This window comes from Capsicum annuum, chromosome 10 (genome assembly GCF_002878395.1).
Source record: "Capsicum annuum cultivar UCD-10X-F1 chromosome 10, UCD10Xv1.1, whole genome shotgun sequence".
Classification (NCBI taxonomy): Eukaryota; Viridiplantae; Streptophyta; class Magnoliopsida; order Solanales; family Solanaceae; genus Capsicum; species Capsicum annuum.
Genome location: NC_061120.1, coordinates 109117664 through 109189752, shown reverse-complemented (window position 1 = coordinate 109189752; position 72089 = coordinate 109117664).

The following is a 72089-nucleotide window of genomic DNA, read 5'->3' as shown; positions in this document are numbered from 1 at the left end:
TTTGCACCCCTACTCTATCTAATGACTCATGAAGCAAGTCAGTACCACAGGGTCTAATCTCAGAAGTCTCAAACTATCCAATTGAAGAATAAAATTATCTACCATAGAAATCCTTGAAAATCATTGTGTCAATACTCGAATGGTAACTATTATTATGTGCATGCTTTGACAAGGCTAAGTATTGCACTTGCTAACCTCCAAAATCCATAACACAGGCTCAGAGCATATCTTCAAGAACCTGAATAGTCCTTTCTGACTGACCATTGGTTTGAGGATAGAAGGCTACACAAAGATCCACCTTAGTACCCAACTCTTCTTAAAAATCTCTCAAAAATCTAGAAGTGAACATAGAACCCCGATCTAAAATAATGGAATTAGGTACACCAAGCAAATAGACTATCTCACAAATATAAATATAGGCTAACCTCTCGACACTGAAGGATATCTGAATAGGGATGAAATATGTATACTTTGTCACATGATCAACAATGACCCAAATACCATCAAAACCATAGGAAGTGCGAGTAAAATAACTAACAAAGTCTATGGTAATCTGATACCACTTCTAATTACGAATGGGAAACCTTTAAATCAATCCACCAGGTCTCTAATGCTTGTCCTTAACTACTGATAACACAGACAATGAGCTATAAATTCTGCCATGTGTCTCTTCATACCACTCTACCAATAATGTTGTCTCAAGTCTCCATACATCTTAGTTGTACAAAGATGAATAAAATAACTGGATCTATGAGACTCATTAAAAATTGACCAATCAAGTCATCAATCCTCAAAATATAAATACGACTATCAAATCTCAAGACACCTTCAAAATCTAGGTAGCCCTCTTGACTCACCACTCAACACCTGTTCATAAATAATACAAAGTCTTTTATCATCAAATTGGAGATCCCAAATCCGCTCAAATAGTGAGGACCTCACCTCAACACTAGCAAAATCCTTCTAAGGTCTGAAATATCCAATCGTACCATCAAGTTTGATACATACTAAATGTCCCATGCCAACAACCTCTTAAAAACTAAAATACAAGCGAAGCTACCCATACTCACTACATTTCATCTTAAGCCATCTAATATAATATTATCCTTGATTAGATGATACAAGATAAAGATATCATAATCTTTAATAAACTCTATTGATCTACGTTTCCCAGCATTAAGATCTCTTTGGGTCTTATGATGCTAAAGACTGCGATATTCTATGAAAATTTCATAATTCACAACATAAAGATAATGCCTCAAAATCTTATATGCTATTACTACCGCCGCCAAATCTATATCATTAGTAGGGTAGTTTCGCTCATGCACCATAAGCATTGATGTGGCCCTACCACATTAATACTCAACCCAAACCAACACACCTGAAGTATCACAATACATGGTGAACTCCTCACCCTAAATAGAAAGAGCCAAAATAGGAGATGATGTAAGGAACTTCTTGAGCTTTCCAAAGCTCGACTCACACTCCTCAGACTCTCTTAAATGAACCTCTTTCTGAGTCAATCTAGTCATAGGTATTGAAATAGTAGCAAAACCCTCAACAAATTATCTATAATAACTTGCCATAAAATAATGCTACCAATCTCAGTCGGAGATATAGGCCTGGCCCAATCACAAATACCCTCAATATTTGCTGCGTATACTATAATCCAATCCTTAGGAACCATATACCAAAAGAATGCCACAGACTCAAGGACAAACTCATACTTAAAGAAATTGGTGAAAAGCACATGATCTCTCAATGTTTCGTGCACAACTCAAATATTGTGCATGCTTTTGTCTACTTAAATACACAAGGATGTCGTCGATGAACATAATCACATAGGAATCCAAATAAGGCTTGAACACTTGGTTTATCAAATCTATAAACCCAGCTAGGGAATTGGTCAACCCAAAAGACATCACTAAGAACTCATAATGTCCATAATGGGTCCTAAAGGCTGCCTTTTGAATAACCTCAACCCAAAATCTCAACTAATGGTAACCCGACATCAAATCAATTTTAGAGAAAATCACTGCTCCCTAAAGTTGATCAAACAAGTAATTGATGGGAGGCATAGGATAACAACTTTTCACTGTTAACTTACTAAGTTGCCTGTAATCAATACACATACATATGGAGCTATCTTTTATCTTCATAGACAACAAGGAGCTCTGTCACGACCCAAGGCTACCCCTTAATCGTAATATGGTGCTTACGACTATAATTGACCACAAGCTAACCAATGATCTATTACATCTTGAGAGCACTTCATAATATAATAATGGAAACCACTGTGCGGAGGATAATTGATAATTTTTTGTAATCAAAATACTTGAATATAATCCAATATATTTGTAATCAAATAGACTATAATTTAATGAATGTCTATCTCATCTGTAATGATTGATAAAAATTGAAAACTGATAGAATATCTAACTATCTAAATATCTAAAAGCTTCTAAGAATTAAAAAGAGTAGATGGGACAGACCCCCAACTAACTGAACATAAGTAGATACTAAAATAACAGTAAAGTAGGCCATGTCTTTAATGGAAGAGGATCCACTACCACTTCTGTTGGGTGGTGCTGGACTATCTAAGAATGGTCGAGAAACTAAGCATCCGAACCTAGTTATAAGATAACATAGCGCAAGAAAAAAGTATGCGATTAATACTTTAAATATACTGGCATGTGAGAAAAGGACTAATTAAAAAACATAAGACAACTGGACATGGATGCATGAACATGTAACTGAGAATGGAAGACCAAGCATAAATATATATATTTATAAATATTGAAGTAATCTAAAATCTGAATGCCTAAAATCTGCAATCTGTACACTTGGTCATGCAAACATAAACTGATCTATCTTGAAGACTACAATGATACTATGGGAGCTAACTACAATTGACATACCCCAATCTGAGCTATTGGCTCCAACCCATAAACCTTATTTGAAGGGTGCTAGTACCTTTTAAGGGTTACAACAACATGACTAACGATATGGATCCACTAGGATGATGTCCTGAAAGATGAGGTGTTATGCCTATCTGATGGGGGACCCCTTATATTCTACAGTAGCACCATAGGTCTGGAACTCAGGGACTGCTACTAATGACTCATGCCTAACTGATGGGGGAGTGGTCATCCCGGAATTCACTCAGTGCTAAGTGTTACTCTCAATAGAATGAAACTGTTTTTATTAATTATTTACGATGACATAGTACTGTACTTGTAAGTTTTCAGCAAGAACATGATATTCTGAATGTGATAGTAAAAACCATGGTTTGAGTAACTCATTTCTTAAAATTAGAAATCTTATAAAAACGCATACGTATCGAGCGATCATAATCCACAAGCATTAAATAATTATAAAATTATGATAATAACATTTGAACAATGATAGGAGATCATAATTCAAAGACTTAAAAGACAATAAATTCCAATAATTATTGAAATACATGAAATTGAATATAGGATTGTGTTAAACATAGGAATACAACATATTTACATAATTTAATTCATAAATTGATGAATCGTCATGAAATTAAGAGTTAAGACATGTAAGATTGGAATTCGACATATAAAATAACTTAAATTTTATGGGAACACACATTGGCATGTTTAGAATTTAATTTAACAATAAGTGCATGGATTAACTTCAAAGATTCCATGGATAATTTCATTAAATAAGATAGAATTCATACTTTAAACCAAAAAGAGGGTTTTGTGGCTCAATGGGTAAAAGGAACCCATTGATGAATACCCCATATATGTGGAATTGATTTACTTTTAAGGAAGATTTGAACTTTGAGGCTTGGAGATGACTTGAGAGAAAACCCGACTCTTGATTTTCTTGAGAATAGAGAGGATTAATAATATTTAAAACTAACTAGTAATGGTTAATAATGCTTACTTGATGATTTATGTCATGGGGGTAAGGTTTGAGATGAGGAAAAGACCAAAATACCCTGAGTAAAACTAAATAAAAATTGCAGGATATTTCAATTGATTACTTAGTTGATAGCTTATCAACTAGTTTATGGCTTTTCAACTTAGTCATCTACCCATATATATACTTGGACACTTACTGATTAAGGTTGATGATGAGGTTGATAGATTGTTACTTAGTTGATAGCTTATCACCTTAAGACTTCACCTTGTAGCTGGAGTTGATCATATTTGGGTTTAGGCTAATGATGAGGTTGATAGCTCGTCACTTAGTTGATGGCTTATCACCTCGCGTAATTACCTTATTGCTGGAATGGTTAAGTCTGAACATAAGGGTGATACCTCATTACTTAGTTGATGGCTTATCATCTCAAGTCGTCATCTTGTAACGGTGTTTGATCATATTCTATTTGACGCTGATGATGAGGTTGATAGATCGTCACTTAGTTGACGGCTTATACCCTCAAGTCGTTACCTTGTTGACAGATAGATACGCTAAGGGAAATTGATCATAACTTTCCACTCCATTATTGGATTAAGGTAAAACTAGATGAGTTGGAAAGACAACTCAAATGCCTTTAATTTTAAATATAATAGGATACCTGAATATTTATATTCTAGAAGATAAATATACCTAATGTAAACCCTATTTGGAGCATCCATTAAAACTCTACCAATAGAAAAGTCCTCAACTAGTCCTTGAGTAAGGAGATTTTTATGAACTTTATTCATATACAAAGATATTCCTACACTATGGTATTCATAATCACACATATATACAAAGAGTAACTGAGTTTAGGTCTGTATACATAGGAAAAAAAATTTGAATTCTAGCCTAAAAATATGGGGTGTTACATTTCCTTCCCCTTAGAATCATTCATCCTCGAATAAAACTTATTAGGCTGAGAGTACAAAAGAAATTGTGATCTTATATCGAATACTTATAAACTAAAACATGATTAAAAAACTGAGTCTTAGATATGATACATGGGCTGAACCGAATTCATGAATGCATGCTATGACACGAGGATAGTTATATAGCTGAGTAAGAAATAGTGAAAATTGATTGAGGGAAGGCATTACCTCAAACAGAATTGGAATTTGTAGTAAAAAGATAGGGATAGTTGGCTTGTATATCTCCATTTTCTTCCTAAGTAGCTCCCTCAATGAATTTATTTTTCCATTGAACTTTAACTAAAGGAACCTCCTTATTCCTCAACCAATGAACCTGTCGGTTAGGGATCTTAACTAGAATATCTTTAAATGAGAGACTATCTTTCACATCCATACTTTACAAAGGAACCACATAAACTGAATCACCAATATATTTCTTTAGCAAGGAGACATGAAACAACGGATGCACTGATGTCAAATCTGTAGGAAGCTCTAACTCATATGCTATCTTCATGAAATGACTCACATTTTTCTATGGGCTAACATTATAGGGACTTAGTTTCCCCTTCTTACCAAACCTCTTCACCCCTTTCATAGGTGAAATTTTCAAATAAACCAACTTGCCAACTTCAAACTCAAGGTCTCTTCTCCTCACATCAGCATAAGACTTCTGATGACTTAGGTCTATCTTCGGCCTTTTATGAATCAACTGAATTTTCTCCATTGCCTCAAACATTGAATCTGGCCCTATTAAAGTAGCATCACCTACTTTAAACCAACTAATAGGAGATCAGCATCTCCTCTCATAGAGAGATTCAAATGGGTCCATCTGAATACTTAAGTGATAACTGTTGTTGTAGGAAAACTAAATCAAAGGTATGTGGTCATACCAACTACCTTTAAAGTCAATAATAAATAATATTTTTAAATGTCCTCAAAAGTCTGAATAGTCCTTTCTACCTGACCATCTCTCTGGGTATGGAAAGCTATATTAAGATGAACTTAGGTACCAAGACCCTTCTAAAAAGCCTTTTAAAAGTAAGAGGTAAACTGAGTACCTCTATCTGAAATGATAGCCAATGGAACCCATGCAAATTCACCAACGCCCTAAGAAAGAGTCTAAAATAATCCTTAACTTAAAATGAAGTATGAAATGGGAAGAAATGAGGTTACTTTGTCATCCTATCTATAATGACCCATATCAAATCATGTTGATGATGCGTACAAGGCAACCCTGTCACAAAATCCTTTTTCATTACTTCCCAATTCTATGTGGGGATGCTAAACTCCTGAAGTGTGCCGCTAGGCCTTTGGTGTCCAACCTTAACCTACTAACAGCTCAAATACTTAGCTAAAAACTCTGTCATATCTTTCTTCATACCACTCCGCCAATAGATTTCCCATAAGTCATAGTACATCTTAGTGGTTCCGGTGTAAATAGAATGCACACCGTGCGCTTTGTCTAATATTCACTATCTCAAACCATCAGCATACAGAACACGTAACCTATCCTGACAACAAAGCACATCATCTCACCCATGGGAGAAAATCTCCACCTTCTAATCTCTAACTGCCTTCTTTATCTTAAGTAAACTAGGATCCTTGTCTTGATTTTCTTTTACTTTGGCAATCAATAAAGATTCCTAACCATTTTGAACCCATATACTACCTTCAGCCGAATAAACCAACCAAACTACAAACCTAGCAAGCTGAAGAACCTCATGGAATAACTTATTCTTATCATCATCAATATGGGCAACACTATCCCTAGACAATCTACTAAGGGCATACTCCACTACATTGGCCTTGCTCGGGTGATACAACACACTCGTATCATAATCTTTCAATAGTTCAAGCCATCTTTTCTGGTGAAGATTCAGGTCTTTCTACATGACCAAATACTATAAACTATTGTGATTCTAGAATACATCAACATGAACCCCATAAAGATAATGCCTCCAAATCTTTAAGGCAGAGAAAATAGCTTCCAACTCAAGATCATGGGTTGGATAATTCTTTCATAGGGTTTAAGCAATCTAGAGTGATAGGCTATGACCTTGCCTTTGTATTTTAATATGTAACCAAGAGCAACTCTAGAAGAATAAAAATATACTGCAAACCCATTTGTGCCATTTGGCAAAGTTAAGAATAGAGCGAAAGTGAGTTGAGTCTTTAACTCCTTGAAACTCTTCTCGTAGGAATCTAACCACTACTATTTGACTTTCTTCATGGTTAGTGCACACATGGGAGAACCAATAGAATAAAACACTTTGACAAACCATTTGTAATAGCTAGCAAAACCCAAGAAACTCTTGATATCAAGACTCAAAGTTTCAAAATTTGAGTCCTTCACTCGGATGAGATGGTAAATACATCCCTTAGATATCATATTTCATGCCTTAATACATGAAACAACCTGACAGTTAAGCACTGAAATACTACCCCTCCATTAAATAACTAGTTCATTAGGAAATTGCAATTGAACAATTCTATTTTTGTAATCAATGGAGGCATAATGAGTGAAGCCAATCTATGTCGAGAATGACATTAAAATTAGTCATCTCTAACTCTACAAGATCAACTGAAGTAACTTTCAGAGACACCGTTACCGAGCAATTTATGTATACTCGTCAAGCTATAATAGACTTAGCACTGTGGTAGAAACCGAGAAAGGCTCTACAAATATTTTGGGACTTACTCCAAAGTCTACAGCTATATAAGGAGTCACAATGAAAAGCAAAGCTCTAGGGTCTAGTAATGCATTGAAATGAAGATGAAAGACTCGCAACATACCCGTAACCACATTAGGAGAACTCTCCTACTCATGATAAGTTAGGTGAGCATATAGTCTATTCTGGCACTTTCCACTGGTGGCACTAGAAGTGGCACCCTGCTGAGTCAGGCGACGTTTTGGTGCTATTGAAGAATTAGTCTGGCTCTGCTAGCGATTATTTCTACCTCTCCATATTTTTGTAGGGGACTCCTTTGCCCTGTGGACTGATTTTCCACACCTAAAGTACATATTATTTCCTACCCTACACTCACCCTAATGATTCTTTCCACATTTCCTGTAGAGCAAATTGGTTCATCCACTGTTCACACTACCCTAGGACTTAGATCTTGGTGCTTTATATCGACTTCCTTTCTTGTACTTTGGCACAGGCGTTCTATTTGAAGATCGATGTAGGTATGAAAATTTTTGACAGAACTAGGATCAATTATCACCTACCGACCTTAGCTGAGAAAAATTAAGACTACCGATTATGGCCCTCTTATTCTCTCTCGCTTTCTCTTTAAGCTTCTCATCCTCAATTTGCTGAGAATGAACCATAAGTCTAGACAGGTCCTTCTCCTTAATTAATGTAGCGGTCCTACATTCCTTGATCACACTATCAGATACAACAGATAACAACTTACTCATCCTGGACCTATTTTCAACCACTATAGTACGAGCATACCTTGCCAACTGAGTGAACTTAAGTGAGTATTTCTTCATGCTCATAGTACCCTATTTCATGTTTATGAACTATTGAACATTAGCTTCCCTAAACTATAGTAGGAAGAACCTATCCTATAAAGTTATAGAAAACTCGTCCCACTTCATTGGTCCTGCCTTAACACCTCTGTCCTCCTTTCATTGCTTGACATAGGTGTGTGCTACTCCATGCAACGGGTAAGCAGCTAAGTCTGCACTCTCAGTTGAAGTGACACCAATGATGTCTATCACTTTTTACACTCCATCCAGAAACTATTGTGGATCCTCCTTAGACTTGGATACGGAAAACATAGGGGGATTCATCTGGTTAAAGTCTCAGACCCTAGATATAGCCATAATCATCGTCGGATTAGTTGGGGCAACATCCTGTTGATTGTTTTGAGTAGCTATTAAATGGGCCAAGGCTGTGAAAGAAGACCTTAACTCAGTTTGAGAAACATAGTTACTCAAGGGATCTTCCTAAATAGGTTGTGGTGCGGGCTGATCCCCTTTTTTCTTCCGTTGTTTCTTTTGGGAGGCATTATCAATAAAAGAAACAAAGGGTGAGTTAGAATAAGGAATTCAATAGAGCTTATGCTCCTGCGCACGATATGAATACTGAAGATGGAAAACTTTCCTAAAAATTCTTGTAGCCTCTTGTCTATAATAGTGGCACGCTTTACACCCATGCACGAGACTATATTCAATGTGGCTTTCAGACTTTCTTGGACACCTAAAAACCTTAGACTCTGATACCTAGTTTTGTCACTACCTGAGGCTACCCCCTATTCATGACATGGGGCTTATGACCACAAGTGCACCTATGATCTGTTACCTATTCAAAGCACTGAATAATATAATAATTAACCATATGTGCAGAAGATAACTAGTAAAATGCTATAATCGAAACCCAAAATATAATCCAACATATTTGAAATAATCAAATAGACTAAAACTGAATGAATGTCAATCTCGTCAACAACAACTGGTAAAAATTAAAAATTGACTGACTATATATCTATCCGAAAGCATCTAAGAATCACGAGGAGTTAATGGGACAGACCCCTAACTAACTCCAACTAACTGAAAATAAATTAATGATGAAATAATGATAAAGCATGCTATTTATTCAATGGAAAAAAACTCACCACTACTGGTGGTGGGTAGTGCAGGACTGTCTAAGAATGGTCGAGAAACTGAGTGTTCGAACCTATGTTATAAGACTATATAACACAATAAAAAGGTATGCAATCAGTACTTTTAATGTAATAGTATGTGAGATAAGGACTAATTGAAAAGCAAAAGAAAATTGAACATGGATGCATGAACATGTAACTGAGAATTCAAGACCAAGAATAAATATAAATCTATATATATATATTCCAAAATAATTTGAAATCCAAATGACTGAAATTTGTAATTTTCACACTTGGTCATGCAAACCTGAATTTATCTATACTGAAGATTACAGTGAGACTATGGGAGCTGATTACAATTGAAATGCCTGAATCTGAGCAATTGGGGTCCAACTTGTAATCCCAGTTAGAAGGGTGTTGGTACATTTCCATGGGTACCAACACATAACTAAAAATGTGGATCCATAAGGCTGATGTACTAAAGGGTGAGGGTGTCATGCCTAACTTATGGGGGACCCTTTATATTTTATGGCGGCGCCATAGGTACGGAACTCAAGGTTTGCTACTAACAACTCATGTATAAATGAGAGGGGGAGACATCATCACTGCATTCACTCGGTGTTAAGTGTTACTCCCTACTGAATAACACTGTTGTTATTAATCATTGAAAATTATATGGTACTGTACTTTTAATTGCTCAGCATGAACATGATGTTCTTAATATGATAATAAAAACAATGGTCAGACTAACTCATTACTTGAAACTAGAAATCATATAAGAACACAAAGGTATTGGGTATTCATAATCCGCACACACTGAATGATTACAAAAATATGATAATAACATCTAAACAATTATAGGAGATCATAATCCAAAGACTTGAAAGATAGTAAATTCCAATAACTATTGAACTACATGAATTTGAATATGGGAATGTGTTTAACATGGGAAAACAACATATTAACATCATTTAATTCTTTAATTGATGACTCATCATGAATTTATGGGTTAAGACATGTAAGATTGGAATTCGAAACATAAAATAACATAAATACCATGGGAACACATGTTGACATGGCTAGAATTTAATTTACAAAGAAGTTAATTCATTAATTTCTTAAATTCCATGGATAATTTCATAAAATAGGATGGAATTCATTCTTTAAATCAAAATGAGGATTTTGGGGCTCAATGGGTAAAAGGAACCCATTGGTGAATACTCGACATATATGGAATTGATTTACTTTTAAGGAAAACTTGAACTTTGAGTCTTGACAGATGACTTGAGATAAAACCCTAATCATGATGTTCTTGAGAGTGGAGAGGTTTAAGAACATTTAAAACTAACTATAAATGGCTAATAATGCCTATTTGATGATTTAAGTAATGGGGGTAGGGTTTGAAGTGAGGAAAAGACCAAAATACCCCAAGTAAAACTAAATAAAAATTGCAAGAATTTTAGTTTATTACTTAGTTCATAGCATATCAACTAATTTATGGCTTTTCAACGTAGTCATCAACCCATAGATGAACTTGGACACTTGCTGATTAAGGTTGATGAAGAGGTTGACAGGTCATCACTTAGTTGATGGCTTATCACCTCAAGTTGTCACCTTGTAGTTGGAGTTGATCATAGGCTAACAACGAGGTTGATAGCTCGTCACTTATTTGATGGATTATTACCTCAATTTGTTACCTTGTAGCCAGAATGATTAAGTCTAATAACGAGGTTGATAGCTTATCGCTGAGTTGATGGCTTATTTCCTCAAGTCATCACTTTGTAGTTGGATTTGATCATATTATAGTTGAGGCATACAACGAGGTTGATAGCTCATCACTTAGTTGAAGGGTTATCACCACAAGTCGTCACCTTGTTAATAGATTGACATGCTGAGATAAAATGAGCATAACTTTCAACCCTAATATAGGATTAAGGTGAAACTAGATACGTTGGAAAGAAAACTCAAAGACCTATTTGATATATAGTTAGACACCAGAATCTCTATATTCTAGTATATACACTCATCTTAAGTGGACCCCTATTTGAGCATTCATTAAAACTCTATCAATAGAAAAGTCCTCAACTCATCTTTTAGTTAGGAGTTTTTTATTACCTTGATTCATTTACCAAGATATTCTTACACTATGGTATTGATAATTACACATATATACATAGAGTAATTGAGTTTAGGTGTCTATACACAGGAACAAAATTTTGAATTCTAGCCCAAAAATGTGAGGTGTTACAAGCTCCCTAAAGAGATATGCTAGGTGTAATGAAACATTGCAAAGTTGATCCTGAAGGTGAGAATTCATCTCCTTAAGCTCAGTAGGAGCTATACAGTAAGGTACCATAGAAATATGTCAAATGTTAGGCTCAAGACTAATAACAAATGCAATATCACGTGTTGTAGAATTACTAGGCACATTAGTAGGGAAAATATCATAAAACTTATGAACAACAAGTACAGAGTCAAGCAATGGATTATCCACACTAACATCACAAATACAAGCTAGATAGGACTCATTACCTCTTAAAATTAGTCTCTTAAAATTCATATAAGAAATAATCCCTATCGGCTAATGGAAAATAGCTCCCTGCCACACGATTGGGGTATGCAAGGCATTGCTAAGGTAACAGTCTTGGAAAAGCAATCCATGACTGCGTGATAGTAGGGCAACCAATCCATGCCTAAAATTACATCAAAATCCACCATGTCCAATATAATAAGATCAGCATGAGTATCAATATCTCTAACAGTCATGACATATGATCTAACAACTCAATCCACTACTAAAGAAAAACCCATGAGAATAAATACCGGTATTGATATAGATAAGGAATCCCAAGATAAATCTAATCGTGAAGAAAAATAAGTAGATAGATAAGCATATGTGAATCCTGGATCAAATAAAGAAAAAGTTGATTAACAGCATACCAAAATCATACTAGTATCTGAAGACTCAACCTCGGGTCTAGCAGAACTATTTATAACTGACCACACCGCCCAGTCCTACCTGGGGACAACCTCTATGATTATGCATGCTACCTCTAGATTAGGGATGAATTTCCCTAATCGATAGGACACCCTAAGAAGAAGGAAAAAATACTCCTCGATTCGGTCACTATCACGCAAAGGGCCCAACAACTCCACAAACATTACATGCCACATGAACTGTACAAAAAAATAAAAGATGAACCCCTCAGGGACTGACCACAAACCCAAGTAGAACAGTCACTGCAGCTAGAATAGCTTACATCTATAATCTAAAGCACGACCTGAATGGGTCTCTTAGATTGATCCTGATGCTGAAGCGGCTGACATAGTAGATACCCACCCTGAGAACCACTGCCTCTGAACCGAAAGCTAATACAACTCCAACTGAATCTTCACTGATATCGCAGTCACTTAATGCTGCCCCTTGGTCCTCATAATATATCTCCTATATGAGCTGAGCATGATCAAAAACCTCGGTAAAAGACCTACTGGCAGCAAGCAACTTATTGTAGACATGCAAAGAGGAATTCTTAATCCTTGGACAGAGAAACAAACCCTCTCATACTCATAAGTTAAAATAGAAATAGCATGCCTAGCCAATTTATAAAACTAAGCCGCATACTCTACAATAGACATGAAGCTTTACTACAATCTTATTAACTAATCTATCAACGAGTCCCTAAGGTTGTGAGGCATGTACTTCAAAAAAAATATCTCAAATAACTAAGCCCATGTTAACGAAGAAAACCCAGCTATCCTGCAATCAAGATGACCTCTCCACTAATGTCAAGCATCCAAGTCCAAATGAAAGGTAGTGTAATCCACACCAAGAGTCTAAATTAGGCCCAAATTGTGGAGCCTATCCTCACAAATTATTAGAAACTCATACGAATCCTCACCTGGTGTACCATAAAACCTAAGCAGACCCAGCCTCAAGAATCTACCTAACATCTTACACCAATTGGCACGGGAGGGACCTTAATTCTTAGAGCCTCAGCTACAAGTTGTGCCTTTACCTCAATACCACGCTGACCTATAAAATATGAACCATTAGAAGGTACACCACCAACCAACCCAAATGTTTGACCGAAGCTTCTCACAACATTAAAGAATAAATAAACCTTAGTGGAGCTTGGGCTTATCCCTGGCCTACCGTTGGCTGAGAAAGAAGAATCTCTAGCTTAGGAGGGAGAATATGGTTTGGTGAAGTCTTTCTATCCTAGACCTTAGATATGGATACATATTGTGACTGTCCAAAACCTCTAGTTCATCCACGAATAGCGATAGGATCACTAGGCTTGGTCTTGGGACCCTTTTCTCATGTTACGGTGGCACATATCCTAACCATCTATGAATGAGTGAAACCAAAGGAATGCTATTGAAAACAACTCAAACTCTAAGCATGCAAGGAATGAATGATGTGAAGATCTCCTAAGAATGTCCTCTAGCCTCCTAAAGATATGAAACGAACATCATTATTCTGATCTACAAGACAATACTAGGCAGTTGATACTGTACCAATAATACCGGTAGAACCTAGGCTTCGATACCAATTTCTCATGTCTTAATTTATAAGTCATGATAACACCTACTCTTTCTTGCTAGTAGATAATCCAAACTATAGCCCAAACTAGATGCTAAGGGATAATTTGGAGGAAAATGGAATAAAAGCCAAAATCTTAGAATTAATGATTTGAATAGAAAAAATACAATTATAAAGGTCTAATAGATAGATAGAAACCAATGAATATCCCAAGACTTGATAACGTCGATACAAGATCTACAACAAAAGAACTACAAGTACTGAATAGTCAAATACAATTCACCTAGAAGGTGAAAGACTAGACTTAATAAATAGAATGAAAGAGGGTAATTTCAACTCCTAAAGCTGACCCAATCTCCAAAATCAACTCTACACGAACGTCGAATTCAATATTCTAACTAGTTCTCGAATCTGGACTAAAAAGTTAAGAAAGTGTCATATGAGTACCAAAATCATGGCTACTCAGTAGGCTTCATAGACCGACTAAGCTAAATCATGATACAAATATGATAAGATACAAAATAGAAAAAACTAAGTCAACTTAAAAGCGGAAAACCTATAATCACATGCTTTGACACTGTTGTATATAATTAAGTAAATGTATAGGGGAGAATAACATAAATATTATACAATTAAAGGTACAAGATTGGCCCCCATAATACAATAAATATGGAAAAGTAAATAACCCAACTCAGGCCCTCATAAGACTAGTGGGTCCAATCAAGGAACTATGCCGCTAAAAAGATATATGTCACTAATTTGTCATACCATAGCCTAGTATACATCTGATGCATACCCCGTTGTATAACAACCCTCAATTTTTAAACCTGAACTAGAGCTCATATCATCAAAAACATAATGAGTTGCCAAGCTTGAAGACAGTGCTCATTCCATATATGTCATAAGTAATTGCTGGAATTGAAACGGTGCTCATACTATCAATATCATAATTAATTTATAGAAATGAACTAGTGCTTATACTATCAATAGCTAGTATAAGTTATTTTAATATTTATAGTTATAAGTTAACAAATCAGGTATGTAAGTCATTACCCATATCTAAAAGCCACATAATTTCTAGGAGCCATTAATCATATCTATGTACTACAACATATCTATACGCCACATTATATTGGTAAGAAATATTGTATCCACAAGCCATATTTTATCACTAATGCCTTAATCCTAACTATAAGCCATAACACATCTATAGGCCATATTATTATAATAACTGGAGGTCATATCAATGATCATGCATGTATATAAGTCAACTACCATTATTCATATATCTATGACTCATATCAATAGTCATATCCGAAAGCCTTCTTAATAATAATATATATGATATCCATGTCCTACATCATATATTTAAGCAATATTATTAATAATACCCAAAATTAACATTGATCTTTCAATATCCAACTAACATATGAAATAAATATATTCAATCTTCTCGAGTGTCAAACCCATTATTAGTAAAAGTATAACATGCACACCAAGCTCTCAAGGATAATCCAAGTAGTTTCCTAACATAGGTCGGAGGTCCCATGCCTAATCACCGAAAGCCTATTTAAGAAACTTCTTCCTCGAACTAGGTTAAGGTATCTAAGTTCACTCCTAGATGTCAAGTAAACCATAATTAGTCCTATGATAGTGGTCCTTTCCACATATGAGCAACTAAGCTAATCCTACCAAACATGGTGGTACCTAAGGCATTTTTATCAACTTAAACCACTAAGGACAATGTTACTCTAACAAGATTAACTAGGGCAATTTCAGACATTATGCTCATAAAATCAATGTCATAATAAATTTTTAGAAATGAACTGGTTCTTATACTATCAACAGTTAGCATAAGTTATTTTAATATTTATACTTATAAGTCAACAAATCAGGTATGTAAGTCATTACTCATATCTATAAGCCATATAACGTCTAGGAGCCATTAATTATCTCTATGGAATACAACATATTTATATGCCACATTATATCGATAAGCAATATTGTATCCACAAGCCATAATTTATCACTAAGGCCTTAATCATAACTATAAGCCATAGCATATCTATAAGCCATATTATTATAATATCTGGAGGCCATATCAATGATCATGCATGTATATAAGTCAACAATCATTATTCATATATCTATGACTCATATCATTAGTCATATACGAAAGCCTTCTTAATAATAATATATATGATATCCATGTCATACATCATACATTTAAGCAATATCAGTAATAATACCCAAATTAAAATTGATCTTCAAATATCCAACTAACATATGAAATGAATATATTCAATATCCTCTAGTGTCAAGCCCATCTTTAGTAAAAGTATAAAATGCACACCAAGCTCTCAAGGATAATCCAAGTCTTGCCGTAAGATGGGTCGGAGGTCCCACGCCTAATCCACAAAAGCCTATTTAAGAAACTTCTACCCCAAACTAGGTTAAGGTATCTAAGTTAACTCCTAGGTGTCAAGTAAGCCATAATTAGTCCTAGGATAGTGATCCTTTCCACATGTGAGAAACTAAGTCAATCCTACCAAAAACGGTGGTACCTAAGGCATTTCTCTCTACCTAAACAGCTAAGGACAATGTTACTCTAATAAGATTAACTAGGGTAATTTCATCCACCTTGAGTAATTAATGCATTTCCGTCCTAAATATACATCAAAAGAGGCTCCATTCACCTAAGTCCTAAATAACTATGCTAATTACTTAAGGTCTACGGTTTCAAGATAGCCTAACGATCTTATTAAACTAAATATTCTAATTAATACTTCTAATAACTAAATCCCATCCTATATCTAGCATAGTATTATAATCATACTATGAAATAACTCAATCTATGATGAAGGTAAACCTAGCCTATCTGGCATTGGAGAAACCTCAGAAAATTCACTAAACAACTATTTCCCTTTTTGAGAAGTTTGCATAATGTGTCCCGCTATCAAAATCACAATCTACTCATCAAAATAAGAACAATAATACCGATATTGCACTATTGTGCTTTGGGTCAAAAATTAAGTAATAGTCCCATATAGGGCCCATTTATGAAACCACATTTCTGAAACTAACTAAACATCCCCATATGCTCTAGGAATATTCACCCTAAAAATAGGTGAATTCTTAGCTATTAATGCTAAAATTTAGCCAGCAAGATTTTGAGTTTTTTCACAAAAGATAGACAAATCAACTAGGGAAATAATGAAATCCTACCTTTAGTTTAAAGAAAAATTCCATAAATCAATGGTACTAAGGATCCATAATCACCCATAATTTTTTCTCTTAAGAACTCGGACTTTTTAGGTTAGATTCTAGAGAAAAGAAAAGAGTGGTGAAATATTTAGCTAAGTGGGTAGTTATAACCTACCCAGTCATGCGAGTACCACTAAAGCAGTGACTTGGAAACTTTATCGGTCAGCGCTAAAGCGCCTGGTACCGCTAATGCAGTGCCTATTACCATAGATAGGCCAATAAAGTAGACCATAGGCCATATTAGAAATGACTTCTAAAGCACCTAGGTGTCGTTAAAGCGATACCTGGTGGCAGGGCAGGGCTGCTTAAGTGCCCTAAGGGCCCCTAAAGTTTTGAAAGGCCACTAAATCACCCTCTGCTTAAGCTCCCAAAGGGCCGCTTTAGTAGTCGCATCAAATTTCAGGCACTAGTTGAAACTTGGAAAATTTCCTAGTCGCAACCAACCCTTTGGGATTTATCAAAAATCAGATACACTCAATAAAACTATGATACAATATCAAATTTGTCTTTACAAATTTAATGGTGCAATTAAAATTTACATTCGAGGTTATTTCAATGAAAATTGGGTCCCATACCCACATACCATTTTCTTACATTTTGACTAATAGCTCAAATTGAGCCCGGGCGTATCAGTCCGAGATCATTAATCAGTTCTTGTCAGATTTAGCATACGAGATCATTTGATTAAAGTTCTTGCCCGATAGCCAATTTTAATGAACAAAGTCTTTAAAATAGGAAATTAGCTCTAATAACCAAATAAACTGTTCAATAATCAAACTGTCAGTCCCAACAAGTCATATATGAATTGGGGCAGCCATAGGAAATATCTAAACAACAAAAATGAGAGAAAATATAAAAATTGGCGTGAAGGGTCTTTACAATCCTGTAGACGAGTATTTATCTACACTCAAATCTCTAGTACACCTTCTTAATAGCCTATCACAAGAATCAAAGTTAAACACATGAGACAACAAGTCTAAACCATTGGAACCACCCAACTCATCTTCAATATCCAAAAGTCATGCATATCCCTACTGGTTCTTGCAAGAGTCAAACTCAAATTGTAGCTGAACAACAAATCACAATGGAGTATAAACCATAGGCCAAAAGCATAAGAAATCAACTCCATATCTACAAGAGGGCATGTATCATTAAGTTATATCCAAGAACTCACTAAGGCTGCAAGCAGTACTAATGATAACCAAAACACTAGAACCTTAGAAAAATGCAACCTTACCAGAAAACTAGTCAATCCAGTACTCCCTCTTAGCAATAAATACACAAATTGCCATTTTAAAAAGTAGCCACAGGAAAGATCACCTATATCTACCTCTCTTAATCCACTAGAACAAGAAACAAAACATAAAAAAATTGAGTATCCAAGTCCACACCCATACTAAGATGACACTATCACCAGGAGACAAACCCAACAACCTTAAGGGCAAGCCCAAGACCTCTCAACACTGACATCAACACCACTATTGGGTGATGAACTAGATAAATGAGAAAAATAAATCCCATATTTGCCAACCAGAAATGGGATATAGAGAAGGATAGACAATGCTAAAATCCAAGAAAACTAGAAGGTAAGTCTTAGAATCTAGTGGGCAATATGACCATTTCGCCAACCCTATTACAATAATAGAATTATGAAAGGCTAATATGCCTCTACCTTAATATCCAACTCAATAAATTTAACATAGCCAACTAAAGAGGAAAATGACTAATCTCTCCTCATTACAAATACTTGCCCATGCTGACGAATAAGAATTTTGAGAAAGAAAATCCTAACTAGTAATGCTAGTATTAACGTCTATCAAGTAAGCATAGATCAATGTCAAATAAGGATAAAATTAGCAGCAACAATATAAACATCAGTATAAAGATTCAAAAATTAAAAACTAATAGCAAATATAACTTTAGAGCCATAAAAAGGCCAATATACAGAGGTAAATAGGACTCAAACACAAATGCTACACCTATAGGGAAACATCAATATTGATCCACTCTATCCACTATTAAAAGAAATTATCTACGGGGTTAGTTACATAATCATGAACTCTACACCAAGAGAAATAACTAAAGTATAAAAATACCTAGACATATTCATTGTTAGGTATGAAAACCCTAATACACACAGATAAAAAGGTAAAAACAAAAAATAAAACACCAAGGAAATACTAATCTTAATGGGGCTAAACACAAACTGGGTGTTTGAATCACCAATCATAGTACTAAATGCACTGCTTATAATTGTAGGTGACGCAACACCTTGAGACTGATTCGGATGAGAAGAATGACTAATAATCCTATACCAAGGACACTATCTGGAGTAGTTATTGGTCTCTCTATAGTCATAACACATTCTGAATCTCTAACCTAGTGAGAAATAAGAGTTGACCCTAACTAACTGACCAACCGATATTAGGGCACTTTCTACTGAAATGACCATCCTTCTAACAATCAAAACATACCTCTAGAACTCTAGGATGGAAAAAGACATATGCTTATTTTATCTGAACAACTAACTCGCATCTATGGCATTCTATAGAAAATGACCAATCTCACTACAACTATGGCAAACTTCTAAAATACATTGAGGTACTGCGCTCACTAATCTAAAATAGATGCCATGACCTAAAGATTCATGCCCATATTACTATAACCATTATGAGTAATTTGAGATCCACCCATATCCTAAGATACCATGTACATAGAACAGTAAAGATACAAGTAAAGTTAATCCTTACTGGAGGATCTGCACTTCCAAAAACAACACTAACAGGATTATACTAATTTCATGGACTCTTATTGTCAGCCCTATAATTCTTAATACATGATCTATTGGTGTTGCTCACATTATTAACTGTAATGCCCAAGGCTATCCCATGGACATCACACAGTGCTCAAAACCATAAGTGATTCTAAGTTAACCCATGATACTAGAATAATTCATGAGCAACTGAATAAATACATAAAATTATAAATTATAAGCAGAATAGATGTCATTAACTAAAATTGTTTGATACAAAGTTGTTTAAAACATTTACGTCACTAGATTAAACAAAAAAGAATCAAAAATCAAAAATATTAGCTCTGACTGACTATCTATGAATCCTCTACTAATACTGACTATAGGTAGCAAAGACATGACCCCTAGCTATCTTTAATCAATACAACTGAATAAAATATATAATACTGGAATAATAGTTTACTCGAGTCCCTGAATCAAGAAAACTCATCACCTTATGGAACTATCTGGTTATGGTGTTATAGGCTACAACTGGTACCTACAGTATGGCATATTATAGGCATAGACACATATATATGGTCAGTACTTTGGAATGTACTAAGTTTTTGACACATGTACCAATCATAAAAATACTTAAAACATTTCTTTAAAATTGAAGACATAAAACATTGTTAAAATATTCATATAAAACATGTTTAAATATTAAAACAGTAAGGTCTAGGGAAATTTCTAAATTATGATATAAAACATTTCAATAGATTAGGAAACGGTAGCAACATGAATACCATATGTAAATTTCAAGATAACAAATAATAGGCTATAAAACCATACTGAGGATCATGTATGAATATTAAGAATGAATGTATAAACATATAAAATGAGTGCAAGACCAAGCCTAAACATGAATTGAAATTATTTGAATAACTGAATACCTGATATATGGACATTTGTTCATGCAAACTCAAAATAATATAATCTGAGTATTGAATAGAAGCTATGGGAGCTAATATTTAACTATTATGTCCTAATCTAAGATAATTAGGGTCAAACTTGTAACCTAGTTAGAAGGGTGTCAGTAACTTACCATGGGTATGAATAGTATATGTGTTGGTCCACTAAACTGGTATCTCAAAAAGCTAGGGTGTCAATCCTCTATTGGCGGGTGACCCGAAGAGAATGTTAGTCCTTTATTCATGGGTGACCTTGCATAACCTATGCTAGATACGTAGTTTTATAACTGATTATGACTGTAGAATCTATAAAAGAAGGGATGTAGCAGCTGCTTAACCTAAGGTCAATCGATAGATGCCTATGACGCCACCCTTTTCTCAATCCAATCACATAAATTCTTACCCATAAAACCACCAATATGAAAAGGATAACCAAACCCGAGTTCCAAAATTGCCACAAGTTGTCCAATTAGAAAGTTCTTCAGCTTCCCCACAAACTACCAAACTTATCAGATCAATAGAAGAAAAGTTGTGGACCATCCGGTTTGAATAATGCTCACTAGGAAGTCCATTCCTATCTTTTTTCCTCAATAATAGAAGGAAATTACCTCTCTTGAAGAAGAAATCCAAAATCTAAAATATGATTGTGCCATATTATAAAAACAATACGATCGTGCCTTACTACAACAGGCTAAAGTATCTACTGTATTTCCAAATGGATAATATCCACAAGGGTTAGGACAACCTTTTCTATATTTTTCATCCATGCAGTCCATTTCACCTCCAAAAAATGAACAATAATCTGATTGTAAGTGGACAAGGAGAGATGCCATGACACAAAGAGTCAGGAACATAAGGTGTTCTAGCTGGGTTCTATTTGGTACAGATAAGTTGGTCTCTACACATGCTTATATCTTAGACAATATAGCTCCTATAGTCCCAACTGATGATCTTGAGATCTAAAGAATAGAAACCCAATATGATAAGCCACTAAAAGTTCATTCAATTCAGAGAGCATCCCATGATTGTGACCCCAAAGAATAACTGCAAGACCAAAAAGACATGTTAATTAATCTGGAACATATGATGATCATAAGATGTGAACCAGATTCCACTGCTTCAGATGATCTCTTGCAGATCCCCGATAAGGTATCCCATTACGACGAACTGGTTTCTCTAAAGTCGTGTCTTTTCAAAAATAATGAAAAGGCTGCTAACTTGATTAACCTCAATCAAGTTAACTCGAGGGTTTTTGTTCCAAAGGATTATAGGCTTATGCAAAAAAGAGTCATCCCATCACACGGACTCCCATACTTTAGAGAAGCACAAGGAAACTTTATTTGGCAATCTCATTTTAGATGAATTTTCCTAATATGTCCACTCTAATAATATGCATGACAATCTAGATCTCAATCTAGAAGGGTCCCCATAGCTATCAAGATATTAGGCAAGGAACAAGAGATATATATACCTCATACAGGCCAAAAAGAAGAAACCGATGAACAAAGAACTGATTATCTACAAAGATATCAAATCCTGTAGGAAAAAAGATCTAGGCAAGAATAGATTCTTTATCTACAATGACAAAGGACACTTCGAAAAAGGACTCCCCAAATCTAGAAAGGTAAAGAGAGAAGCACGAGCATCAAACAAAGACATGGCCTGTTATGAAGATCTTGATAATCCTCCTCCAGCTGTAAAAGAAATTCCCAAATCTATTTTCAGTGCGGAGAGAGGAACATCTAAGGGCATTTTCATTAATGGTCAACCAATACCCTTTATTAGTAGTCAGTTATTTGATGATAACGATGGTCTCTATGCTAGTGTGTGTCAAAGGTAATAAAGATGATTTATAGCAATTAATCCAATTGTCTAAGGTGGATTGCCCATCTGTGTTAGAGAAACACTCTAGCAAACTAGCGGTCTCTCAATCAATCTTCAAGTAATATGAGTTGAATAGTAATCTAGTCCCAGAAAGGAGGAAGGATCCAACAACAGAGGTAGAGGAAACCATTGCTTCAACTCTATCCCTACCTCAGGACTTCAAGACGATTAAGAATCTAACTAAAAGAGAATAATACATGATACTATCAGATTATACATCCAGATCATCCGAGATCCTCACAGACTAGTGGGATACACTAGGGATTATGGATAAAACCAACTTTTTCACATTCCAAGACTTTTCCATTAGTACCAAAATACTGTTGGAAGCATGTTGTAGAGATTCAAGCTACACTAGGCAAGGCATCTTCTAGGCCTTGGATATTCTATGCAAGAGGAGTTCTATATCAAAGAACATTATTGAGTACCACCCAGTTCTTGATCCTTATTACAGTAGGAACAAACTTGTTATAAAGCCCAACTTCCATTATTTAAGATGTCAGATGGGATCCCAACAAAAGTTATTGTTCAATATATTCAAACTACATAGGCCTCTAGATAGTACGACTAAGGTATTCAAGCTAACCAAGTGTTTCAGGTAAATAAACTTAGTAGATTACCTGAAAAAGATTTATAATTGCTTCATCTGCAAAAATTCTAGTTACTTTACAAGAAATTATCCTCAACCCAATAAGTTGAAAGACTCAGTCTACCTATAAGAAAAAATAGCTGATTATGCTGGAATCTATCTTGACAAAGAGGATGACCTTAAATCAGTCTTCTCGCTAAAAGAAGAACAGATAGAGGAAACCATATTCTCCATAGATATTTTTGAAGAATAAAGAGATATCAATACTGATGATCTCTATCTGATATCCAACACTGGAGAAGATAACCAAAAATCAACCAGTCAACCTCTCTTGTTCAATATATCAGGAATATTATCTCCTAGAATAGTAGATTGCTCTCTTGATCTGCTCAACAAATATATACACCTTCAGATCTATCTATACTATGAGAAATCAAAAATTTCAACAAGCTTTAAGTATTCAAAAGGTGCACCCAATCAATCCTGAATTATTTAGGAGAACATCCAAAATATCTTTCATTTGTGTTTTCATTATATTTGGTGATGACCCCTAACAAGAACTCCAATGGTTGTTCTGGTATATTTGCCATCAGTACTCTATAATAATGGAGTTCAAATGTTATGCCTTTTGATATTATGATCGAATCCAACTAGCTTCAAAAAGATTCATGTTGTGGATTCGATGCTTTAAAGATTTTGGTGATGCAATGGCCTTTATGTTGTCTCATCTGGTAGGAATCATAGACCATGAAGTCTAAGCTCAGTCAAATATTTCACTACTATAGAAATTTCTTGATTTAATTCTCTCTCTTGAAGATGAATATTGTGAAGAACAATGCTTCATTCTCCGACAAAACAAATACATACTAAGGAAATAGGACTACACCATTAATGAAGTTTGACGAAGAACAAAAGAATATCAGGCACTATATTAGTCAAAAATAATGAAGCCAGAAACATACGGATAAAGGCTCCACTACAATAATTTAATGATTCATCCAAAAGAAAGATTTACTTCACCAGATCAATGCAGAGAAATGTAGAAGTTCAAGAACGCCTCAGGCAAAAGCACGGAGTAGATTGGTGGATGTAGAAGAATATGCGAGCTCACTACCACTGGCACAATCCAACACTGCTGCCTAAAAGATGATGTTATATGACATGTGCAAGAAGTTACCCTCTCTGGTGGGTTACCCTTCTAGCGAGTTACCCTTTGAAGTGGGTTACCCTTCCCAATGGGTTATCATCTTCTCCAAAGAAACCCTATCACATGGGTTACCCACTCCAGTAGGTTACCAATTCCATTAGGTTAATCTCATCTATAAGGAAACCTTTTTCAATGGGTTACCCTTTTAGATGGGTTTTTGAAGTTGCTGACTCAGCTACTTCAATAGCAAAGAGATTATCCACCTGCTTGGAAGATTCCCGTGAAACTGCTGATGCACCTGCTTGTAAGCTGCTGACTTATCTACTGGCATATGCTGTCATATGCCAACAACATAGTGTATTTTTTTTTATTTATCCTATCACATGTTAGTATCTCCTAATGTGAATAAGGATAAGACTTATCTATTCATAACAGATAAAGCTTATCCCTTCCAAAAGGATAACACTTATCCAGTCATAATGGATAATGCCTATCCCTTAGCTATTAGATAAGATTGTAATATTTTATTTCAGGTATATCCATAGTCTAGCTTATCTAGTAAGCTTTCTTCTCCTATAAAAGGAAGCCTAGGCCTTTAGGTAGAGGGCATTATTCTCTCTACCTAATAACCTCTTGTATAGTTTCTCTATTTTCAATAAAGATGTTTGTTTGCTAAACTCTCTTGATCTTGTTTTCTCTCTTCCAAATATATAGGTACTTTGATCCATTACATCGGCGTAGTAGGGTTAGGAAATACTTCAATGAGGTACTTATTGCTACAACAATATTGAACTCCAAAGGTAGTTTTCATGTCTACGAAATAAAGTTAGCTTTGTCCACTCGACGTACATGTCTAAATCCTTTCCATGTATATGAAATGAAATTGGCTTAGTCCATGCCATAACTTACCAAATTGATTTGACATCTGAGAAAGAACATGCAGTTCTAAGGTCTACCTTAGTAGTCCTTTTGTTCTGCAGATGTTTGAGGGCAACAGGCTAGGGAAAGTCTCTATAGGACCTATTTTAGTCATATATGGAATATTATTGTACTAAAGAGATAAATTATTTCATGTGTTCTAAGACTGGAAAAGTCATACAGAACCTCTAAGGGTTGCGAAGTCTTTTTGGAAAAAGAAAATCATTCGGGTATGTAGGTGATGTTTCAAAGTCAAGGCATCCTATTACGGGTTGTTAAGGCTTAGTTGCTAAGGCATGCCATCCTTATGATGAGAAGCTCAGTCATAGAAAAGTTGGGGCTTGTTAATTAATAGGTTTGATTTTGTATGGCATGCAACCTATATGGACTTAAATTGATATTAGAAAGCTAAGTCTCTGTGTCGGTGGAGTTGATAAAAACTTAGACTTTGAATGGCGTGCCTCCAGTATGGTCGTGAAATAGTCTTTCATGTTGGAAATTTTAGAGTTTGTCGCTAGCCCCCTGGCTGTTCTTATCAGTTGCCCCTCTGTCTCCCCGTCTATTTGGTATTAGATCAATAGCCACTCCTAGAGGCCGGGAGACACCAGGAGTTTCCATCCACCTCTACTGATTGCAAAAACGTGAGCCAACTTTACCTTTTTATGTTTTTTGTTTTTACTTTTGCTCTGTCTTAGCTGTTATTCTTAGATTCATCCCTAATTGTCACTTTCCACTTTTGCAACCAAAGTCTTGTATAAAAGTCCTGTACATATTAGAGTCATAGTTTCATTTCAATTATTAGAGTCAGTGTTTTTTAGTTTTCATATTCTACGCCGTGTATATAATTTTGTCACATTTACTTTCTTAAATTTTTGGACAAATACTTGTTGTGTCCTGTCCTTAGATCTTTGTCACAAATAATGGAGTCTTATTGTCCCTAAAAACAAAAAGAGATTTTTACTTTATTGAATCTTTTCCATAGAACCTTAGAACAAATATGTCGAGTCTTTATAGTCTAGAATATACAAAAATATGTTAGTCTTAAGCGTATTTGCCATCTATGTCTTCTATGACTAGTTTATATAGATCCTTGGAAACATTACACGTGTCTCTAACCATCAACAAAACTTTGTCATGCAAGAAAGACTATATTTATGAAGTAGATGTGTTGACAGAACAACATGATATGCCCTCTACATATCTACCCATACTAAACCCATACTCTGTCTTTGCCAGAAAAAAGGGTAATATATAGTTGAAAATTGATTCCTTGTACCAACGGAAGCCAGATGAAGTTAAGCAATACTTTGATGGAACAAATCTTGATCAGTACACCCTTATGACTCCATATAAATAGTTTATGACTCTGTAGATGTCAAAGGATTTTCCACAGTAGTGGAAGAGGTATAACTTTACCCATATCTAGTTGAGTGCTATTCGAATTGCCTTGGCATATCAAGGGTGAAAGGGATAGACGATAAAGGAATGCCTTTCCCTTATTGATACTAGATTCCGAGAATACCAATATGCAAACTTGGGTACTTTTAAAATCACACTAGACTCAGGGACAGTCGTTGCTACCATATTTCCCAACATCAATATGTCCCTCTAAAATCCATATATGACAAAGGTATAGAGGATTCAATTCTAAATCCTTGAAGCCCCACCATACTATAGCCCTACACAAAAAACCTTACACCACCAAATAGTTTGAAAAGTCCATTACCACAAAAAAAAAAATCCCTTCCAGGTGGCCACACTCATTGTCCTTAGACATAGATGCCACCAAAGGAACAACCCAGTGTATCCAAAGCCCAAAATATGTATCCATGGAATAAATCCTCACAATTCATCAAAAATCATTGCTCACAAGTAATGAGATGATGATATTTACCCTTTTTAAAGGGTTACCCTCCTCTCAAAGAAAACCCTGTCAAATGGGTTACCCTCGCTAGTGGGTTAGCCTCATCTCCAAGGAAACCCACCTCAGTATATTACCCTTTAAGATGGGTTTTTGTCCTGAAGCTTCTGACTCATCTACTTCAAAGAAAAGGAGCTTATCCATCTGCTGGTAAGATGATTGTGAAGTTGCTGATGTATCTAATTGTAAGCTGCTGATTCACCTGCTTGCATATGCTGTCACATATAAAAAACATAGTGTGTTTTGTTTTTTATTTGGCCCCCATATTTTAGTAGGGCCTGCTGTATAAATATAAGGCTTATCTAGTTGTAACAGATAAAGTTTATACCCTCAAAAAAGATAAGATTTATCAAGTCATAACGGATGATGCCTATCCCTTAGCTGTTAGGATAGGATTGTAATATTTTATTTCATGTTTATCTGTAGTCTAGATTATCTAATAACCTTCTTTCGTCTTTTAAAGGAAGCCTAGGAATTTATGAGAGGGCATCATTCTCTCTACTCAAAAACCCTTGTATAGTTTCTCTATTTTAAATATAGATGTTTGTTGGATAAACTCTCTTGCTCTTGCTTTCTCTCTTCCAAAGAGATGGGTACTTCATCCCTTTAGGTCAGAGTAAGGGTAACGAAATACTTCAGTTAGGTATTTGTTGTGACTGGAACATAAAACTTTGAAGGTACTTTACATGTATATGAAATAAAGTTGGATTTTTCCAAGCGATGCAGATGTCTAAGTCCTTTCCATATATATGAAATGAAATTTCCTTGGTCCATACCATAGCATCCTAAATTGATTTGACATCTATTAATGAACATATAAATCTGAGGTCTACCTTAGTACTCCTTTTATTACTCAGACAATTGAAGGGACCAATCCATCAAGAGCCACCGTAAGACCCATTTTAGTCATATATAGAATAGTATTATACTAAAGAGACAAACGATTTCATGTGTTCTAAAACTGGCACAGTCATGCCGACCCTCTGAAGGTTGCGAAGTCTTTGTTATAAAGGCAAATCGTTTGGATGTCTAGCTGATGTTTCAAAGTCAAGCCATTCCATTAAGTGTTATGAAGGCTTTATTTCTAAGGCAATCCATCCTTATAGATGAGTAGCTCAGTCATAGGAATGCTATGAAAAGTTAATTGAAAGCTTTGAGTTGGTATGAATTGCTGCCTATATGGATGTGAATCACCTATAATGTTGGAAAGGTTAGTCTGTGTGTCTATGATGTTAACAAAAGTTATGAATTCATATGGAGTGCCGCTTGCATAGTCGTGAAACCACCTTTCTTGTTGGAAAGTTCGGAGTCTGTTGGTATATGCCTTGTTGTTAGAAACTACGACTCGATTATGTACTAGAAGCAGTTTATGATAACTAGAAAATAGTAACTCTGATAGTGAAATGAAAACTATGGCACAAATATGTATCGGACTTTGATAGTGAAAAACTAGAAAGTTACGTTTATGCACTCAAACTAAGACTAACAGCTAAAACAAAGAAAAAGTAAAACAAATGAAAAAAAAAGTATAAAGCTGGATCACATGTTTGCAATTAGCAAAGGTGGATGTAAGCTCCTTCTTCCTCCCACCATCCAGGAGTAGGAATGTCTCTGATATTAACTAGATGGGGAGACAGAAAGGCATAAAGAACAACCGACAAGAGCAACCAAGAGGCTAGTAACAGACTTCAAACTTTCCAACATAAAAGGTGGTTCCTCGACCATATAGGTAGCATTCCATACGAAGTCAAACTTCCATCAACACCATAGATACAGACTCTAACCTTTCCAATATGACTGGTATTTTACATCCACCAAGGCAACATAACCTAATAAATCAAACCTTTTAATTGACACGCCAGAACTTTCCTATGACTTAGATACTCATCCTTAAGGAAATTTTTAGCAATAAAGCCTTCACAATCCTTAACGGGGTGGATTGACATTGAAACATCAGCTACATATCTGGATGATTTTCTTCTGCAACAAAGACTTCGCAACCCTTAGAGGGTAGATATGATTTTGCCAATAATAGACCAAATGAAATACTTTGTCTCCTAAGTACAATACTATTACATATATGACTAAAATGTGTCTTGTGGTGGCTCTCCCTGGCCTATTGCCCTCAAACACCCATGGAACAAAAGTAGTAAGGAAGACCTCAGATCTGTGTGTTCTTTCGCAAATATAGAATCAATTTGGAAAGATATCACATGGACTAAGCCAATTTTGTTTCATATACATACAAAGGAGTTAGACATCTACGTCTTGTTGAAAAAGTCAACTTTATTTCATATACATGAAAAGTACCTTTTGAGTTCTATGCCACAGTCATAATAAGTACCTTGCTGAAATATTTCCTTACCCCTACTTTGACCTAAAGTATCGAAGTACCTATTCCATTATAAGAGAGAAAGTAAGATAAAGAGATTTTAGCCAACAAACGTCATTGTTGAAAATTTAAAAACTATACAAGAGATTTTTAGGTTGAGAGAATGATGCCCTCTGCCTAAAGGACAAGGATTCCTTTTATAGGTACAGGAAGCTTACTAGATAAGTTAGGCTATGGATAAATATTGAATAGAATATTACAATCCTATTGTATTAGCTGAGGGATAGGCATTATCCATTATGACCGAATAAGTCTTATTCTTTAGAAGGGATAAGATTTATTGGTTATGCTTAGCTATGCCTTATCTTTAATTACACTAGGCCCTTCTAACACATAGGAGGCCAAAACAACAAAAAAAAACTATGTCCTTGGCAGGTGGAATCATGTGCAAGTAGGTGAGTCAGCAGCTTACTAGAAGGTGTATCAACAGCTTCATAGGAATCTTGCAAGTAGGTGGATAAGATCCTTGTCCTTAAAGTAACTGAGTTAGTAGCTTCAAAACCCATATGAAAAGGTAACCCATTAAGGAGGATTTCCTTGTAGATGAGGGTAATCCACAAGAAAGGGCAACCCACTGGCAAGGGTAACCTATTTGATAGAGTTTTCTTGGAGAGAAGGGTAACCCACTAGGAAAGGTAACCTACTGGACAGAGTAACCCACTAGAAAGGGTAACCTACTAGAGAAGGTAACTTATTGTACATGTCATATGATGTTATTTTTTAGGCAGCAGTGTTAGATGGTACTAGCGATGGTAAGATCATATATCCTTCTTCCATCCACCAATCTATTCTATACTTTTTCCTACAACATTCTTGGACTTCTAAGCTTCTTTTCATTGATCAGGTAAAGTAAATCTTTCTCATGGATGAATCTTTGCATTCCTGTGAAGTGTCCTTCATCAATATGTTCATGGCTTCATCGATTTTTATACCATATGGTGGCTGATATTCTTTTGTTGTTCGTCGGAATTCATCCCTGTGGGGATGATCATTGGTGCAATTCCTTTTCTTTGGAATACATCTATTTTTCTTGAGAGTGAAGCATTATGCTTCACAACATCCATCTTTAAGAGAGAGTATTAAATCAGGAAATTTCAAGAGTAGTGAAATTTCTGACTGATCTTAGACTTCATGGTCTGTGATTTCTACCAGATGATACAACATAAATGACATTTTACTGCTGGAATCATTTAATCATTAAATCCACAACATGAATATTTTTGAGCTGGTTGGATTCGATCATAATGCCAAAAGACATAACACTTGAACTCCATGATCGTAGAGAACTAATGGAAAATATACCAATACAACTATCGTAGTTCTTGTTAGAAGTTATCGGATAGTATAATGAACATATGATAGAAGAGATATCCCGAATGTTCTCTGAACACCTTTAGGATGGACTTCTAGCACCTTTTGAATAATTGAAGCTCTTTGAAAGTTTGGATTTTTAGAGGATATATGGATCTAAAGGATCCATATATTTGTTGAGTAGATCAAGGGAGCAATCTAATATTCTGGAAGATAATATTCCTAATGTTTTGAACGTGAGAAACTGATTGGCTGATTTATGGTTGTCTTCTCCGATGCTGGATATTAGGTAGAGATCATCACTATTGATTTCTCCTGATTCTTCATAAATATTTGTGGAGAAGATGGTATCCTCTATCGGTTCTTCTTCTAGCGAGAAGATCGATTCAAGGTTGTCCTCTTTGTTGAGATAGATTCCTTCATGATCATCTATTTCTTTAAAGAGGTGGATAATGTCTTTCGACTTCTTGAGTTAACGATAAATTCTTGGAAAGTAATAAGGATTTCTGCAGATGCAAAACTTATCATTCTTCTTCTTGTAATTTGATGGGCTCTTTCGTCTGAAATACCTTGTTTGATTGACTACCTTAGTATTGTCGTCTCGAGGCCTAGGTAGTTTGAATCTCATGTACGATAGCTGTCGATGGATCCTATCTAGCGATTTGAATAGAAAAATAAAACTTTATAACAAGATTGTTCCTACCGTAATAAGGATCAAGAACTTGGTAGTTCTCAATAATATTCTTTAGTACATATATCTTCATGCATAGACAGTTCAACGCTTGCAAGATGGACTTCCTAAGGTAGCTTTTGTCTCTGCATAAGGTTTGTAGCAGGATTTTGGTGTTGACGACAAACTCTTTGAATGCGAGATGATGGTTATATTTGTAATCCTATGTGTATTCAACTAGTATGTAAGGATTTTGGATGTGTCGTCTGATAGTATCATGCGTTTTCTTCTTCCAGCCAGATTCTTCATCATCCTGAAAGTTCTGATAACCTGAGGTAGGGATAGGGTTAAAGCAATGGTTTTCTCTCCCTTTTTATTAGATTTTGGCTATTTTCTGGCACTAGATCACTAGTCAGCTTGTATTTCTTGAAGAATGATTTATAGATTGCTGGTTCGCTAGAGTGTTTCTCTAACATAGATGCACATTCCTACATAGGCAATTGGATTTATTGGTGCAAAGAATCTTCATTACCTTTGACATATTTACTGGCATAGAGGTCATCATTAGCATCAGATGAGTGTCTACTAATGAAGAGTTATGATTTACCATTAATAAAGATGTCCTAAAATATTCTTTTTTTTTTATAGTGAAAGTAGATCTAGGAATGACTTCCACACTTGGATGAGGATCATCAAAATCTTCAGGACAAGCCACTGTTTTCTCCAAATCTCATTCTTCCCTTATCGCCTTTCTGGATTTGGGTCATCCTTTTGCAATGCGTCCTTTGTCATGGCAGATAGAGCATTTTTGCTTGCCTAGATCATTCTTCCTGGAGGATTTGTCATTTTTGCAGTTAATCAGTTCTTTGTTTGGCTGTTTTTTGTTTTTTCTGGCCCATCTAAACTGCATGTATTTCTTATACCTTGCTTGATGTCTCGAGAGATAGGGAGACTGTTCTAGCTTGAGAATTGGATCTTGTTGTATAGAATTATAGTGGATAGATTGGGAACATTCATCCAAAATTAGGTTGCCAAAAAAAGTTTCCTTAGCTTCTAGGAAGGATGGGAGCCTGTGTAAGGATTTGAATCTTTTGGCATAAGCTCATCATCCTTGGGAATAACAACACTCGTGTCAACTTGATTGAGGTTGATCAAGTCAGCAGCTTTTTCATAATTGTTCATGAGAAGATATTACTTCAGAGAGACCTATTCCCCATTGTGGTATTCCTCATCAGGGATATTCAAGAGATCATCTAAAAAGGTGGCATATCATTCATAATTTTTGACCATCATATATGTTGGATCAACTTGGTTTTCCTACAATTGTTCTTCAGGATCACAATCTTGGGATGCTCTATAAATATAAGGAACCTCTGATGGCTTGTCGTAGTGGGTTTCTATTGTTTCGATCTCAGGATCATCAGCTGGGACTACAGGAGCTGGATTGTTAAAGATAAGGTCATGTGTAGAGACCATCTTATCAATATTAGATGTAAACAAGCTAGAACACCTTATCTTACTATCACTTTATGTCATGGCATCTCTTCTTGTCCACAGAGTATCAGATTCTTTTTCATTTTCTAGAGGTGAAGTGAATTGTATGAATGAATGAGATGGAGAAGGTTGGACTAACCCTTTTGGAGAATATCCAAATGGAGATATGGTATATACTTTGTCTTGTTGTAGTAAGGCACGATTTTATTGTTTTTCTAGTATAGTGGAATCATATTTTATATTCTGAATTTCTTTTTTAAGAGGGGTTATTTCCTTATTTTGTTGGGAAATAAAAGGTAGGAATGGAGTTTCTAGCTAGCATTGTTTAGACCGGATGGTCCGTAACTTGTATTTCAGTGCTCTGATAAGTATGGAAGTTTGGGCTATAACTGAAGCATCTTCTGGTCAGATAACATATGATAATTTTGGAACTTGGTTTAGTTTATCCTTTTTAGAGTGTGACCCTCATGATTAAAGTCCTTCATCCAATCATGTTGCCTCATAAAACCATTAAGGAACCTGAGGATGGCTTCTAGGTCCTTTACATCTAGAAGATCATCACTTATATTATAAATGGGGATGTAGAGGGTTGTTATGGGAGGCCTTTTAAGATAGTGGTGGTCGGAATCACTAGTGGACTTGAGAGATTGAGGATAGGCTCTCAACTTCTCATATTTAGAAACCTATGAAGCTAGGCTAATGCTGACCAAATCATCCCTAAATATGTCTTTCGGGATCTTGGTGCACTCTGTGGTTTTATTAGTTCCATCAATGGTGAAGAACAGAGATTTCTTTCCACTTGGAGGGAATAGGTTCATGTATGTTTCTAAAATCACCAAAATATTTGACTATGGAGAGTTTCTTAACCGGCATCTCTGTCCTGCGGAACATAGAGAATCTGCACCTGGATCTTAATGTCTTTATTAGATGTGGATCAGCTAATGGTATATTGAAGTTAGGGAAAAAGGTGAAAAAGATTGTACCATCATCTAGAATTATCTCCGATGTACTCAAATTCCCATGTTGGTACTTATTTAATCTTGTCTCAAGAAGAGAAAGATGCACCACAACTGGCCGACCTTTTCTCCCCTTATATATCAACTCAATTCATACAACACCAATATGGAGATAGGTAAATCCAAGACTTTTCCATTGCTTCGGAAAGTCCTCTGGCATCTGTAGTGATATGAACAATTACTCTAGAGTTACTAGAATAGGGTGCTGAACAAGTGGTGTAGCACCAACATTTTCCTTTGTTCCTTTTAGCTTTTCTTGGACTATAGTGTAGAGCTTCATCTAGGGATTGCATAACTTCTTGGTAACAACTGAATAAGGATTTGGTAGAGGTGGGTATCTAATAGATAGTTGGTGTTCTGTGGACAACATATTTACTAAATATAGGGAGTTAGTTTTACATGATAACACATCTTTGAGATTAGCTGACATGTATTTGTTGGCAAGAGGCTTGGATGGATGCGACATATTTGTTTGAAAAAGCAAAGAAAAGTAACTACTACTTGATTTTGTACAAGACGTAGAACACTGTACTGGAGAACACTGACTCTGATAATGAAAGAAAACTATTAGTAAGATATGTATAGGACTTTGATAGTGAAAACTATAAATTGGCGACTATGGACTCGATCTAACACTAACAGCTATGACAAAGAACAAGTAAAAACAAAAAAAAACTAAAATGTAACGCTGGCTCACGTGTTTTCAATCAGCAGTGGTGGATGAAAACTCTTTCTTCCTCCCGACCTTTAGAAGTAGGGATGGCTCTGATACCAAATAGAAGGAAAGGAAGAGGGTCACAGAGGACTGCTGACAAGAGCAGCCAGGCGGCTAGCAATAGATTCTGAACATTCCAACATGAAAGGCAGTTTGAAGACCCTATAGGCGGTACACAATATGAAGTAAAATGTTTTGTAAATACCAAAGATACAGAGACCAACCTTTCCTACATGATAGATGATTCACGTCCATATAAGTGGCATGTTATACAAAATCAATGATCTTAATTGAAACATCACTACTTTTCTATGACTGAGCTACTAATCCATAAGGATGATTTGCTTTAGCAACAAATCCTTAACAACCCTTAATGGGATGCTTGACTTTGAAACATCAACTACATATTCAAATGGTTTGCCTTCGAAACAAAGTCATTGCAACTCTTATAGGGTTTGCATGACTTTGCCAGTCTTAGAAAATATGAAATCCTTTGTCTCCTTAGTAAAAGAATGTTTCATATACGATTAATATGAGTCTTACAGTGGTTCTCCCTGGACTATTTCCTTCAAAAATCTGTAGAACAAACAAAGTACTAAGGCAGACCTTAGATCATCATATTCTTTCTAAGATATCGAATTAATTTTGAAAGCTATGGAATGGTCTAAGATAATTTCGTTTCTTATACATGCAAAGTACCTTCGGAGTTCTATGGTGCAGTGATAACAATTACCACTCTAAAGTATTTCCTTAGCCCCTTCTCTGACCTAAAGAATCAAAGTACCTATCCTTTTGGAAGAGACAAAGCAAAAGCAAAAGAGGTTAGCCAACAAACATTATTATTGAAAACAGAGAAACTATACAAGAGGTTTTTCGGTAGAGAGAATGATTCCCTAGGATTTCTTTTATAGGAGAAGGAAAATTACTAGATAAGCTACAGTATAGATAAACATAAAATAAAATATTACAATCCTATCCTAATAGCTAGGGGATAGGCATTATCCATTATTACTAGTACACCAATCCTAGCAGCTAAGGAATAGGCATTATCTGTTATGACTGGATAAGTCTTATCCTTTTGGAAGGGATAAGATTTATCGATTATGACTAGATAAGCCTTATCTTTATTCATAGAGGGCCCTACTAACATGTGCGAGGCTAAATAAAAACAAACCATACTGTGTTATTGGTATGTGATAGCATGTACAAGTAGGAGAATCGGAAGATTATAAGCAGGGCACCAGCAGCTTCAGAAGCATCATGCAAGTAGGTGGATAAGATCCTTATTGTTGTAGTAGCTGAGTAAGAGTCTTTATTACAAAAACCCACAAAAAGGGATAACCCCCTAAGAAGGGTTTCCTTCAAGATGAAGGTAACCAACTAAAAATTTTAATCCACAATGGGCTAACCCATCTGATAGGGTTTCCTTGGAGTGAATGGTAACCCACTAAAAAGGTTAACCCACTATAGAGGGCAACCCACTGGAAATAGTAACCTACTAGAGAGGGTAGCTTCTTGAATATGTTATCTAACGTCATCTTGTATGCAGTAGCGTCTGATGGTGCCGGTGGCGGTGAGCTCGTATAACCTTCTTCCATCCACCAATCTACTCCGTGCTTCTGCCTATGGTGTTCTTGACCTTCCAAGCTTCTCATTATCGTTCAAGTGAAGTAACTCTTTATTTTTGATGAACCTTTGCATTCTTTAGGCGGAGCCCTCATCCTTACGCTTTTGGCTTCATCATTTTTGAACTCATACAGTGGCTGGAATTTTGAAGTTCTTAGTCAAACTTATTTATTATAGTAGTCCCTTTTCTTTTGAATGTATTTGTTTTGCCAGAAAGAGAAACATTGTTCATCAAAGAATTCATTTTAAAGAGAGAGAGAATTAACTTAAGAAATTTTTAGAGTAGTGAAATTTTTGGCTGAGCTTGGACTTCATGGTCTGTGATTCCTACTAGATTATATAACATAAAGTTTGTTGCTTACAGGAATATTTGATGCATCAAATCCACAACATGAATCTATTTGGATCTTATTAGATTTGATCATAATATTGTAAGGCATAATAGTTGAACGCCATGATGATAGAGTATTGATGTTAAATTTACCATAAAAACCATTCGAGTTCTCGTTGGAAGTCATAGGCTAGTATAATGAACACATGACAGAAAATATATTCTGAATGTTCTCCAAACTGCTTCAGGATTGATTTGCTGCTCCTATTAAATACTTTAAGCTTGTTGAAAGTGTAGGTTTCTCAAAGGATAGATGGATCTAAAGGATCCATATAATTATTGAGTAGATCCAGAGACAATCCACTATTTTTGAAGATAATATTTATGATATGTTTAACATGAGAGGCTGACTGGATGATTTGTTATTGTCTTCTCTGGTGTTGGATATTAGGTAGAGATCATCAATATTGAAATCCCCTAATTCTTCATAACCCTCTATGGTGATAATGGTGTCCTCCGTCATTTTTTTGTCAGTAAAATGATTGATTAAAGGTCGTCCTCTTTGTTGAAATAGATTCCAGCATGATGAGCCATTTCTTCAAAGTGGTGGACATCATCTTCTGGCTTCCTGAGTTGAGGACAGCTTGTTCCAAAGTAACAAGGATTTTTGCAGATAAAACAACTATCATTCCCATTTCGTTAATCTGGTGGGATTTTTTCACCTGAAATACCTAGTTTTCTTGACTACCTTAGTCTTGTTATCTTGAGGCCTCAGTAGTTTAAATCTCCTAAATAGAAAATTTTGCTAGGATCCCATATAATGGCTGAACAAGGGACATCGAACTTTAAAATAAGATTTCTCCTACTGTAATAAAGATTAAGAACTGGGTAGTTCTCAATAATCTATTTTAGTAGAAATTTCTTCTTGCATAGACCGCCTAAGTCCTGGAAAATGGCCTACCTGGTGTAGCTCATATCTCTTTATAAGGCTTTCAACAGGATTTTGGTGTTGACGAAAAAGTCTTGGAATGTGAGATAATAGGTTTTATCAAAAATCCTAAGTGTATTCCACAAGTAAGTGAGGATATTGGAGAATCTAGATTTGTAGTCTGACAGTATCATGCATTGTCCTCTTTCAGCCAGATTTTTCATCATGCTAAAAGTCCTGAATTCCTGAGGTAGGGATAGACTTAAAGAAATAGTTTTCTTCACTTTTGTTGTTTGTTATTTCCTCCTTCTCGCGACTCGATCACTAGTAAACTTATATTAATCAGAGATTGGTTAAGAGTCTGTTGATTCGCTGGAGTGCTTCTCTAACATAGATAGATATTCCTCCTTAGGATACTGGATTGATTTTTGCAAAACATCTTCTTTGCCTTTAACACATTTACTAGCATCGAGGTAATCATTAGTATCAAATAACCATCTACCAATGAGAAGTTATGGTTGGATGTTAGTTAAGATGTTCTTGGATGTTCCTATGTTTGTGTTGAAAGTAGATCTAGGAATGTATTCTGTAGCTCTATAAGGATCGTAAATTTCTTTATGACAATCCATAGTCTTCTCCGATGTGTGTGCTTTCCTTTTTTCCTTTATAGACTTTGGACATACTTTTGCAAAGTTTTATTTACCATGGAAGATGAAGCACTTATGCTTGCCAGGATTTTTTTCCCTAGAGGATATGGCGTCTTTTCTAATTAATAGTTCTTTGTCCGAGAATTTCTTATTTCTAGCCTATCTAAATTGGATGTATCTTTTTAGCCTTGACTGAAATTTTGAGAGCTAGGGAGACCTATCTGTCTTAGTAGTTGGATTAGTAGTAATCACGCCAGTGGCTTTATCAGCTTTTACAAGAAAAATAGGATCCAAATTTGAATTATCGTTTGAGATCGTCATGTTGGCCAGATCAGATAATTGGGGGTGTCGTTGGTCTTCTTCGAGCTACTGGTTAACATCTTTAATGGCCTCAGAGGAATTAAGAAATTCCTAAGAAGGGTCATACTAGAAAGTCTGAGAAGTGTAACTTCTTATTTTTTCTGGATTGAACTCTGAGGTGGCCTGTTCTGGCATAGGGGGATCATTAGTCCAGCAGAATTTTAGACATATATTGTTTCCATTAAGGAGGCTGTTCTCAATGTCATCCCAATCCTTATATTTTAATAGCTTATCTAGGATCTGTAGGTCACCTTCTAGGACTATAGCATCTAACTCCACACAAATATCATCTTATGGGAGAGCGATAGCCGTTTAGTTTATCATATCAGTAGTATACAGAGACTTCATCCTTTTCACTTATCCTTTCGCTTGCTGGAAGTATGACATGACCTTTTTCCTTTCCATGAGCATATAAGAAATTCAAATCTTTGCTCATCTTCTTGGGTTGGACTGAGGAGGTCGGAGATGAATGAGCTAGATGGAAATGTGTAAAAAGTATGTGTATCCTTTGTAGTGATGTGGAAAGTATGGAATAGGTTGGGATAGTTTCGGGGTTAGTGGTGTCATACCTCAATAGAGTAATCTATTCTTCAATTGATGCCATTTCTATTCTTTGATGATCAATGAAGGATAGTACCGAGGTGTCTAGAGGATATGTGGCAGATTGGATAGTCTGTCTCTTATCTTCTATTACCTCTATGAGTGTAGCATAGCCCAAGTCCCAGTATCCATTGTCATCACTATTTGTCCAAGTTGTGTCACAATCTTCACAGCTACAATTTCTAACCCATTAACAATATCCTTTGAAAGGACATTTGAACCAGTATACATTACATCTCTCACGATTGAACTGTTGGACCCAATATTATCTCACATGATTCTTTTGAATGAGTATAAGACATATACCAGACCTGAACTTTCCTTCTTCGGATATGTATTAGTAGGGATGACCATGAAAATACGAAAACATATTTGGTGAGGGGTCACTTCATATAAGGTTAGAAGATGTTAAGAATAGAATCTTAACTTCTTATAATAGTTGACACATGCATCTAGAGTGACTTTGAGCAGTTCTTTCATAGAAACTTGATTTGATATTTGTACCCCAAGGGTGGTTCGTTGGGCTATTTTTATGACTAAAGACAAAAAGGTTTGGTCACTTAGCATAGAAAGAGTGTCCTCGTGGTTTTGCACTTGCCGAACTGATTGGTAGTGTATGGTTGGGTATAAGCTAGCATCTGGTGTTTCTAGGATCTGGACTTGGATTTTTAATCCCTTGGTTATGTTTGGATCAGAAAGGTACATGGTAAGGTTTGAAAATAAAGTAACAAACAGTGTCCGAGCATCCTAGATAACATATAGAGTACCCAGATTTGCATATTGGTATTTTCGGAAACTCACATCAAGGAGAGAATACATGCCTTTAGTGGTTGTCTATTTCTTCCATGATACGTCACGCAACATGGATAGCACCAAAATTGATATGGATTAACTATGGTTTCTCCACTCTTGTGGCATGTTTCTTGTCATCTGCAAAGTTATGAAAGGGTCATCTACAGTCATAAGGACATGCTGGTCAAGAGTTATGGAGGCAAAGTATTACCTAACTCCTTCTGACCTATTCTGATGCAGAGAATCAATCTGGATCCATGTATTACATTTTATTTTTACAAAGGTAGAGTAAGGGTTCGGTAGAGGTATATATGTGGAGTATATATCTTGTTCAGGCTGTAGCACCTTTACTTCAAAGAGATTGTCATATTTGCACAACAAAGTATTGTGAGTGGTTAGAAATATGACTACCTGAGGAAGGAACTGGTACGGATTTAAAAAGAAGAAGAAATTGTAGAGAAAGACATATTTTTGTATTTTTTGGACTATAATGACTCGATGTATTTGTTCCAAAGCTCTAAAGAAAAAACTCACTATAATGAAAATCATTTTGAGTTTTCGTGGACAACAAGACACTATATTTGTGCTAACGAGCTATAGACAAGACACAACTAATATTTGTTCTAAAATCTAATAAAAGTAACTACGACTCGATTATGTACAACGCGTGGAGCACAATAACTAAGAAACACTGACTCTGATAATGAAAATAGAACTATGACTCAAATTTGTATAAGACTTTAGTTGTAAAATTGGAAAGTGAAAACTATGTACGGATTTAAGGATAGCAGCTAGGAAAGAGCAAAAATAGAAAAAAAAAGAAAATAAAAATGTAAAGTAGGCTCACATGTTTGAATTCAATAAAGGTGGATGCAAACTCCTACTTCCTCCTTCCCTCCTAAAGTGGGGATAGATCTGATACCAAATAGATAGGGAGGTACAGGGACTCGGAGGACTACCGACGAGAGCATCCAGTGTCTAGAAATAGACTCCAAACATTCCAACATAAAAAGCAATTTCACGACTATATTGGTGGTATGCCATCTATAGTCGAAGCTTTGGAGAACAACACAGACACAAAGGCTAACTTTGCCAACAAGATGGGTGATTCACGTTCATATAGGAGGCATGCTATATGAAATCAAATATTTTAATTGATACACTAAATATTTCCTGAACTGAGATACTCATCCATAAGGACGACTTGCTTTAGCTACAATGCCTTCACAACCCTTAACGGGATGGCTTGACTTGGAAATATCCTCTACACATTCAGACGGTTTGCCTTTGTAACAAAGACTTTGCCATATTCAGAGGGTCTGCATGACTTTGCTAGTCTTAGAACATATGAAATCATTTGTCTCCTTAGTAAAAGACGTTACCTATCTAAACAAAATGGGTCTTACGATGACTCTCCTTATCCTATTTCCCTCAAATGTCCACGGAACAAAAGAATTACTAAGGAAGACCTTAGATTTGTGTATTCTTTCTCAAATACCAAATAAATTAAGAAAGGTATGTCATGGACTAAGACAATGTAATTTCATATACATGGAAAGGAATTAGACATCAACGTCCTGTTAACAAAGCCAACTTTGTTTCATATTCACAAAAAGTACATTCGAAGTTCCATATTGTAGTCGTAGCAAGTGCCTAGCTGAACTACCCACCCCTTTTGTTGAGAGAAAGCAAGAACAAGAGAGTTTATCCAACAAACATCTTTATGGAAAACAGAGAAACTAGACAAGAGGTTTTTAGGTAGAGAGAATGATGATCTCTATCTAAAAACCTAGATTCCTTTAATAGGATAAGGAAGCTTACTAGATACGATAGAATATGGATAAAAATGAAATAAAATATTACAATCCTATCCTAACAGCTAAGGGATAAGCATCAGCCGTTATGACTTAATAAATCTTATCCTTTTGGAAGAGATATACTTTATCTGTGATGACTAAACAAGCCTTATCTTTATTCATACGGGGCCCTAATAACATTTGGGGGCAAAATAAAAATAAAAAAAACTATATTGTTGGCATGTCATAACATGTGCAAGTAGGTGATTCAGCAACTTGCACTTTGGTGCATCAGCAGCTTCACAAGCATCTTGAAATAATATGGATAAGCTTCTTATCTTCAAAGTAGCTGAGTCAGCATCTTCAAAAACCATCTAAAAGTGTAACCCTCTGAGGAGGGTTTCCTTGGAGAAGAGGGTAACCCACTGAAAAGGGTAACCCACTGGCAAGGGTAACCCATTAGATAGGGTTTCCTCGGAGATAAGGGTAACCTATCGGGAAAGGTAACTTGCTGGAGATGATAACCCACTTAGAAGGGAAATCCGCTAGAGAGGGTAACTTCTTGCACATGTTACCTGGCATTATTTTACAAGCATTAGGATTAGATGGTGCCGGAGATGGTGAGCTTATGTGTCAATCCTCAAATCTACTCTGTGTTTTTTCTTATGACGCTTTTGGCCTTCCAAGCTTCTCATCTTTTATCTTGTAAAGTAACTCTTTATTTTGGATGAAACTTTGCATTCTTGTAGAGGATCCATCATCCATATGCTTGTGGCATCATCAGTTCTTATCCCATACTATGGTGGATATCCCTTTGTTCTTCATTGAATTTCATCCATGTGGGGATGATCATTGGTGTATTTCCTTTTCTTTAGAATGCATCTGTTTTGTTGGAGAGTGAAGCATTGTGCTTCATAATAACCATCTTCAAGAGAAAGCATTAAATCAACAAATCTCTAGAGTAGTGAAATTTCCGATTGAGCTTAGACTTTATGGTCAATGATTACTACTAGATGATACAACATAAAGGGTATTACATTGCAATAATCTTTGAAGCATCGAATTCACAGCCTAAATCTTTTTGAAGATGGTTGGATTTGATCATAATGCCAAAATTCATAACACTTCAACTCTATGATCATAGAGTATAGATGACAAATATACCACAAAAACCATCAAAATTTTTATTGGAAGTCATCAGCTAGTATAATGAACACATGCAGAAGAGATATCCCAGATGTTCTTCGAATGACTTCAAGATGGATTTGTTATGACTTTTGAATGCTTAAAGCTCATTAAAAGTATGGATTTCTAAGACAATAGATGGATCTGAAGGATCTATATATTTTTTAAGTAGATTAAGAGAGCAATTTGATATTCCAAAAGATAATATTCCTAATGTGTTGAACATGAGGGGCTGACTGGCTAATTTCTGGATTTCTTTTTTGGTGCTGGATATCAGGTAAAGATCATCAGTATTGATTTCTCTTGATTCTTCATAAACATCAATGGAGAAGATGGTGTCCTCTGTCGGTTCTTCTTCAGTGAGATGACCGATTTAAGCTTATCCTCTTTGTCTAGATAGATTTTAGTATGATCAACTATTATTTAAAGAGGTGGATAGAGTTTTTAGATTTCTTGAGTTGAGGACGAATTCTTGAAAAATTGGTTTTTTAAATAAAGAAACTTTCATTCTTCTTATATTGATTTGTTGGTCTCCTTAGTCTAAAAGACCTAGTTTTACTGACTACCTTAGTCTCGTTATTTAAAGGCCTGGGTAGTTTGAATCTCTTAAACAACAGCTTTCGGTAGGATCCTATCTTGTGACTTGAACAGGGGCAATCAGAATTCATTACAAGATTATTCCTGGCATATTAATGATCAAAAAATGGGTAGTTCTTAATAATCTGCTTTAGTACAAATCTTTTTATGAATACAATACTCAAGTCCTACAAGATGTCCTGCTTAGTGTAGCTCGCATATCTACAGTAGGCTTCTAGAAAAATTTTGGTGTTGATGAGAAAATCATGGAATGTAAGATATTTTTTTATCCATAATCCGAAGTGTATTCCACCAGTATGTGAGAATTTCAAAGAATCTAGATGTACAGTCTGAATTATCATGCATTGTCCTCTATTAGTAAGATTTTTTATCGTCCTGAATGTTCTGAAGTATTAAGGTAGGGATAGGGTTGAAGAAATGGTTTCTTTTAGCTCTATTATTAAATTTTTCCTCATTTATGGGACTGGATCACTAGTTATCTCTTATTGTTCGGAGACTAATTAAGAGACCGCTGGTTTAATAGAGTGTTTATCTAACATAGATGGACATTCCTCTTTAGGCAATTGGATATATTACTGAAAAACATCTTCATTACCTTTGATATATTCACTAGCATAGAGGTCATCATTAGTATCAGATAACTATCAACTAATGATGGTTTGTGGTTTTTCATGAGTGATGTTGTTCTTAAATGTTATTTTCTCTATATTGAATACAGATTTAGCAATGTATTCTATAGTTGGATGGATTTAGGAACGTCTTCTACAGCTGGATAAGGATCATCAAGATCTTTATGACAAGCAATGGTTTTCTCCGTACCTTGTGCTTTCCTTTTTGCCTTTCTAGACTTGGGACATCATTTTGTAAAGTATCTTTTTTCATGGAAGATAAAGCATTTGTGCTTTCATGGATCTTTTTTCTTAGAGGATTTGGAATCTTTTCTAATAATCAGTTCTTTGTCCAATGGTTTCTTTTTTTTAGCCCGTCTGAACTGCATACATTGCTTTTGCCTTTCCATACGTCTCGAGAGCTGGGGGACCCTTCTAGTTTTTTAAACAGATAATGATGTATAGCATCAGACTTAATATATTAAGAACATTTATCTGACATGAGGTTTTTGAATAAAGTTTCTTTATGCTTCTCTAAAGGATGGGAGCTTGTGTGATGTGATGACTCTTTTTACATAGACACGTTATTCTTTGAAACAACAACACTCAGGACAACTTGGTTGAGGTTAATCGAGTCAGAAGCCTTATCATTGTTCTTGAGAACACATTACTTCAGAGAAACCTATTCGGTATTATGGGATTCATCATTGGGGATCTACAAGAGACCATCTAAAATGGTTGAATCTCATTTATAGCTTGTGATCATCATATATGCCAAATTAACTTTGTTGTCCTGTAATTGTTCTTTAGGATCACAATCTTGTGATGCTCTTTGAATAGGAGGATCTCTGATGGCTTATTATACTAGGTTCTTGCTATTCTTTGGATCTTAAGATCATTAGCTGGGACTACATGAGCTGGATTGTGTAAGACAAGAGCATATGTAGAGTCCATCTTATCAGCACCAGATAGAACTCGACTAGAAAACTTTATCTTCTCAACCTTTTGTGTCATAGCATCCATCCTTGTCCAATTAGTATCATATTCTGGTTTATCTCATGGAGTTGAAATAGATTGCATGGATTAACAAGGTGGGGAATATTGGCCTAACAAATATGGAGAATATCCATATCAAAATACGGTAGATACTTTGGCCTGTTACAGTAAGGCACGATCCTATTCCTTTTTGCAGTATGGTGCAATGGTATTTTAGATTATGGATTTGTTTTTTAAGAAAGGTTATTTCCGTAACTTTGAGTTTTTTGATAAGTATGGCAGTTTAGGGGGAAACTGAAGTCCATTGCAATTGTTTAATATATTTCAATTTTGGAGCTCAGATTATGTTGTCCTCTTCATATTGATGTTTTGGTGGGTAAGAATTTGTGTGATCAGATTTAGAAAAGGGCATCATCAGTATCTGTGGTTTCACATCAGATTGTGTTGTTGTTGCTTCCATACTTTTACACATTCTAAAGTCACAGTCAGTCTTCCATGGGTAATGTCCCAAGAAAGGGCATTTTAGCCACATCAGAGGAAGACCCTCCATGATTGAAGTGCTTTTTCTAATCATGTTGTCTATAAAAAAATCAAGGAACCTGAGGATGGCTCCTGGGACCTTTACATCCGAAAGATCATTACTTGGGTTGTACATGGGGATATAGAAGGAAATTTTTGGTGAACTTTTGAGATAGTGGTGGAATGACTCGTCAGTGCACTCTATGGTTTTATCAGTTGAATCAATGGTCAAGAACAAAAGTTCTTGCCACTTGGTGTAAATAGGTCTATATTATGGTTTTGAACTCCTCAGGCTATTTGATAATGGAGAGTTGCCTTACTGGCATCTCTATCCTGTGAGGCATCGAGAATCTATAACTGGATCTTCAATGCCTTTATTAGATGTATATCAGTAAATGGTATGTTGAAGTTGAGGAATATAGTGACAAAGACTGTACCACTATCCAGAATAATCTCCGTTGACAAAGACTGGACCATCATCCATAATAATCTCCGATATACCCAAATTCGTATGTTGGTACTTACTTAATATAGTATCAATAATTGAAAAATAAGGCACAATTGGCCAGCCATTTCTCCCCTGATATGTCAATGCAATTCGTACAACACCAATATGTAGTTGAGTAAATCTAAGACTATTTCATTATTGTGGAAAGTCTTCTGGCATCTGCAGTGACTTAAATTGTTCCTTTGGATTTACCAGAATAGGATGCTAGACAAGTGGTGCAGCAGCAACATAATCATTAACTCCTTTTAGCTTTTCTTTGACCATAGAGTGAATCTTCATTAAGGAATTGCATACCTTTTTAGCAATATATGAATAGGAATTTGGTAGAGGTGGGTATGTAGTAGATAGTTGGTGTTCTTTGGACAACATATTTACTACATATAAGGAGAGTCAGTTTTACATGAAAACACATCTTTTAGATTAGTTGGCATGAATTTGTTGTCAAGGGACCTAGGCGGACTAGATATGTTTTTGTATTTTCTGGACTACGAAAACTCGACATATTTGTTAGAATTTTATGGACTAACTCTACATATATGTGCTAAAGATCTAAGGACAAAAAACCAAATATTTGTTCTAAAATCTAAGGGAAGTAACTTGGATTCGATTATGTACAAGACATACAACACTACTGGAGAACACTAACTCTGATAATGAAATGAAACTATGACTCGGATATGTACAGGACTTTGACAGTGAAAACTAAAATGTGACGGCTATGGACTCAATCTAAAACTAATAGAGAAGACAAAGAAAAAGTGAAAACAAAACTAAAGAAAAGTGTAACACTGGCTCACATTTTTACAATCAACAGGGGTAGATGCAAACTCCGGCTTCCTCCTAACCACTGGTAGTGGGGATGGCTCTGATACCAAATAGATATAGAGGTAGAGGGGCATGTAAGGTACCACTTGAAAGGGTAACCTAATAGAGAGGGTAACCCACTAGATCGGATAACCCGTTGGAGAGGGTAACTTCTTACTCATGTCATTTGATGTCATCTTTTAGGCAATAATATTGGATGGTGCCGATGATGGTAAGCTCAGTGCTGGTGGCGGTGAGCTCGCGTATTCTTATTCCATCCACCAATCTACTCTGTACTTCTGCCTAAGGTATTCTTGACCTTCCAAGCTTCTCTTCATCAATCTGGAGAAGTAACTCTTTTTTTTTGGATTAATATTTGCATTCTTGAAGTGGATCCTTTTTCTATATTCTTGTGGCTTCATTGTTTTTGAACTCATATAGTTGCTGGTATTCTACAGGTGTTCATCGGACTTCATTATTGGTGTTGTTGTTTTTCTTTGGAATGTATTTGATTTTCTGGAGGGTAAAGCATTGTTCTTGACAACATTCATATTTAAGAGAGAGAATTAAGTCAGGAAATTTCAAAAGTAGTGAAATTTTTGGCTAGGCTTAGACTTCATTGTCTTTGATTCCTGCTAGATTATACAACATGAATATTTGGAGAAGATTGGATGTGATCATATTTGTAGCATTGAAACTACAACATGAATATTTTTGGAGAAGTTGGATGTGATCATAATGCCGTAAGGCATAACACTTGAACTCTATAATGATAGCGTACCTATGGCAAATGTACTAGAACAACCATTGGAGTTTTTTCTGGAAGTCATTATTTTGTATAATGAACACAAAATAGAAAAGATATTCCAAATGTTCTTTAAAATACTTTAGAGTTGATTTGTCGTGACTTTTAAATACTTGAAGATTTTTGAAAGTCTGGCTTTCTCATAGGATAGATGGATCTGAAGCATTCATATAGTTTTTGAGTACATCAAGAGAGCAATCAGCTATTTGGGAAGATGATATTCCTGATGTGTTGAATCTGAGAGGTTGACTGGCTTATTTCTGGTTGTCTTGTCCGGTGCTGGATATCAAATAGAGATCATCAACATTGATATCTCTTGATTCTTCATAACCATCTATAGAGAAGATGATGTCCTCCATCGATTCTTCTTCCAGCGAGAAGACCAATTCAAGGTTGTCCTCTTAGTCAAGATAGATTCCAGCATGATTAACTATTTCATCAAAGAGGTGGACAACGCCTTTCGACTTTTTGAGTTAAGGATAGTTTCTTGCAAAGTAACTAAGCTATTTGCAGATAAAGCAACTATCATTCTTCTTCTAGTAATCTGCAAGGATTCTTCACCTTAAATACTCGTCTTACTTGACTACCTTAGTCTTCTCATCTGGAGGCTTGGTTAGTTTGAATCTCCTAAATAACAACTTTCATTGGGATCCTATCTGGCGACTTGAATAGGGGTAATTAAATTCAGTAATATGATCATTCCTATCATAATGAGAATCAAGAAGTTGATAGTTCTCAATAGTCAATTTCAACACAGATCTCTTTCTGTATAGATAGTTCAAGGGTTGGAAGATGGCTTGGCTGGTGTAGCTTGCATCTTTGCAGAATGCTTCCTGTAAGATTCTGGTATCAGCGGCAAAGTCTTAGAATATGAGATAGTTGGTTTTATCCATGATCCCAAGTGTATCCCACCAGTATAGAAGGATTTCAGATAATTTGGATGTTCAATCTGAGAGTATAATGGTTTCTGGAAGATTATTTATCCTCCTAAAATTTTTAAAGTACTGATGTAGGGATAAAGTTAAAGCAATGTTTTCCTTCACCTTTGTTGTTGGATCTTGCCTTCTTTTTGGGACTAGATCACCAGTCATCTCGTATTGCTTAGAGACTTATTTAGACACCACTGGTTTGCTAGAGTGTTTATATAATACATATGGACATTTCTCTTTAGGAAATTGGATTGATTACTTCAAAGCATCTTCATTACCTTTGACACATTCACTAGGATAGAGGTCATTGTTAGTATCAGATGAGTGTTAACTAATAAAGGGTTTTGATTGGCCATTAATAAAAATTTCCTCAGACGTTCCTTTCTTTATGCTGAAAGAAGACCTGGAAATGTCTTCTACAGCTGGATGAGGATCATCAAGATCTTCAGGGTAAGACACAATTTTCTTCGAGGCTCATGCTTCCCTCAATACTTTTTAAGATTTGGGACATTTGTTTGCAAAGTGACCTTTTTCATGAAAGATGAAGTATTTGTTCTTACCTTGATCTTTCTTCATAGAGGATTTGATATCTTTGTTGATCAATTATTCTTTCTCAGGTGGTTCCTTATATTAGGTCCATCTGTACTGCATGTATCTCTTGTGTCTTGCCTGTTGTCTCAATAGCTAAAGGGACCCTTCTAGCTTGAGAGCTAGATCTTCATGCATATCATCAGAGAGGACAAATTGGAAAAATTCATCCGACATAAGGTTTCAGAATAAATTTTCTTTGTTCTTCTAAGAAGTATGGGAGTCTATGTGGTAAGATAGATCTTTTAGCATAAGCTTGTTCTCATTTGGAATAATAAGACTTAGGTCAAATTGATTCAGGTGGATCAAATCAGCAGCCTTGTTATTGTTTTGCAGAAGACCAGGTTTCAGAGAAATATATTCGTTATTGTGGGATTTGGCAAGGATCTGGAAGAGATCATCTGGAGTCACGGAATCAGGGTCACAGTTTGTGATCATCATATTTGTTGTCCTAGAGTTGTTCTTCAGGATCATAGTCTTTTGATGCTCTCTGATTAGAAGGAACCTCTAGTGGTTCGTCATATTATGTGTTTGCTTTTTGGATCTTAAGATCATCGACTAGGATTACAAGTGCTAGATTGTCGAAGATGGTTTCATGTGTAGATACAATCTTGTCAGCATCATAGTAAACCCGACTTAAACATCTTATTTTCTTAAGTATTTATGTCATGGAATCTTTCTTTATCCATAGAGTATTAGACTCTTGTTCATTTTTTAAACTTTATGTGAATTTCATGGATGAACGAGGTTGAGAAGTTTTTCCCAACCACTATGGAGAATATCTATGTCAGAATATGGTAGATAGTCTGGCCTTTTATTGTATGGAATAGTTGTTTTCCTTTTGTAGCATAACACAATCGTATTTTAGATTCTGGATTTCTTCTTCAAGAGAGGTTATTTCCTTATGTTGTTGGGCGAGAAAAGGTCGTAATGCACTCCCTAGCTGGAATTGTCAGATAAGACGGTCCGCAACTTATCTTTGAGTGATTTGATAAGTATGGAAGTTTGGGGAGAAGCTGAATCACCTTTAGGTCAGATAACATATGGTAATTTTGGAGCATGGATTATGTTATCCTTTGTAGATGGATATTTTGGTGGGTAAGTATTTGTGTGACTAGATTTAGAAAGTGTTGTTGTCATAAACATCTGTAGGTTGACCTCAGATTTAGTAGCTGCTATATCCTTTCTTTTACAGATTCTACAGTCACTATTAGTTTTCCATGTGTAATGTCCTGAAAAAAGGCATTTATGCCACATTAGAGTATGACCCTCATAATTGAAGTTCTTTATCTAATCATATTGTTTGATAAAATTAGCAAGGAACTTGAGGATAGCTCTTGGATCCTTTACATCAAGAATATCATCACTTGGGTTGTGCATGGGGTTATAGAAGGTGGTTTTAGGAGGCCTTTTGCGATATTGGTGGTTGGAATTATTAGTGTATTTGAGAGGTTAAGGTTAGGCTCTCAACTACTCATATTTAGTAGCCCATGAAGCTGGGATAATGCTGACCAGTTCATCCTTAGATATTTCTCTAAGGATCTTAGCACACTTTGTGGTTTTATCATTTACATCAATGGTAAAAAAAAGAGATTTCTTACCACTTGGAGGAAAGAGGTTCATGTTATAGTTCTGAACACGCCAGGCTATTTGGCAGTGGAGAGTTTCCTAACTAGAATATCTATCCTACGGAGCATCGAGAATATGGACCTAGATCTTCTATGCCTTCATTAGATGTGGATCAGCTAATGGTATGTTGAAGTTGGGGAACATGGTTACAAGGAATGTACCATCATCCTGCATTATCTCCGATTTACCAAAATTTGCATATTGGTACTTACTGAATCTAGGATCAAGAAGAGAAAGATTTGCCATAACTATCAAACCTTATCTCCCTGATATGTCAACGTAATTTGTACAGTACCAATATGGAGATGAGTAAATTCAAGACTTTTCCATTGCTGTGGAAAGTCCTCTGGCATCTGTAGTTATATGAACTATTTCTTTGGAGCTTCCAAAATAGGTTGTTGAACAAGTGGTGTAGCAGCAACATATTCTTTAGCTCTTTTTAGCCTTTGTTGTACCATAGAGGGGATGTTCATCCAGGAATTACATATATTTTTAGCAACAACTGAGTAAGGATTTGGTAGAGTTGTGTATGTAGTAGATAGTTGGTGTTCTTTGGACAACATATGTACTAAATAATGGAGTTAGTTTTACATGACAACACATCTTTGAGATTAGTTGACATGTATTTGTTAGGAAGAGGCTTGGATAGATTAGACATATATTTGTATTTTCTGGACTATAAAGACTAGATGTATTTGTTCTAAGGCTCTATAGATAAGTCTCAGTAAAAGGATTTTTTTGTGTTTTTTTGGACCGACTCTATATATTTATGCTAAGAATCTATGGAAAAGACAATAGAAATATTTGTTCTAAAATCTAGGAAATCAAACTATGACTCAATTATGTATAAGACGTACTATGATAACTGGAAAACACTAACTCTGATAATGAAATGAAAACTATGGCTTAGATATGTACAAGACTTTGATATTGAAAAAATAGAAAGTTACGTTTATGGACTCTATTTAAGACTAACAGCTAAAACAAAGAAAAACCAAAACAAAGGAAAATAATAATGTAATGCTCGCTCACGTTTTTGTAATCAGCAGAGTTTGATGTAAACTCCTACCTCCTCCATCCCTCCAAAAGTTGGGATGGATATGATACCAAATAATGAAGAGGCGGCGGGGTACGGAGGACTGTTGGCGAGAGCAGCCAGACGGCTAGCAACAGACTCCAAACTTTACAACTTGGAAGGCAGTTTCACACCTATGTAGGCGGCATGCCATGCAAAGTCAAAGGTTCCATTAGCACCACAGGAACAGAGACTAACCTTTCAAACATAATAGGTGATTCATATCCATATATGTGACATGCCATAAAATATCAAAGCTTTTATTCGAAACACCACAACTTTTCTACGAATGAGCTACTCATCTTTAAGGACAACTTGCTTTAGAAAAAAAATCTTCACAACCCTTAATGGTATGGCTCAATTTTGGAACATTAGCTAGACATCCAGAAGGTTTGCCTTAGTATTAAAGACTTCACAACCCTTAAAGGGTCGGCATGACTTTTCCATTCTTAGAACGTATGAAATCCTTTGTCTCTTTAGTACAAGACTATTCCATACATGACTAAAATGGGTCTTACGGTGGCTCTCCCTGGCCTATTGACCATAAACATCCATGGAACAAAAGGATTACTAAGGTAGACCTTAGATCTGCGTGTTCTTTCTTAGATATCATATATATTTGGAAAACTGTGGCATGGACTAAGCTAATTTAATTTCATATACATGGAATAGACTTAGACATCTACGCCATGTGGACAACGTCAAATTAGTTTCATATACATCTAAAGTAACTTAAGAGATCCATGTAGCAGTCTCAATTAGTACGTTGCTGAAGTATTTCCTTGCCCTCTAATCCGTCCTAAAGGATCAAATAACCCATCTCTTTGGAAGAGAGAAAGAAAGAGCAAGAAAGCTTAGCCAACAAACATCTTTATTGAAAATAGAGAAACTATACATGAGGTTTTTAGGTAGAGAGAATGGTTCCCTCTGCCAAAAGGGCTAGGCTTCTTTTTATAGGAGAAGAAAGCTTGCTAGATAATTTAGACTACAGATAAATATGAAATACATATTATAATCTTATCCTATCATCTAAGGGATAGGCATTATCCGTTATGACAGGATAAGTTTTGTCCTTTTTAAGGGGATAAGCTTTATCTGTTAGGACTAGATAAGCCTTATCTTTAATCATACTGTGCACTGCTACCATGTGGGCGGCTAAAAAACAAAACACACTATATTGTTGACATGTGACAATATGTGCAAACAGGTGAGTTAGAAGCTTATAAACAGGTGCATCAGTAGCTTCACAGGAATCTTATAAGTAGGTGGAAAAGCGCATTGTCTTTGATGTAGATGAGTCAGCATCTTCAAAACCCATCTAAAGGGTAACCCACTAAGAAGGGTTTCCTTATAGATAAGGGTAACCCAATGAAAAGAGTAACCCACTAGTGAATACAAACCAACTTACAGTGTTTCCTAGGAGAGGAAGGTAACCCATATGAAAAGGTAACCTGCAAGAGAGGGCAACCCACTATGAAGGGTAACCCACTGGAGAAGGAAACTTGTTACACATGTCATCTAATATAATATTTCATACAGCAGTGTTGGATGCTGCCAGCGGTGATGAGCCCGCATATCCTTTTTCCATCCTCAAATCTATATCGTGCTTCTGCCTGAGGTATTCTTGACCTTCCAATCTTCTCTTCATCGATCTGGGGAAATAACTTCTTTTTTTTCTTACATCATTATAGTATTGAGGTTGAGCCTTCATGTGTATGCTTGTGCATTCATCATTTCTTAACTTATACAGTTGCTAATATTCTATTATTATTCATTGGACTTCATCATTGGTGTAGTCCCATTTCTTTGAAATGCATTGGTTTTACTAGAGAGAGAAGCATATTTATCTTTAAGAGAGTGAATTAAATCCAAAAATTTCTAAAGTAGTGAAATTTCAATTGAGGTTGGATTTCATGGTCTGTGATTCCTACCAGATGATACAACATAAAGGCCGTTGCATCGTAGGAATCTTTGAAGCATCAAATCCACAACATGAATCTTTTTGGATATAGTTGGATTCGATCATAAAGCAAAAAAGCATAATACTTGAATTCCATAATCATAGAGTACTAATAGAAAATGTACCAGAACAACTATCAGAGCACATACTCGAAGTCATTGTCTAGTATAATGAACACATACCAAAAGAGATATTCCATATGTTCTATGAACGGCTTCGGGATAGATTTGTTATGCCTTTTGAATACTGGAAGCTTGTTGAAATTATATATTTCTCGAAGGATAGATGGATCTGATGGATCTATATATTCGTTGATCAGATCAACAGAGCAATTTGCTATTTTGAAAGAAAAGAGAGTTCTTGTTACTTGGAGGGAATAGGTTTATATTATGGTTTTGAACTTGCCAGGCTATTTTTGATACAAGACAAATAGACTTCTATGATTTTGAATACATCATTGGAGGCCAATGGATAAAGATTCATGACTTGGTCACCTCGAGAATACAAGAACATGTATGGAGGACCTGTATTGAATAAGACATGAAGCAAACCCGTGTGTGCAAGATTGTGGGGGGGATTACCTTTGATGCCAATCCGAGTCCACAAGGGTTGAAGTATGACCCCTAAAGTTTTGAAGTATTGAAGAAGAACCCTTCATTAAGGGTATTTTGAGCATTACACTTGTTAGAAAGACACTCCATGACCACCCTTTTCATTAAGGGTATTTTGGCCGTTTTTCTATGTAATAAGCTAGCCTATAAATAGTATTCTATTAGGTCATTTGCTCTTTAGTTGATTAAGGATATTTGAGAGTCCTTGAAAGACTTCTTCTTCTCTCTTTGAGAGTGTAGTAAAGGGCTTACAAAAGCCATTATTGTTCTTTACTTAGAAACTGTGGTTGTAAAGCGGATTTGATTCCCTTAGTGGTCACCATAAGAGTTTGGTGTTGTTATTTTGGGTCTTAGGGGTCTTATAATTTGATACACGATTTGGTTCCTATTTCTTGTAATCTCATATGTTAAGCTATCTATCTTACTTTATTTCATTTGTTTGTTATCTTTTTTCTCCTAGTCTTCATATCTTCAGGTCATTCTTATATGATTTGGTATCAATGCGCAAGGTTTGATTTTGTTCCAACAAAATAAATCTTGGGATTGTTATCTTGAAAAGAAGAAAAAAAGTTACTATTCATGTTTTTATGTTTTCTCAATTTTTGAGACTTGATTTTGGTGTGTTTTGTGTGTTTGTATTGTTAGATCCTTATTCCTAACACCAAAAGAAGTGTCGAAAATCTAAAATGTCACAAAAAATGTTGTTAATTTTGTTTTTGTGTTTGGGCAGAATTTGAAACTTAGATCTACTTTGTTTTTGTGTGTTTTGTGATTTTGTTGTGCTAGAACATTGTTCCCTAGCACTAATATAGTAGAGATCCAAGATTTGAGCAAGATTCGGGTTGGTTTGAGAATTCCTCCATTGTTGGACTTGATTATGAAACTTTTTAAAGGTGGATCCATGTGGGTATTGTGATTGTGACATTTGTTAGAAGTTATTTTGTGTTATTTGTACTTATATTGGCAAAGGGAACCTAGATCTACAAGAAAATTTGAATTTGGATGCCATTTGCCTAGTGGTCAAAAGTTGGTAAACACTTAAATATTCTTGTTCTTCTTCATCATATTCATATCTTGTTGGAGAAGAATATTCAAAAAGGGTTGTTTGATCTTGAAAAAGAAGGAAAGAAAGTGTATTATTTGTTCAAGGAAATTTCCAAGCATCTTCCATTGCATCCAAAAGAAAGAAAACAACAAATGGGAAAGAATAATCAAATACAAGAACAAGTACAATTGAATGTACAAGGGTGGACCATTTCAATTCAAATTTATTTGAACTTTTAAAAGGCTCCAAACCTTGTTTTCTTCTACAAAAACTAAAATTACAATCCCTTGGTTGAAGATTTGAAGAAACACAACTTGAAAACCAAAAAAATTACAAAAATTGACATCCAACCATAAATTGCCACGTCACCACTTTGGGACAATCGAATTTTGAGCTCAAATCTTGATTTATTGTTTTCTATTCTTAATCGTTAGTTGCATTTTTGTTGATTCTAGTGCCAATTAACAAACTAGTAATTTTCTACTAGGTTGTGAGTTAGTTTTGAGTCCTTTTCTTTAGCATTTTCGTTCTTTGTGTGTTTTTCTAATTTTTAATTGGTCATAACTTTTTGTTTCAAGTTCGTACGTAAAATTTTCTGCTTTGTGTCTTGAGTCCATCAAACAAGAATCTATTCCATCCACTAAGTAGTGACCGACACCTTATTGACTACCGAAGTATAAGCAACTTTCAAGATTCGCCACTCCAATTGTTAGGATCACAAAGGTGAGTGTATATGAGTATTGGTGAGGTGCTTTTACTACTAATCTTGTTTGTTTTCTTTTGTTTGTTATTTTTTTTTTGTTAGGTATCATGGTTGCCCATAATTTCAATGCCATGTGTGATCGCATTAATGACGGTCTTGAAAATATGAAATGGCACATTGAAATTATACGCCAATTGTTACCCAAAATCCTCTCTCAAAATCCAATTGTCCAAAAACCTTGCGAAGAGAGCTTCCCGAAGGAAGTTTCTGCCCAAGCTTGTAACGAAATTTCACATCAAGGTAAATACGAACATACTCATGAATGTCAAGGTAAAATAGCTAACTCTTACACTTTTGTGCATATGAACAATGATTGTGTGGCTAGTAGCCCATTGAGTGTGAGTGGTAGCTTATCTAATTATGAGTCCATTGTTTCTTTACCTCTAGATGATGATGTATATTTTATGAGTATGGATACACTAGTTGATCCTATTGATGACCGAATTGACTATTTTTGTAAGGTGAATTTAAGTCCACCTAGCCTGAAGCCAATAGGTTGAATAAAAGTACATCATCTATTAATTCTTTTCTAATTATTGATGATGTGCATGTTGTGAGTGTGGATACACTAGTTGATCCTATTGATGACTAAATTGACTCTTCTTGTAAGATCAATTTATGTCCACCTAGTGTTGAAGCCTATATATTAAATGAAAGTACATTATCTTGTGTAATTGGTGTTGATCAACTTATTTGTAAAAATTTCCCACCACTTGATTATGTATGCGATGTTCATAATAGAACTTAGGTGAGTGAAATACTTGACAATGTTGGTTAACAAAATGGGAGTGAACTCGAGAGCTATTCTTGGGATAATCTTGTACTTGAAATATCTTTGAAACTTGATATTTATCTTTTATAGAGTGATGAACGTATTAGTTCTAAATCTATTTGGAAAATAGATCATGCTCTTTTTAGGTATAATATCTTGTTTGAAGATGATATAGTCACTTCTAAGGAACCTAGTGGTGAGAATGAATTTTAATGTGTAGCTTGTCTTGAAAGCTATAACCTATATGTTAACCCACTATGGTGTGACAACATTCCTCCTAAAGATTGAAATCTCTTCTTGGAAGATGAGAGTACTCTTAAGGGAAAAGAATGTCTGTTCTTGGAAAGTAATGATCAATTGGGTGATGATAATTTTAACTTGCTTGAATTCTTAAGAAACCCAATAAATGATTGTTCCTTGAAAATACATTGTGGTTGTGATCCTTTATATGACACACTTGTTCTTAAGTTGCATGAATCCCAACTTGTGGATGCTAAGTTGTCTATTTGTTTGAATGAAAGAGCGTGTATGTGCTTATATGCTTTGTTTTCATCCGTAAAAGTCTTTATACTTTATTCTTTCCTTTACTACCTGTTTGCCTATGACGACATCCATGCAAGTTTTGAGTTTGCATTAAATAGAGGTAGGGGTCTTGATGGTTGGTTCACTTGTTTGAATGATAATGCTATGTAATATTGGTGGACTTTGAGAGCAATAGTGGCACCATGTTTGATGAGTCCACTTAAAGAGCTAATGAAACAATTGTGCTTTATGGTTCCTAAAACAAGGGTAGCCTTACCTTTTGGACTAAGTGATACCATTAAGACCTTTGAAGTTTCTTTATGTCTTTATACTTGTCATAATTTCTTACTAAGATTTTCATGACTAAGACAAAGTATTCGTGGTTATATCTCAAGTATGTATCACCTTGTCATGATGATGTCATTTGTTGTACTAACCCTAACCCTCATTCCATGAGGAAGTTGTGCTTGTTTGTCCTTTCTTTTGTTTTTCAAGGTATGGATTCGAGGTCAAATCCTTTTCAAGAAGGGGAGGATGATACAAGCCAAATGGCCATCTATGCTTTTGAAGACATAATTGGAGGCCAGTGCATAAAAACACAAGAATTGGTCACCTCGAGGACACAAGAACATGCATGGAGAACCCGTTTTGAGTATGACATACAAGAACCCTGTGTGTGGAAGATTGCATGGGTGCTTACCTTTGATGCCAACTCGAGTCCACAAGGGTTGAAACATGACCTCTTGGTTTTGCAGCATTGAAGAAGCACCCTTCATTAAGGGTATTTTGGGGATTACACTTATTGGAAAGACACTTTATGAGCACCTCTTTCATTAAGTGTATTTTGGTCATTTTTCTATATAATAAGCTAGCCTATAAATAGTCTTCTATTAGGTCATTTGCTCTTTAGTTGATTATGGATATTTGAGTGTCATTGAAAAACTTTTTCTTCTCTCTTAGAGAGTGTAGTGTAGGGCTTGAAAAAGCCAAGTAGTCTAGGGCTTGGAATAGCCATTATTGATCTTTGCTTAGAAATGATGGTTGTAAGGCGGAGTTGATTCACTTAGCGATCACCATAAGAGTTTGGTATTGTTATTGTGGGTCTTAGGGGTCTTATCATTTGATACACAGTTTAGTTCATATTTCTTAGCATTTCGTATGTCAAGCTATCTATCTTACTTTATTGCATTTATTTGTTATCATGTTTCTCTTAGTTTTCATATCTTTAGGTCACTCTTTTATCAATTCGGCTGTGGAGATTTGCTTGATTGTCTTCTCTGTCCTACAGAGCATCAAGAATCTGGACCTGGATCTTCAACGCATTTATTAGATGCGGATCAGCTAGTGGTATATTAAAGTTTGGGAACATGGTGACATGTTGTACCATTATCCAAAATTATCTCTGATGTACCCTAATTCACTTGTTGGTACTTTCTGAATCTAGTATCAAAGAACAAAAAGATGCACCACAACTGGCCGGTCTTTTCTCCCTTTATATTTCAACGCAATTCGTACAATACCAATGTGGAGATGAGTAAATCCAAAACTTTTCCATTGCTGTGGAAATTCCTCTAGAATCTGCAGTATTTTGAATTGTTCCTCTTGAGTTACCTGAATAAGGTGTTGGACAAGTGGTGTAGCAACAACATTTTTTTAGCTCTTTTAAGCTTTTCTTGGACCATAAAGTGGATCTTTATCCGAGGATTGCATATATTTTTGGCAATAGCTGAATAGAGATTTGGTAGTGGTGGGTATGCAGTAGATTATTGGTGTTATATGGACAACATATGTACTAGATATAGAGAGTCAGTTTTACATGACAAAACATCTTTGAGAAACTTGACATGTATTTGTTGGCGAGAGGCTTGTATGGACTAGACATATTTTAGTATTTTTTGGACAATAAAGACTCAATTTATTTGTTTTAAGGCTCTATAGACAAGACTTAATTAAATAAAAATCTTTTTTTGTTTTTGAGGACTAACTCTATATATTTATGCTAAGAAGCTATGGACAAGACAACACAAATATTTGTTCTAAAATATAGGAGAAGAAACTATGACTCGATTATGTAAAAGACGCAGACTATGATAACTAGAAAACAATAAATCTGATAATGAAATGAAAACTATGGCTCAGATATGTATGGGAATTTCATAATGAAAAACTTGAAAGTTACATTTATGGACTCAATCTAAGACTAACAGCTAGAACAATGAAAATAAAAATGTAACACTAGCTTAGGTGGTTGCAATTAATAGATGTGGATACAAACTCTTGCTTTCTTACACTATCCAAGAGTAGGGATGTATCTGATATCAAATAGACAGAGAGACAAAAGGTTAAGGATGACTGTCCATGAAAGTAGCTAGGAGGTTAGCAATAGACTCCTAATTTTCCAATATACAAGGTGGTTTTATGACTACATAGGTGGCATGCCATACAAATTCAAAGCTTCCTTCATCACCATAGACACTAAGACTAACGTTTCCAACATGTGATTCACATCCGTATAGGAGGTATGACATACAAAATTAAATATTTCAATCAACATGCAACAACTTTCCTAGGACAAAGCTACTAATTTACAAGGACGACTTGATTTAAAAACAAATCTTTCACAACCCTTAACGGGATGGCTTGACTTTGAAATATCAGTTATACATCTTGACGGTTTACCTTTGTAACAAGGAATTCGCAACCCTTAGGCTAGGCATGACTTTGCTAGTCTTAGAATTCACAAAATCCTTTATCTCCTTAGTATATGACTATTCTGTATATGACTAAAACATATCTTATAGTGGCTCTACCTGGCCTATTGCCCACAAACATTTGCGGAACAAAAGGTGTACTAAGGCAAACCTCAAATCTCAATGTTCTTTATTAGATATCAACACAAAATGAAAAGATATGGCATGGACTAAGCCAATTTTATTTCATATACATTGAAAGGACTTAGACATCTATGTCGCATGGACAAAGCCAACTTCGATTCATATACATGGAAAGTACCTTTGGAGTTCCATGTTGCAATCATAGCAAGTAACACACCAAAGTATTTCCTTACCCCATACTCCAACATAAAGGATCAAATTACCCATCCCTTTGGAAGAGAGAAAGCAAGAGAAAGAAAGTTTAGCAAACAAACATCTTTATTAAAAATAAAGAAACTATACAAGAGGTTTTTAGGTAGAGAGAATGACACCCTCTGCCTAAACTACTAGGCTTCCTTTTATAGGAGAAGAAAGCTTACTAGATAAGCTAGACTATGGATAAACATGAAATAAATACTTTAATCTTATCTGATCAGCTAAGGGATAGGCATTATCAGTTATGACTTGATAATTCTAATCCTTTTGGAAGGGATAAGATTTATCTCATATGACTAGACAAGCCTTATTTTTATTCACTATATTATTTGTATGTAACAGTATGTGCAAGCAGGTGAGTCAAGAACTTACAGGCAGGTACATCAGCAACATCAAGGGCATCTTGTAAGTAGGTGGATCAGCTCCTTGTCTTCAAAATAGCTAGTTCAATAGCTTCCAAAACTATCTGAAAGGATAATGTATTACATCGAAATATTCCCTCATAGTTTGAGCCTTAGAGCATGTTGAGTAAAGTTTTATTCTGGCCTTAAAGTTTTGAGAGGTGTCTTCCCAAGTGTGAGATATTTTGAGCTGTGTGGAGTTTCCCTAATTTTGACTTTTTTTCACATGGGAGATTGGACAAGCTTTCCGTCGATATAAGATTCGCCCAAATCCGATACCTGGGTTAGATGTTATGGCTAATTTAAGTCTTACTCGTAAAACAACATGATTTAAGTGATTGGCACATTGCGGAGAGGGTTTATTTGGCAATTGTCAATTTCTAGTGGGACTTCACAATAGTGGAGCATCACGGAGAAGCCCAATTTCCAGTGGAACCCCACAATAGTTCTGCGTCGCAGAAGAGTCCCAGGTCCCAACCAATGGGACAACGCAATAGCTCCCCATCGCGTGGACTCCTAATTTACTAATTGTCAAATTTCAGTGACCCACCACGATAAGTAATGCATCACGGTGGCCTATTAAATTGGGTTCCCAGTTCAATTTATTTCCTGCTTCATACAAATGTCAAAAAGGGCACTTTGGACTTTTTCCAAGCCTATAAAATCATGTAAACACCGAATCAAGGACTTTTACAAGCATTCTATGAAGTTTTTCTCAAGTTTTATCTCTACAAAAACCCTAAGTATCAAAAACCTCTTCCAAGAATCTCAAGGTTCAAGGTTCCCAAGTCAAGGGCCTCAAGATCCCTCATTCAAGAGTACGAATAGAGTTTCAAAACCGAGACTTGATCCAAGGGTAACCCTTTCACCCTTGTGCCCAAAAGGCTTATTTACATCATAAATTTCCTGAAACCTATGAGGCTTTTACATGAATCTGAATTTTGATTTTCATCCATTATGATTGAATGCATTACTCAATATTTCCCTTGAATTAAGAGTCAAATGGAGTGATTTATACATGTTTCTTGAGTGATTATAGCTGGGTATAAATGCTATGATTTTACTCCTTGAGAGCTAATGTTTGCAATGTTGAGATATTGAAGCAAATGACTATATTGAAATTTTGAGAAAAATTTCTGAAATCCCCATATTTCCATATGATTTATGAATCTATATGTTATATATTATGCTTTTGACAATATTTAACTTGTGATTGAACTACGGGTTAGTAACCCCTATTTGAGACTTGTGAAATTATGAACTATTGTGTTATAAGCACCTATGTTTTGAGTAGTTTGAGATAATTGAGAAATGAATTGACCTAATGGTTCGAAAGCTTTGAAATCTACTTTATCATATGAGATTATCGATTTGATTATAGGTTTCGTGGTGAACCATGAGATTATTATAAAAGTTGATTTCTATGAGATGAGCGTAGATAATCTAAATGGAGTAGTACTTAGCACCAAGAGGGTAAGTCACTATGGTTTCCTACCCCAAAACTACATGCCATCGTAGGTTAGACCTAAGGCCAAGTAAATGATGATTATGATTGGGTCAGAGGCTGAGTGGTCACTAGACCTAGGTTATACTCCCTGGCAAGAGTATGACACTCCTCCTTAACGTAGGGTATCCTCCTTAGGAGGATACGAGAGCCTCCCTTGCCCCTTAAACTTATGATCAACTAGTTCTTCGAAAACTAAAGTATTTTTCCTCCTATGAGTTATTTTCCTAATAATAAGGTTGCAAAGTTGTTTCCAAGGTAAAGTATTCCATTCATATGAATTGTCTCTTTAAAAAATGGTATTTTCTTTTGATTTGGTATTTTCCCATGAAGCCTTGAGATAAGTTATTTTCGCTAAACTAGTGTAAATTCCTTTTTAGATTGAATGATTTCCCTAAAGCCTGAAATGAGATATTTTTCTAAAGTGAATGAAATGTCTTCGAGAATGTTTCAAAGTTATATTATTTTGAATACCAAGTATTTGAGTTCAAAAAGTGTTATGAGATCTTGAGCATTAATGAAGTTTTAATCTCCATGAGACATATGAATGCTTTGAAAGTATTATGTAAAGTTTCTTTATCCCTTGAGTATTGAGAATAAGGGGAGATTTCTGATTTCAAGTTAGAGTATGATGACTCATGAGATTTGTGCTACACGCTTCATCCGATATGATTTATGATCTTTACATTTTGAACTTGTTCAAGCCATGTGATTCATCCCATATTGCATGGATTACTTGATTAAAGAAGATTGACATTGTTTTATACATATGCATTCACCCCTACATACTCAGTTCATCCTCAAAGTACTTATTCATATATATGTCTATGTGCTACATTGTCTCATAATGTAGGTACAAGATTGTAGCGTATGTACTATGTATAATCAGTTCGCAGCTTCCATTCATATGGTGATGGGTCCTTTAGATTTAGGGATACGAGTCAGTGATATAATACAAAAGTATTTATATTTTTCTTTGTTTAGTCGTATTGAGTTGGGGTGGTTGGGAGTCATGACCCAGCTACCCATGGTCAGTACTAGTAAAGGCTTCATAGATAGTCAGTAGAAGTTGATGTATTGAGTTTCAGTTTGATGTAAAAGTAGAGTTATAAACTTGTGACTTTAGTTTTGTATTGAAAAAATTCATAATAGAGTATCTTCTGCTTTATTCCTCTGGATTTATACATTTTATTCAGTTATTTATGTGTTATGCCAAGTGAAGGGTTAGCTTGGGGTCACTTGTGACCCTAGGCATCGTGTAGTGTCCCGAGGGGTGATTTTGGGTTGGTACAAACTTGGTATCAGAGCACAAGGTTCAAGTGTCCTAGGGTGTCTATGAAGCTGTGTCTAGTAGAGTCTTGCAGAACAGTACGGAGACGTTTGTAGTTTTCTTTGAGAGGCTACAAGGCATTTAGGAAATGTTTCCATTCTTTTGAGTCTTAGATCGTGCTATAGTGAGATTCCCTATGCGCTTATGTGGATCCTCAACTTTCTCTATTCAGGGAATCTCTGCTTTAATTCTAAGGTATCAAAAATAGTCAAGCTTGAATCCTTACACATAGTAGTGAAATTGTAATTGAGTTAGAAAGTATCTAATCGATGTTTTTAAGTTCTAATAGTTGAAGTGCATTATTCATGATTCATAAAAAGTCGGGTACTAAGCCCAAATCAGAGGTACTTCGAGATTTCCCCTCATAATCCATAACGTGAAGTTATGCTTTCTTACCTATGTATTAATCTTGAGATATAATGATTAGTAAGTTCTATTTTCTTCCCTGATGATGTTCTCAAATTGGCTAGTAAGAATCTTGAAAAGCCTCTCAAAGTGGCTTGATAAGAGCCTTTTTGGGTATCATGAGCTCCTCATGTTTAAAGTTATTACCTCACTCTTATGATTCTTTCAAGTGAGATAGAATGAGATGTGTATTCTTAGAATAATAAATATTGTGTGTTAAGCCCCTCGTTCTTTCAATATGTAATCTTGTTATCATTGTCTTTTTGAAAATAAAATCAAGTCTAGTGAAGCCATGTGAGGCCTATTTCGATTCACTAGCAACTTGTTGTGCATCCTGTTATTCTTGTGTAGGTTGAAACTTGGGGTTTAGAGTTCTGGTGACAAGAAAAGTGATGAGGACCATTTATTGAATTTATGTGTATATATGTACAGCTGAATTTCATTGCATGTTTGTCTAGGAATGAAGTTCTATGTCCTTGCTTATTTGGGAAATATTGTTTTCTTGAAGTATGAAAAGAGTTGTTGATGATGATTGTTGCATGGGAAAGTATAGGTTATTCATGAAAGTACTTGGTAGATGGGCGTTGTTAATTCAGGCATCCTTAAAATTTGTGAGGTGGAGTGTAGTCGAAACTTTTAGGGATATGAGCTGAGTTAGGGCTATATAAATAGGTGGGTAGCAATAATGTGTAGAAGGAGGACGTGCTGATGAATTAGGAAAAAGATGTGCGGTGTGATTACGATCAAATACTATTGATTATGAAGTTTGAGAAGGCATGTGAATTGTCAGTTATCATTGATGTTTCATTTCATGATTTCTGAGTGAGAATAGCACTAGTCACTAAGTTTGAACGATTGATGGTCTTGAAAGTAGAGGCGATGAATTTCTTGTTTAATGGTACTAGTTATAGGGAGGTGATCTAATAGGCTTGAACAGTGTGTGCAAGGGTCTATGTTTGTTTGATCCATAATACAAGTTTGATGTTGTATGTTTGGTGTAGAGACACACCCAAGATGCTATCGTACTACATTATTTTCGGGAATTATTGCCAGTTGTCTATTTAGTAGTGGTGCTGAGTTGATAGGTAGGACTAGTGAGAAGTAGATGATGCTCGTGATTGCTAAGTTAAGGAGTTATGAATGAATGTATTATGCATGATTTGATTCTCATAGCTTAGAGACATAAGTTATAGGCAATGTAGTGGTAGGCTAAGGCAGAAGTGGTATAGTCTGTCAGTTATTTGGATATACTCATACTAAGTGTTAAATAGTGAATGATGACTACTAGGGCTATAGATGGGTGATATATGTCTCAGGAGTTGGTGTTATGATATAGTCTTGCGCATTAGGAGTGAAGTGGTTAATCGGGACATAGAGCAGTAGCAGTTGACTGAGGACATGACCCTTGAGAGGAAGATTTGAAGGAAGTGCAATATGATAGAGGACTAAGGTGTGGATGAGTTGTAGTCTGTAATTAGTTGGACTTTGGCATCCTTGGCTTAGTAATTTGTTGTGGATGTCATACCTATGCTTTTGATGCTTTTGCATACTGTCTTTTATCTTGGGCTGAAGGTCTACTGGAAGCGGCCTCTCTACTTCTCTAAAGGTAGTAATGTGGACTGCGTACAATCTACACTCCCCATATCCCACTTATTTTGTAATATACTGGGTTTGTTGTTTTTGTGGTTTTTTTTGTTATTGTTTTACCTTTGAAGTATAGTCATTCGGGTCAAGTTCTTTTGTTTATGTTCATTGTTATAACACCGACTCTAGAGCAAGGTCATGACAGTCAGACCAGAGTTTATGTGGTGGTTCACCTTTATGGAGTTATGGCTTAAGTCTAAGGGAGAGATGATAGAACTGGTAACCAGGTCGAACCTTAAGACTCTAGGGGATGTACCAGTGAGCCGTAGAATAGCTTCGAGAAAGATTGATGATTGACCCAATCTCATTTTAGTACTTTCAGTTGTCCCAATACCTGCTCATGTTTTATATTTTTGTTCCATGATCCTAATTCATGGTCATGCATATGATAGGGAGTTATGTACTATCCTATTTCATAAAGTGGAGAGTTCAGGTGCATTTGGCAGTCGGGATCACATCCCATGAGTTTTGAACTCCAAATTCAAGTCATGCAACTCTTGACTCAAGTACTCGAGCAATGCTTTTAGTAATTCACGAAGTCCAACTTTATTTCATGCATGTCCTTGGGTTACACTGCTTTGATATGTTCATCATGTTAAAGGCCTTATTCCTCAGTTGTGTGCCAAGTTAAGTACAATGTCCCTTCATATTTCAGGTTAACATGTTCTAAATTTTTAGCGACCTCTTTCTTAAGTCGCAATAGAGAGGATGAACAATTATGCCAATAGAAGAAGGCAAATATGTCATGTTGGCAAAAGTAGTCGTATGTTGATGTTGATTCTTGGGTCCTATTTCATCCAAGAAATCCAACGACCCTTTTTCAGAAACTCAAAGATTCTCATGTTTATGAGTTTCCGTGATACATGTGGGTTGGAATTGATGTTCATGCTATGATTGACTTGTGATTCATGTTTGTTTACAAGGTTTTCAAGCTTTGACACTAGTATGTGAAATTCATGTGACATCCATGATATACCCTTTTCATGTTTCTTGTTAGATGATCTGTTCATGGCAATTGAGTGAAAAAATTGTTGAATAAGCAATTCATGCTCCCCATGTGCTTGAAGAAATGCTTATGTGAAGGAATTATAGCCATTATAGCATGTTGACTAGAAGACCCCCAATTGTTTGCAAACCCATGTATGCCAAGTGTTTGTTGAAAAGCCTTAGTGAATGAATTGAGATGTGATAGTATGGAATTTCCCAATTATGTGCTCTTTGATACGTGTCAAGACTTTAATACGTGCTGAGTGATTGATGCAACACCTTGTTGAACGAAATATAAGCTGATAACATGTATCCCTATATTATCGCATCTCTATGATTCCTAAATACTTGAAGTGATACCTTAGTGATTGTGATGGTGAATATATGTTATGATTCCTAAATGCTTGAAGTGATGCTTTAGTAATTGTGATTATAAATGAATGGCCATGGTAATGACTAGTTAAGAATGGTTATGTTTTACTTTTATGTTATCGAGTCTTAGGGGCATATGTACCCAACAATTTAGCTATTGTGTAGAGCCCGTGTCAGTTTTCATGATGATATCAATCGATCTATCATTCTTAGAACTTTGTGAGTTATAGAACTCAGAACTCTCAGGCAGTTATAGAATTGAGTAATCATAGTATCGTTAGTGCTCTAGCCTCGGTTCTATACCCTGCTCAGATCTAGTAGTATACACGTGTTTAGTGCAAACCTTATTAGTATCCAATTACTCTGTTCAGAGTTCAGTATTATTCCGTCAGATAATAGGACCAATGGAATTCAGCTATTCATACAAGTAGACTTAGTTAATCATCTTCAGTATAAGTGTTATCAGATTCTGAGATAATCCGTCAGATAGGCTTAATCTTATATGCATTTGAATATTCTTATTGATATTCCAAAGTCACTCTCTAGATGGACTTTATCTCAATCCCAGATTCAATTGAGTATTCTTGTTATCAGCTCCAGAGTTCACCCATTAGATAGGGTTGATCTCAGTTTCGGGTTTAGTTGATTTGCTTCTTTGTCAAATTTAGAGATCCCCTGCTAAATAGTTCTGGTCTCATACATAATCATTTCATATCATTTATAGTTGGTTCAGGGATTATCCGTTAGGAGGTTTGATCCCAGATTTAGTCAGTCGATGATCGCACGCTCTGATTTCAGCATGAGTTAACTCTTTGTTATAAGATTAAGCCAAGGTAGCCCAGATTAAGACGAAGGTAACACCCTTCCAACATTCAGCTCTTCTCTAATCTGAGATTCAGTTACATAGCTATTACTATAGGTTTAACAAGTATTTCAGCTGCACATCCTTAGTTCTGTCCGTTTTCTTAGCCTGACTAGTGACATTCAAGGACAAAGGTTCCCAAGGGGGAGATATTGTAACGCCGCACAAAATTCCCTCATAGTTTGAGCCTTAGAGCATGAGGAGTAAAGTATTATTCTGGCCTTAAAGGTTTGAGAGGTATCTTCCCTAGTGTGAGATATTTTGAATTGTGTGGAATTTCCCTAATTTTGAGATTTTATCACATGGGAAATTTGATAAGTCTTTCGGCGATATAAGATTGGTCAGAATTTGATACCTGGGTAAGAAGTTATGGCTAATTTAAGTCTTAGTCATAAAACAACATCATTTAAGTCATTGCGCATCGCGGAGAGGGTTTATTTGGCAATTGTCGATTTCTAGTGGGACTCCGTGATAGTGGCGCATTGCGGAGGAGCCCAATTTCCCAATAGTCAATTTCCAGTGGAACCCCACGTTAGTGCCGCATTGCAGAAGAGTCCCAGGTCCCAACCAGTGGGACAACGTGATGGCTCCGTATTGCGGGGGCTCCTAATTTACTAATTATCAAATTCCAGTTAGCCACCGCGATAAATGGCATGTCGTGGTGGCCTATGAAATTGGGTTCCCAGTTCAATTTTTTTTCCAACTTCGTTCAGATGTCAAAAAGGGCACTTTGGATATTTTCCAATTCTATAGAACCATGTAAACACTAAATCAAGGTCATTTACATGCATTCTATGAAGTTTTTCTCCAGTTTTCTCTCAACAAAAACCCTAAGTATCAAAAACCTCTTCCAAGAATCTCAAGAATCCACCATGGATTTTCTAAATTGAGTTAAGATTCAAGATTTCCAAGTCAAGGTCCTTAAGAACCCTCATTCAAGAGTACGAATAGAGTTCCAAAAGCGAGAGTTCATCCAAAGCTTCTAATTCAAGGTATGTGGGATGTGAACAAGGGTAACCCTTTCACCCTTGTGCCCAAAATGCTTATTTACATCATGAATTTCCTGAAACCTATGATTGTTTTACATGAATTTGAATTGGCGTTTTCACTCATTATGATTGAATGCATTACGTTGATATTTCCCATGAATTAAGAGTCAAATGACATAATTTCTACATATTTTTCAGAGTGTTTACAGCTTGGTATAAACCCATGATTTTACTTTTTGAGAAGCTAATGTTTGCAATATTGAGATATTGAATCATATGACTATACTTAGATTTTGAGAAAATTTTCTGAAATTCCTAGATTTCCACATAATTTATGAATCTATATGCTCTATGTTATGCTTTTAATAAGATTTAACTTGAGATTGAACTACGTGTTAGTAAGCCCTATTTGAGTCTTGTGAAACTATGAACTCTTATTCAAAAAGCATCTATGTTTTGAGTATTTTGAGATGATTGAGAAATGAATTGACCTAATGTTCCAAAAGCTTTGAAAATCCACTTCATCATATGAGATTATTGATTTGATTATTGGGTTCTTGGTGAGCCATGAGATTATTCTAAGAGTGCATTTTTATGAGATGAGCATAACTAATCTAGATAGAGTACTACTTAACACCGAGCGTATAAGTCACTACGATTTCTTACCCCAAAACTACATGTCACTGTAAGTTGGGTCTGAGGTTGAGTTTATGATGATTATGATTGGGCCTAAGGCCGAGTTTCATTTAGTTATCACTAGACCTAGGTTATACTCCCTGGCAAGAGTATGACGCTCCTCCCCAACGTGGGGTCTCCTCCTTAGGAGGATGAAATATTGGACTCCATGTAGCTCGCATGATTTATGTCAGTTATGAGAACCTCCCTTCCCCTTTCAACTTGAGATCGACTACTTCTTTCGAAACTAAAGTATTTTCCCTTGTATGCGCTATTTTCCTTATAATGAGTTTGCAAAGTTGTTTCCTAGCTAAAGTATTCCATTGATATGAATTGTATCTTTAAAAGGAACTATTTTCTCTTTATTTGGTATTTTCCCATGAAGCCTTGAGATTAGTTATTTTCACTAAACTAGAGTAAATTCCTTTTTAGATTGAATGACTTCTCTAAACCCTGAAATGAGATATTTTCCTAAAGTGAATGAAATGCCTTCAAGCATGTTTCAAAGTTATATGATTCCGAATTCCAAGTATTTCAGTTCCAAAAGAGTTATGAGATATTGAGCATTGATGAAGTTTTACTCTCCATGAGACATATGAATGATTTGAAAGTATCGTGTAAAGTTTCTTTATCCCTTTAGTATTGAGAATAAGAGGAGATTTGTGATTTCATAAGAGGAGATTTGTGATTTCAATTTAAAGTATGATGACTCATGATATTTTTGCTACACGCTTCATCCTACATAATTTATGAGCTTTACATTTTTTATTTGTTCAAGCTATGCGAGTCATCCCATATTGCATGCATGACTTGATTGAAGAATATTTACACTGTTTTATACATATGCATTCACCCCCATATACTCAGTACATCATCAAAGTATGGATTTACATATATGTCTATGTTCTACATTGTCTCATAATGTAGGTACAAGATTGTAGTACATGTACCATGTCCAATCAGTTCGCAACTTCCAGTCATCATGTGATGGGTCCTTTTGATTCAGGGACATGAGTTAGTGATATAATAGAAAAGTGTTGTATTTTCCCTTATTCAGTCATATTATGTTGGGGTGGTTGGGAGTCATGACCCATCTACCCATGGTTAGTACTAGTAGAGGCTTCATAGATAGTTAGTAGAACTTGATGTATTGACTTTTAATTTGATGTAAAAGTAGAGTTGTAACTTTGTGACTTCAGTTTTGTATTGAGCAAATTCATAATAGAGTTATCTTCTGCTTTATTCCTCTGGATTTATGCATTTTATTTAGTTATTTATGTGTTATGCCAAGTGAAGGTTAGCTTAGGGTCACTTGTGACTCTAGGCACCGTGTAGCATCTCGAGGGGTAATTTCGGGTCATTACAGTATCCAACCAAGGAATGTTTCCTTGGAGACAAGGGTAACTTATTGGATATGGTAACCCACTGGCGAGGGTAACCCATCTAACAAGGTTTCCTTGGAGAGAAGGGTAACCCACTAGAAACGGTAACCTACTTAAAATCATAACTCGCATGGATGGGGAACCCACTAGAAAGGGTAACTTCTTCCATATTTCATCTAACGTCATCATTCAGACAACAGTGTTAGATGATAATAGTGGCGACGAGCTCGCGTATCCTTCTTCCATTTACCAATCAACTTCTTGCTTCTGCTTGAGGTATTCTTGACCTTCCAAGTTTCTCTTCATCGATCTGGTGAATTAAATCATTTTTTTAGATTAATCTTTCCATTCTTGTGGCTTTATCACTTTTGAACTCTTACGATGGGCGATATAATGTTGTTGTACATCAAACTTCATAATTGGTTTAGT